Source organism: Diceros bicornis, chromosome 10 (assembly GCF_020826845.1).
Source record: "Diceros bicornis minor isolate mBicDic1 chromosome 10, mDicBic1.mat.cur, whole genome shotgun sequence".
In the NCBI taxonomy this organism is placed as follows: Eukaryota; Metazoa; Chordata; class Mammalia; order Perissodactyla; family Rhinocerotidae; genus Diceros; species Diceros bicornis.
In genome coordinates this window covers 85,133,437-85,205,525 of record NC_080749.1, presented here as the reverse complement: position 1 = coordinate 85,205,525, position 72,089 = coordinate 85,133,437, and the positions used below count along the sequence as shown (strand labels likewise).

Below are 72,089 nucleotides of genomic sequence, written 5' to 3'. Positions count from 1 at the left end.
CTAGTATGAGCATTAAATAACACAACCAAATTTGGACCACAGTTTAGTAGTTTTTCATAAAATTAAACATACACTTAACATACTACCTAGCAATTCCACTCCTAGGTACTTACCCAAGAGAAATAACACACGTTCACACAAAGACTTGTTTACGTATGTTAATGGCAGCTTTATTCATCATGGCCCAAAACTGGAATCAACCCATGTCCATCAACAGGTGAACTAAAAAAATATATATGTATTTTAAATCCATGCAAGGGATTACTACTCAGCAATAAATGGAACAACCTATTGCTGCCTCAGCAACGTGGATGAATCTCAAAAGCGTAATGCTGAACAAGTCAGCATAGGGCATGACCACATTTACGGGAAACACCAGAATGGCAAAGCCAATCGACAGGGACTGAAAGGAGGCTAGTGCTCGTCTGGCTTCAGGAAGGAATGAGTGTTGACTCATTTTGACACGTGGTAGGGGCCACAAATAAACTTTTTGAGGTGATGAAAATATTTGTGATTGTGGCCGCAGTACACAGACATATGCTTTTGTCAAAACTCACTGCACAGTACACTGAAAATAGTACATTTTACTTTATGTTAACACAATAAAGTCTTTTTTAAGGAAATGGAGTCACTGGGAAACAGCATGAAAAATGTGAATTTTCAGGTTTCTTTTATAATGTGTCTGTTCTTGTATAATGTAATATGGAGACAGATGCTTTTAAATAAAACGATGTTACAATCACAATGGTATCCTTTGGTAAAAATAACAATTTCATCACAAAGAAGATAGATTGTAGTGGCTCCTTAGTAGTTCAGGAGGGAGTTCAGATCACCAGGTTCCTCCCTTATCCTTTAGCATCTCTCCAGTCCCCACCAAGTCAAGTCACAAATAGGAGCACATGATCACAGAGGCACAACCCACATGTCTGAGGCAGCATTGACAGATCCTGCCATGAGGTGGCATATCTTTGTGCATCTTGGCTTTGCTTTTCTATCTTAGCACTCATTGGTGACGTTTACACAAATTCAGTACATGTCGAACTTTAGCTTTTGTTTCACAACTTACATGGTTCAATTTATATGCTATATCTCACGCTCAATCACCTTTGGAGAGTCAGACATTATTTCTTTTGAACATCAGAATTTTTCATCATGATGTGCCTGTTCACGATGTGCTACTAGAATAAAGAATACAGGAAGTGGCATTTAAATAAAAGAACTATTCATTAAACACACATCTACATACATCTAGAATTCATAGTTATATATATATGCACATTGCTACTTGATGTCATCTTCTTGGAAACCTAAGGAAAATTAAATAATAAACGAAGGAAAGTAGGTGAAGTTAGTTAAATTTACATGCATTTTCCCACCCGCACAATAGTTACGGCTGGTATGAAATACTTGTCTCAACATTCTGAATGACTGAATGAAATGAAATTTGGTATGTCTAAGCTTTCAAACTTTTTCAATATTTGGAACTGTCTCGTGATTTCTCATCATTTTGCCTTCAAATATTATTTTCATAATTACAAAATTGCATCTGTTGAATCATCCAATGTCAATTAATCTTGCTTCAGTGCCTTGCATAAAATAACTATTGATAAATATTTGCCAAAAAAAGAATGAAAATTACCTTGTTTGCCTTTAGCTTTGCTTTTTCTAGTATTTTTCTGAAATTAATATATGAAGCATCTTCTAGCGGATTTATGAAAATTTAAAGCTACTTCCCCTGGGTCTCCTAATTTAGATGGCAGATTTGTGTGTGTGTCTGCGTGTGTGCAAATTTCTCTAGTTATTTTTCATCATCTATCTACCAGTCTGGCTTTAAGTTTCTTAAGAAAATTTATAGAAAATCTCATAAACTTATAATTCTCACTAGAATAGTCTTCAGATTCTGTGCAAAATTCCTAAATTTATTTTTACAAATTTCAGGCACTCTTGAAAAGATATATATATATATATAATATATATGAAGCTATATTGACAAGCATGAATGTACTGAGACCACCAAAAACAATGACAACAAATTATATACCTAATTTGATATTTGTGCTATTTGATGGCAAATACAGGCTTGCAGAAAACTGCTTACAACACAGAAGGTGGGGATCCTAACTGTGGGAAAAGAGGTTTAGGTCTGCGAAGGTCACAGGAAAGATGTAAGAGGATGTGGAACAGGAATGACAGTGCTTAGTTGAACTGGTGATGAACGTGAGGAGACAGACTCCAAGCTCAGAGCACTGAGATGTCAACCCAGAATGGGGAAGGGCAGGAGATTCCAGAAGTCGGGGGTGAGAAGAACTCTCAAAGACTGTGAGATCCTCTGGGACAGGATTTCTGAGTTATTCATCCCTTTATTTGTTGTGTCTGTCACAGAACCTGGCACATAAAAGGCATAAGTATTACTTGAATGAATAATATGTGAATGAAGTGGAAATCCATCTGAGCCAAAATAGGGGGTAGAATTTGTTCATGGGAGAGGTACGCCAAGCTCACCTCTCCAGTCACATCGTCTCTCTTTCTTGCTCATTATCTTTAAATAAGATTTTCTTGAATACACCATGACATACATACATACACCACGTATGTTTCATAACATACAGAATGATCAAGTGGGATTTATTCTAGGGATGCAAGGATAATTCAACATCTACAAAAATCAATCAGTGTGATACACCACATTAACAAAATGAAGAGTAAAAATCACATGATCAGGGACCGGCCCCATGGCTTAGCGGTTAAGTGCGCGCGCTCCGCTACTGGCGACCCAGGTTCGGATCCCAGGTGCGCACCAACGCACTGCTTCTCCGGCCATGCTGAGGCAGCATCCCACATACAGCAACTAGAAGGATGTGCAACTATGACATACAACTATCTACTGGGGCTTTGGGGAAAAAAAAAGGAGGAGGATTGGCAATAGATGTTAGCTCAGAGCCGGTCTTCCTCAGCAAAAAGAGGAGATTAGCACGGATGCTAGCTCAGGGCTGATCTTCCTCACAAAAAAAAAAAAAAATCACATGATCATCTCAACAGACACAGAAAGCATCTGATAAGATCCAACATCCATTTATGATAAAAACTCTCAGTAAAATGAGTATGGAAGGAAAGTACCTCAACATAATAAAGGCCATATATGACAAACCCACAGCCAACATCCTACTCAATGGGGAAAAACTGAAAGCCATTCTTCTGAGAACAGGAACAAGACAAGTGTGCCCACTCTCGCCCCTCTTATTCAACATAGTATTGGAAGTCCTAGCCAGAGCAATTAGACAAGAAAATAAATAAATGGGATGCAAATTGGAAAGGAAGAAGTAAAACTGTCACTATTTGTAGATGATATGATTTCATATAGAGAAAACCCTAAAGAATCCACCAAAAAACTATTAGAAATAATAAGTGAATACAGTAAAGTTGCAGGGTACAAAATCAACATATAAAAATCAGTTGTGTTTCTGTACACCAACAATGAAACAGCAGAAAGAGAAATCAAGACTACAATCCCATTTACAATCACAACAAGAAGAATAAAATACCTAGGAATAAATTTAACCAAAGAGGTGAAAGATTTTTACACTGAAAAGTATAACACATTGTTGAAAAAAAATACAAGACACAAAGAAATGGAAACATAGTCCATGCTCATGGATTGGAAGAATTAACATAGTTAAAAATGTCCATATTGGGGCCAGCCTGGTGGTGTAGTGGCTAAATTCATGCAGGGCTCATGGGTTCAGATCCTGGGTGTGGACATACCGCTCATAAAGCCATCCTGTGTTGGCATCCCAAATACAACATAAAGGATGATTGGCACAGATGTTAGCCCAGCACCAATCTTCCCCACCAAAAAAAAAAAAAAGTCCATATTACCTCAAGCAATCTACAGTTTCAATGCAATCCCTATCAAAGTCTCAGCGATATTTTTTACAGAAATAGAACAAAGAATCTTAAAATTTATATGGAACAACAAAAGACCCCAAATAGCCAAAGCAATTCTGAGAAAAAAGAACTAAGCTGGAGGTATTACATTCCTAGATTTCAAAGTATACTACAAAGCTATAGTAATCAGAACAGCATGATACTGGTACAAAAACAGACCCACAGATCAATGGAACAGAACTGAAAGCCCGGAAATAAAACCACATATCTATGGACAGTTAATCTTCAACAAAGAAGCCAAGAACATACAATAGAGAAAGGCAAGTCTCTTCAATAAATGATGTTGAGCCATATGCAAAAGAATGAAAGTAGACCACTATCTTACACATACACAAAAATTAACTCAAAATGAATTAAAAACTTGAACATAAGACCTGAAACCATAAAACTCCTAGATGAAAACATAGGCAGTACACTCTTTGACATCGGTCTTAGCAATATCTTTTTTGATATGTCTCCTCAGGCAGGGGAAATAAAAGAAAAAATAAACAAGTGGAGCTATATCAAACTAAAAAGCTTCTGCATAGTGAAGGAAACCATCAACAAAATGAAAAGACAACCCATCAATTGGGAAAAAATATTTGCAAATCATATAGCTGATAAGGGGTTAATATACAAAATATATAAAGAACTCATACAAATCAACAACAAAAAGACAACCGATTAAACAAGAGGCAGAGGATCTCAATAGACATTATTCCAAGGAAGATACACAGATGGCCAACAGGCAAGTGAAAAGATGTTCAACATCACTAATTATTAAGGAACTGCAAATCAAAACCACAATGAGATATCACCTCACGCCCATCAGAATGGCTATTATTAAAAAGACAAGAAATAACAAGTGTTGGAGAGGATGTGGAGAAAAGGGAACCCTCATACACTGCTGGTGGGAATGTAGACTGGTGCAGCCACTATGGAAAACAGTATGCAGATGCCTCAAAAAATTAAAAAATAAAACTACCATATGATCCAGCTATTCCACTTCTGGGTATTTACCCAAAAACCACAAAAACACTAATTCAAAAAGATATTTGCACCCCTATGTTCATTGCAGCATTATTCACAATAGCCAAGACTTGGAAATAACCTAAGTGCCCATTGACAGATGAATGGATAAAGATGTGGAGTGTGTGTGTGTATATATATATATATATGCTATATGCATACATGTATACGTGTGTGTATATATATATGCTATATGCATACATGTATACGTGTGTGTATATATATATGCTATATGCATACATGTATACGTGTGTGTATGTGTATATATATATAGCAACATGGGTGGATCTTCAGGGTATTATGCCAAGCAAAATAAGTCAGACAGAGAAAGACAAATACTATATGATTTCATTCATATGTGGAAGACAAAAAACAACAACAACGAACAAACATATAGTTGCAGAGAACAGACTGGCGGCTACCGGGGCGGGGAAGGGGAGGTTGGGGGAGGGTGAAAGGGGTAAAGGGGCACATGTGTGTGGTGACGCATGGCAACTAGATTTTTGGTGGTGAACACGATGCGGTCTATACAGAAATTGAAATACAATGATGTACACCTGAAATTTATATAATGTTATAAGCCAATGTTATTTCAATAAAAGAAATGAATACATAAATAATACTGATTTTAATTATGTTTTTAGAATACTCGAAGCTCTTCCCTGCTGAAGAATTTTGTCCTTGCTGTGCCATCTGCCTCAAATATACTTCCATAGCTGGCTTTTTTGTCTCAACTCAGAAGCCACATCCTTGGAAAAAGCCTCCTCTGACCTGCTATATCTTTCCCCCAACATCTCTATCACATCACCCTATCAATTTTCATAGCAGCTAACTCGATCTGAAATTATCTCGTCTATGCAAGACTTCACTTGTTTACTGTCTGTGCTATCTGTTCCCAAAGAATACAATCATCTTGAGAATAAAGACCCTATCTATCTTGTTCACTGCTTTAATCCCAGCTCCCTGAACACAGCCTGGCACATTTTAAATATTTGCAGAATGAATAAAATAAACTTCTAAATAAAGTGTGACTTTTTATACCAACATACTTTGGGTTGAAAGTAGCAGAAAAAGCTCAGCTGGCAAAAAAAAAATAAGGGCTGTATTGGTTTTATCATTAAAGAGTTTATACGGGAAGTGAAGGGATTCCTACCTCAGCGTCCCAGGACGCACGTGACAGTTTCTGTCTTCCGGGCTGGCTCCATTGTCACTCTCTGTGTGATGGCAGCTTCAGGCACACCTCTGAACCATCGGTCCAATAAGAGAGACCTTCTTCTCCCCAGGAGCCCAACCTGCTTCTCCTTAGCTATGCTCTCATCCTCAACCCAATCATCGGCCAGAGGGAAGAAATAAGTTGATTGAAGCCTGACAGGTCCCACCTGGGAATCAGAAGGGGCGTCAGTTTACCCAAACCACATGCCTGAGGCTGGGGGAGGGGTGGTTTCCCAAAGGAAGTCTGGAGTATTATTACCAGAAGGAAAGTGAGCAGGCTCGGGCAGCAAACAGAAGATGCCCTGACAGTGTCTTCTTCCTCTACTTAACTGCCATCAATAACAGCTTGATTCAAACCTATCCTTTTACTCGAATGTTATTTAGCTTCACACAGTTCTGCTATTGCCAACCAGAGTAGGGGAAACAGAAAGGAGCGCAGAGGCTGTGCTATTTAATATTCCTTTAATTGTTCATGAATGTTGCTACAGCTCCTCACAGCTGGCTGCTACTCTCTGAATGCCTGCAAAGGGAAGGACATCACCACCCCATTGAGGCTCACTCCATCCTTTAGCAGCCTTAAATTACCAGACTTGGACTCGTTTCTCTGAGCTGAAACCTGATAATAATACTGAGAAAAGTCTGAGTGGTATAAGTGCCGAGCTCTGGAGGAACTGTTGCTCAGTGGGCAGGAGGTAGACTATCAGGGTTGGGGAGCTGGAGCCGTGGCAGAGGGCGATTTCTCTGCCTCAGAGGTAATTTCCTGTCTCTCCTTCTGCTCCCATCCTCGGGCTGCCCTGACTTAAGGAGCTCTCCAAGTCGGCATGCCCAGCGCTGGCATTCGCCACTGTGCTCATTAGACCTCCACCAGCCTGCTACCTCTCCCCACCTTCTCTCCATCTCCACGGCCTGGTCAAGCCTTAGCCTCAGGTTCCGTCTCACCTGTATTGTTGCAGGCAGCTCCTAACTACTTTCTTTGCTCCTGCTTAACCTTTTCTAGCTCTTTCTCATACACTTGGAGAGTTATTTCAAAAATACACACTAGCCCATTCCTGCTTACATCTCCTAGGGATTCCTTACCTTTGGATTATAACAAGGGATCAAGTCCTTCCCAGTATTTTCCCCGCCTCCCTCTCCAGCCTCACATCTTACATTTCTTCCTTCACAGCCCTCACTTCATCATGAAACCCTGGAGTTCCCGAACATGCCCCATCCTGCAGTTTCCACTGCCCGGAGCACCTTCCTCCTCACTTCTCCTCTTTAGAGACTCTGCTTACCTCCCTCAGAAAGCCTTCTTTTCACCTCGTGTCTGAACCAAGTGCCTCCCTGCTGTGCCCCCATAACTATCTTCTCTCATAACAGTCTTTACATTTAGCTGTGAGCTTCTTGAGAGTAGGGATAGAGTCTGTTATTTCTGTATCTTAAACTTATGGTTTTTATCAGAGTTCCACAGATGTTGGTTAAACAAGAGTTGACACGTCACTGTTGTTCAGTTGGGTTATTTCCAAGATTGTAAGGGCACAGCCTAAAACCCTACAAAGAAGAAATTCTACACGTTACTCAACTCCAACTCTAATCAACCAATGTATATGTGTGTGAAAATTACGATGAAAGGAGAATGATGGAATTATTGTGACTATTCCATTTACAAAGGGGAATAACATACCATAGACTACATTACAGAAACGGATACCTTCACAGAAGGGAAACTCTCAAATAGGAAATATGCAGAAGAGCACATGTTATATGCCTCATGCTGTTATAGCTAATATAGTAAACCTACAGGAGTAGAGCTCCAGGTCTGAGGTTTGCCAGCCTCTTCATTGTAACAGAACTTCAACTGGAATAAAAATCAAAAGATGGAGTGGGTGGGGGAGGAGGCTTTACCAGAGAGGGGATGGTGCCGAAATGACGACTCCTAGAGCTGAGGCCTCCAGACCACACTTTGAGCATTTACTATTCTTGTTCCAAGGTTTTCAACAAACTTAGAATTAAATTATAACTAGAAAACTTGACTTGTAATTACTGAATGTGAAAGAGGTAGAAAGTTTGCTATAGGAACAGCTAAAAACAAATATTTAACAATTTCAGATAAAAGTATTCAGTAATTATTATTTTCAAAAATGGGGTTAATATTAAATGTATTTATAAGCTAAAGGATCCTGGTGTGTGATTTTTGTTATATGTCAGCCCAATCGTATCAAATAATTGACATGGAAAAAATTCAAGTGGAGTTAGATTGTAATATCTATACTGATTTCCTAATTTATTCCTAAATTCCTAAAATGAGATTTTTTTTAACTTTTTATTTTGGAATTCTTTTATATTTACAGAATAGTTGCAAAGATAGTACAGAGCTCCTGTACACCCCTCATGTACATCCCTCCTGTTCTGTGTTACCATTGTACTTTTGTCAAAACTCAGAAACTAGCACTAGCATATTACTATTAACTGAACTCCAGACTTGAATTGGATTTTACCAGTTTTGCATTAATCTCCTCTTTCTGTTTCATGATCCCTTTCAGGATGACACATTTAGTTGTATGTCTCTCCAGTCTCCTCTGACAGTGACAGTTTCTCAGTCTATCCTCTTTTTTCATACTTGACAGTCTTTAGGAGTCCGATGAGCATCCTGTAAAATGTCCCCAATCTAGGTTTGTGTTGTTTTTCTCATAATTAAACTGGTGTAAAATGAGTTTTTTAAGGGAAGTAGTGCTTGCTTAAGCAGTCCTATTTTAAGGAGTCATTTTCTTTGTGTTTAAAGAAAGCCTGTGAAAACCTTCTTGGTTTATTCTGCCCATAATCAGACCCCAAAACAAGATCCAGCAAGATTAAATCACACATCGTTGTTTTTGAAGCAAATGCATATTTTAGAGTCTTTATGATTTCATGAGGCATTCTTTCCAAGTTACAGTAGCTTTAAAAATGTTAGATGCTCTGGTTGCCAGTTGGAATGGAATTGGGAGAGTCTCCAGGTCCCCTCAATTGAGCTGAATTGAGGTGCCTGCCTTTTGCCTGCAAGGTCGGCATTTTTCCGAGGCACTCTGTTGCTGTGCTCTGGGGAGGTCAAGGTGGGCAGACTTTGGAAACGTCTTTGGTCAGTAAGAATGTGAAATATGTCCTAGAGATGTGAAAAAATCCCACACAAACTCAGAGCTTCATGTGCTAAAGGTGTTTTCCTATTTAGCCATTTAAATAATTAATCAAGTGTGCTACATAAGCTTCCAAAATGAAATGTGCTTTTGGATGAGGTTAAGGGTCTCAGCAGGAGCCGAATTAAATGCTAACAGCATTAAATTAAGAGTCAGGGAGAGAGAAGGACAGTTACCATTTTGCCTGGCTCTGCCCCATTTATAGATACTTCCATTGATCTGAGTGATTTTGATAATAGTGAATAAGTGGAAACCTACATAAAAGCTTCTTTAAAGGCCATAAAGACTAATAATCTAAAGATAAAGTTGTTCAAAGTCATTTCTGCAACCATACGTGGGCAAATTTTCCATGGTCCCATGAGGCAGCTTAAGAACAGGATTCAGGTCTTCATATCTCTAGTTAGATATTTTGGGTGGAATTCAAAGAAGAATTTAGATTCATAAGTTATTGTTTATTCTGGTAGTCATGAAATACTGGTAGATAAAAATGCTTTTGTTTAAAACTATAATCACGTTATTATTGTTTTTTACATTCCTATAATTATTTACAATTCTACCATCAAAATAGTTGAAACTATTCTTATTTTTTCCCTCGTTGACTCGGCAAACTATTAGGCTCTTGCTAGAGACAGTGATCAGGACAAATAGATGAAAGAACCATCAGGGGCTTTACAGTCAAACTGAACTGGGTTCAAATCCTGACTTAGCCACTTTCATCTGGAGCAAACCATCTAACTTCTGATTATCTCTACATTTTTGGAATGTGATACCTACATCATAGTGTGTTATGAAGATTATATAATAAAATAAAATATACTGAAAACACTGAGCTCAGTTCCCAAAACAGACTGCGTATCTATGTTATTCCTGAACAACACACAGGGAGGCCACCTTCTGAGCCTAGAACTTCCCAGGACGAGCAGGTGAGAGCTTTACTGAGCCATCGATTCCCTGTGTCTCAGGGAGACGGTCTAAGAGTGGAGGACTAGGCAGAGCAGGCTTAAGGAGAGAAAAAGATTGAATTAATCAAAATAAGATATTTAATAACTCCTTAGAAAAGATGAGAAATGTCCTCCACAGATTTTGAATAAACTCAACCATATAAATATTTACATTTCTAAAATGAAACAATTACTGGTAAGAAAATTAGTTATAGTTAAATGGCAAACTAGACAACTTTCCTCCTTGTAAATGCAGCACATAAAATACCACAAACGTTAGCAAAATAATTGACCTCCACAAAGTCGCCAGATAGCGGCGGCTTTATAGCAATTATACAGCCTAACTCTGGTCAACCATTACAATTCTTTCCACGTGGGCAATCTGTATAAATCTCTGTAATAGGTTTCTATGAACGCCATAACAAATTACCACAAATTCAGTGGCTTAAAACAACACAAATGTATTATCGTACAGTTCTATAGGTTAGAAGTTCAACAAGGGTCTCACTGGGCTAAAATCGAGGTGTCAACAAGGCTGTGTTCCTTTCCAGGGGCTCTGGGGGAGAATTCATTTCTTCACCTTTTCCAGTTCCTAGAAGCCGCCCACGCGCCCTAACCTCTGGCCTCTTCCTCCATCTTCAAAGCCAGTACAGTCCTTCCTACAGCACATCTCTCTGACTCCCTCTCCTGCCTCCCTCCTCACTGTGAAGGACTTTTGTCACCACATGGGGCCCACCCAGATAACCCGGGAAAATCTCCCTAAGTAAAGTCCACTGATTAGTGATACCTAATTCCACCTACAACCTTAATTCCTCTTTGCCAAGTAACCTAATATAGTTACAGGTTCTCAGAACTAGTATGTGGATATCTGTGGGTGGGGATGCTTATCCTGCCCACCACAATCTCCAAGAGAGATCACTCCTGAATTATATAGTATTAGTCTCTGGGTGTGAATAATAGACTACAACTCACACGGACCTTACTCGTTTTCTTCCAATGATTCAAAAACAGCAGTTATTTTGACAGCTTTAGAACCTGCAAAGCAAAGATGTTTCCATCTCACTTAATGAGAGCAGAAATAAACAATGCTATGACAGTAAGAGTTATGCAACCAAAGTCATTCCTGTTTACACTAGGCAGTGAAAACTGATTATCTCTGATGTTAGGCTTGCTTTTGGCTACAGAAAAAATAGGGTATCAAAATTTTCTATCCATGTCAACAAACCATATAAGGCTGTCTTCACACACCCCTGTAACCTATCATACCATTTCATCCTCTTGTATCTAGAACTTACTGTATTTTCAAAGGGAAAGATATCTGTTGCATTAGCAGTAAAGGCCTTGCAGTGATGACTTAGAAAGTGAAGCTTTGAATAGTGTGGTTGGGATCTGAAAGCTTGGAAATCGTGGGATGAATTTTTCTCTTAATAGGCTCATCTAAACAGAATAACTGTCATTATTTGAAGCTTAAATTAAATACCACTACACATAAAAATACTTGGGTGCTTACTTCACTAGAAAAATTAAACTTATATAGGATGTCACTCCCCAAGAACATTTTAGAAAACTACTGTTAAAGGTCTACGTAAGCACACTGTCCTGATCCCCCTGAGGTAGGTCACACGAGTCTGGAGGCCAGGCAGGCGACAGAATAACCGGATGAGGCCAGGAGGGCACTGGGCATACCAGAGCCTCTGTTGGCATCTGAAGGGACCAGCCAAGACCAAGCTTCAACAGCTGTCTCTTGGCTCTAAGATCCTCTGTTATTTTCATAATTCTTCAAGTACAATTTTTAAGTGAAATCACTCCAATTTTCAATGTTGGTAACTAAATAATATACCACAACCCCTTGACAGAGCAATAAAGCACAGCTATGGAACAAATTTAGCTCATCAGCCACGGTTTGCACCTTGGGATCTGGATCAGCTGATCCTTGAGAACTGCTCAATATTTTACTTGATAAAATCAATAGATGGGTGTAACTTATAGTCCTAGCTGTCTGATCGGATACAAACAACATCAAATCCTGTGAGGAAAACATGTGTACACAGATGGGATAAAGAGCCTTGGCACCAAGAGTCCTTTGTTCTGGGGGAATTTTTTTTTTCTGTGAGGAAGATCGGCACTGAGCTAACATCTGCCAATCCTCCTCTTTTTGCTGAGGAAGACTGGCCCTGGGCTAACATCCATGCCCATCTTCCTCCACTTTATATGGGATGCCTGCCACAGCATGGCCTGACAAGCGGTGTGTTGGTGCGCGCCCGAGATCCAAACTGGCAAACCCTGGGCCGCCGCACATTCTGGGGGAATAAATTGTGCCTTATTTGTTATGGCCCCGCACAGCCTAGGATCTGTCACTCAATGGGCTCTAAGTTCATATTTGTCCAGTTAATGAATGACTCAACTTTAAGAAAAACCTTGGTACCTCTGATGGCTATATTCATACTTGTTAATGTAAAGAAGCACTGGTCTAGCCTTAGAATTTGGGGTTGGCCTAGAAATTAAGAACCCTTAATATTTTCTATATTCTCAAAATATATATACTCTAACAATTGTGTTGCAATGATCAGTGAGGCCTTTATAACATAATGGGGCAAAACGAGATTTAACTCAAAACAATAATGTAACAACAACCTAAACCAAGTATTTGTATGGAATTTTTATGTTACAAAGGGCTTTCAAAATGCGATTTCTCCTTATTATCAGAACATTTCTCTAAGGTGGACAGATAGTATCTTCACATTAAAGATGAGGAACTTGAACTACAAAGAAAGTTAAGTGATTTTATAAAGACTTGCAGAAAATTAGCAATGGAACAAAACTTAATCTGTGGTTCAGCCCATGATGGTTCTCTCATAACAGGGAGGCAGCATGGGGATGCAGCAACACAGCATTGAAGTAAATACGCACAATGGTACCTTCATAAACAGGACAGGAAGGAAATGACCTCTGTACGGCACAGAGGAGGAAGGAAAGAACGAGCATGGAGGGAAAGGGGGTGTGTAGACCTCAGAGTACTTCACTCATCATGACACTATTCGCATGTTGGTTAAATCACTCAGCAAAATGAGACAGGTCAGCCTGCCCTGGTCGTTTCACCTGGAAACACGTTGCTCTGTGATGTTCTCATATCCTGTATGTATTTGTCTCCCCATTAGAGTGGAAACTTCATGAGGACAGAGGCTAGAACATGTTACAGTACGAGTTCCTAAAGCATTCTCCACCCAGAAGGAATTCTTTGAACATTTTCACTGGTTACTGGGCGACACACGTATGGGTGACAATCCAGAGAATGGTAAGAACGAGGGACTAGAAGTCAGCAGGCCTGTGTCTGAAGCCACACTCTGTCAACAACCAGCGTGACCTTGGTAAGTCCCTCCACTTCCGGGAGTCACATTGTCACGTGGTGTGGTAGGTGACGGCGGTAAGACTCACTCCACAGTTTGTAGTGAGGATTAAATTAGCTAATGCTTGCAGAAACCTAGCAGAATGCCGGTGTCTGACACGCACTCAGTAAATTGCTCGCTATGGCAACACGCTGAAACGTCAAGCTCAGAGAAGTAGGGGAGCTACACGCTGATCTCCGCAGACGTGGAGAAGGGATGTGCGGGAGGTTCTCAAAAACTAAGTGAGATGCTGAGAGAACATTTTAAAAAGTGGCCCAAAATGTATTTTTAAAACAAACTTTTAATTTATCCCACATGCCATTTGGAATACAGTAACAGAACAAAGAAGGAAAAGCCACAGGTGCAGTGTGATTTACCATCCACATAAATGATTACAAACAAAATCAGTTTGCAGACACAAGCTCACTGACCAAGAAAAACCGTGACTAGTCAAAGCTTACAAAGCAGTGAAGACCTGAGATTTGCTGGTCACAGAGGGGACATTCAAGAGGACGAATATGGGTGACATTCTTTTTTGAGTAATTTTCCTCGTTTCTAGAAAGAAACATGTTTGTCACAAATTTATTATTTTATCAAAGTCCAACCAACTTATTTTCCAATGTGCGCTTGCTCTTAGATCTTTAATCTTTCAACGTACATTTTCAGACTCTACCTGCTCCTATGAACAGGCAAAATGAGGCATTAAAGTAAGAAAGAGAATGCTAATTTCTTAAAAGGAAAATGACACATACTAAGTGATACCTATCATACTTAGAGAGATATTTATGAGAGAAAACTAGAGCCAAGCAATTGAAATGTTTTCTACCCAAAAGTAGCAGAAATTGAACACAGAGCAAGTACCACACATCAATTTAGAAGAGAATTTGATGCCAAAATAAGGTAATAAACTACTCCACTGACGCTTCTCCTTCTGTGCCTTTAGTATTTACAGGAGCCAATTCACGGAGCCCGAAAACCTCTGTGAAGTAACTCTCCACCCCGAATGTCCAGCTCTGGGGATCAAGCAGAGAAATGCCAGCTAAGCTTCTCTCACAACCACCGGACCAGATGGACCAGCTTTTTAAAGCCGCAGATGCTAATTCAGAGAACATCCTCCATTTCTCCTTTGCTTTCTCCAGTGTCTGGGTTAAATTCCAATGGCCTGGAAGACTCCTCCATTGCGGTCTCGTCTGCCTGCCTCCCGCTGCCTTCCCTGGTATCCTCTTGGATCAAGTGTGGCAGGCAGTCCTGCTCTGAGCCACTCCAGACATAGCCAGGTAAAGTCACGCGGCTGTTGGGCTGTCTGCAGGCCATCCTGCTCCCTCTGCCTGAGAGGAGCACCATGTGGGCACTGGCCCCCACCTGCGACTGGCTGCTGGTGCTGGGGGTCACAGTGGTGAGCACAGAGCCGCACCTGTGGCCACTGCACAGAGGCCTCCTTTCCCAGGCCACAGAGAGATTCCACCGACTCCACGACTTCTTCACTTCAGACTGAACCTAAACCACAAGAAACATTGTGCATCAGAAACCATCAGGAAGACCCTGCAGCCTTGTCAGGTGGGTGTCTGCCCTTCAGTGATGGTGGTAATAACTGAGGTTCCACTGTGTGCTAGGGATTTGACATATATATTCTCTCTCAACCTCAAAAAACCTTCGCGATAGCACTGGAGATGAGCAACCCGAGGCTTGGAGAGAGGGAAAGCGACTTGTCCATGATTGGAATTTTAATAGAAGGTGAAATGAGCCAATAGAAACATCTGACTTCACTCCCAGTTTGAGAAGAAAGAGAGATAACTGTGCCAGCTGTGGCTGAGGAGTGGGGTAGGTGTTCAACTGGAAATTTACTGCCACACCACCACTCTACACGTGTGTGCTGAAGGAGGAAAACAGGAAGAAGATTGAACATTGAGAAGCAGCCACTGCAAATGCATCCTCAATAGGGTGGGGCTCATTTCCACCCTTGGGGCTGAAGATTCTACTGCTATTGCCACCTTCCAGAAGGGAGCTCATCTGGAAGTTCCATAAGAAGTTCCAGGTAAGCTCAAGTCACCTAAAAGAACAGTAGGTTACTTCTCTCAAGCCAACTCCAAAATGAACTGAAATTGTCCCATCACCATCCTGTAGTCTAAAAAATGTCAAAATGTTCTAGTGGATTTGTCCCAGGGAAGCTTATATTTGAGTTTCTTACAGAACTTCAAATTGAACATAAGTTGAAGCGTAACAGGAAGGTGAAGTTCACTGTCCTTCCAAATATACAACAAGCTGTTTTTTGGTATCAAGGTTTGCAACTGAATTGACATTTAAAAGTGCTGGACGAAAAAATAAATAAATAAAATAAAATAAAAGTGCTGGACGAGGAAGACCTTAGCTTATTTACATTAATTCTTGCTTTCTCAAAATAATTTATGATTGAAATATCTGCCTTCTCCCTGCCCACTCTATCCTGTAACTCCTGGGGATCCTAAAGAGATTCAGGTCACATGGTGAAGGCCATTATAAGCTTCCTCAGAGCCAGACCTGGGGGCTGTCCGTGCCTTCAAACCTACCTCTCCGTTGCAGTAGCAGTAGATGATGGACACGAAGAAGCCCTGCAGAACAAAAGGGGTGTCAGCACACTGACGGTTCAAGGAGATCACAGCATCAACGTGTCTGGGGTCAAATGATGTATAAGTTGAAAAACTGGTTTATTTTTTAGTAATTCCTTCGGAAAATGATATAAATTATTCTCTTCTAATGTTCCCAAATTCTTGAGTTTGCATTAAATTTGAGATCTTTCCTTGGTGTCAGCTGAACCAAACAAGTAACTGAATAAAACACTCCAAGATGCACAAAGAACAGATTTCTATTATATTAGTCTCATTTCTGTTGCCACTCAAGGATCATGGAACATCCCCTAGTCGGTAAGAGATGTTTATCCACTGTGAATGCCGGAAACTACAGGCATAGAGTATCACATGGTAAAAACAAAAAGAAACTTTCTTTCATTCATTCAAAAATATCTATGGAGCGTATACAGTGCTAGCTGCTCAGCATGACAGGGATAAACAACGCAAGGAAAGACAAGACCGACAAGGTCCCTGTGCCCCTGGAGCTCACCTTCAGAAGGAAAGACAGAAGGATAAAATATAAACAAATAGCCACACGAGGAAAAAGTGCTCTCTACCTGAAAGGAGTTGAAGAAGAGCTCACAGTGCATCCGGATCTCCCACCCACGCCCCGCGAAGGAGTGAGGCAGGCACACGAACACGATGTAGTGCACCCCGAAGACCAGCACCAGGACCAGCGTCGACTTGGCGAGTTTCCTGGAAGAGGATGGCGAGCCGTGTTATCAACTCAGAGTGTCTTTCCGAAGAGGCAGCTTGCAGAAAGAAGAAATCTCAGCAGAGCCAGTGGGCTGATGTTTCTCATCTCCTCGCATATGCCATCTGTTAGTTTTTCCCCTCCCTCTTCCTCCCATCACTTTAACACTAAATCCAGTTGTTTCTTCTCACTTCCCACCCCTAAGTCTCTCGAATCTCATTTCCACTCTTTTTGCTTAAAGGATACCATGTTCATAAAGTTTTGAAATGCCTTTTTTTTTTTCTGTCTTCTTTAGTGTCTATGTTTGGGACTTGAAGAAGTATTACCTCCATCCACGTGAAGTGTCTTTACTTTCATATGCAGCTTTCTGGCTTGTTTGTTTGTTTGTTTTAACATCAAGTACCCCCTCGCTGCTTCCTCCACTTGGGTCTCCGTCCCATAATTTCACACTTTCTTATGAGCTACATGTGGCCAACACCTCTGGCCTCCTCTAAACAGTCTCTGTCAAATATTCTATCTCAAATTGTCTAGAGTTCTAGGTTTTCTGTGGGCTTTTTTGCAAGCTAAGCAATTTGACTTTATTTCCCTTAACAGCCTCTTCATATACATTTTCTTGTGTCCTTGGAGGAATTGCAGGTTTTCCAATAGCTGGGTTGACTCTAAAAGGGCCCCAGTGACCCCACCTCCTGGTACTACATCCTTGTTAATCCTGTCCCCTGAGTGTGGGCAAGACCTGGGATTTCTTTGAGCCGAGAGATTACAGCTGAGATGATGGGATGTCATTTGTGTGACTGTGTCTCATGAGACTGTAACTTTCGTCTCACCAGCCATCTCTCTCCCTTGTTAGGTTCAATGAGGCAAGTTGCCATGTTGTGAGCCACTCTATTGAGAGGCCCATGTGACAAACAGAGGGGACATCTGGCCACCAGCCAGCAAGAAACTGAATCCTGTCAACAGTCACGTGAGCTTGGACCTGGGTTCTTCCCCAACCTAACCTTAAGATGAGACTGCAGCCCTGCCTGAATCTCTACGCAGCCTGGGAAAAGACCCTGATGCAGAGGGCCCAGCCAAGACACCCAGACTCCCGAGCTGCAGAAACTGCGAAACAGCAAGTGGGCTGCTTCCAGCCTCTAGGTTTGTAGTCATTCACTCTTCAGTGACAGAGAGCCAGTGCACCCAAGCATATCATTTTCTGTTTTGTTTTCTGCACTTTTTATCCAAGAAACTGCCAAATCTGGCTTCCTCTTCCTTATTTCTCAAATATTCCTCTTTCTCTATGAATTATTTATGTCGCGGTAACCTCAAACAATTGTAACCTTCTTTCCTCCAGCTACTTTATTTATGTACGTACGTACTTATTTATTTTTCTTCCTGGAAATAAGCTGTGTGGGTGAGTGAAGGCCACACTGGACTCAGACTAAAGAGAACAGGGTTCAGGTTCCAGACTTGACACTAACGACCTGCACAATCTTGACTCCTTTTCTTAACTAAATGAGGGACTAGAGCCCAGAAGTCCACAGAGCTCTCATACTCTAAGGCTTTGCCAGGCATCACCTTCCACCACATCCACCTCGCTATCAGAACCCTATCTTCAGCTCCTGGAGGAGCCGGCGTGTCCCATAAAACCATGTTGAAATGTGGCTATCTGGAGACCACGTGTGCCCCACCCCACTCCTTCTGCCGCTCTCATCTCTCACCAGTGCCTGGGCCACCTGCTCTGCCTCACGTGCACAGTTCACTGGGAGCCCCTGGGCCTTCTCTACGCAGCTCCTAGTCTTCGTACATACCTTGAGTTATGACCATCCACTCAACTTGAAAATTCAATCTAAGTCCTCTTTATTCAGGGCAGCGTCCTGACAGGATGATGGTCTCTCTGACCTAATGAACCCTTTCATCTTTCAGAGACTCCTGGGGATGTGTCTCCTCCAGGGTCCTCAGTGGCGGGTACTTGCTTTCCGTCACTCTTTGCACATATGGGAGGACTCTTCGAGTACCTTCCCAGCATTTTAATTCGGTCTAATCGGATAAGGGGACAGCCTTAGCTATACCTGCAGGCCTTGGAAGTCTTGCCCAATATTCCTCCAGAAGCAAGCTGCATCTCCTCCTTTAAGATGAAAGCACAAATCCCTCTGGAGACTGTTCTAGAATCAAGCTAACTCTGATTGTTCCTACTCTGTGACTAGGAGCCAAAAGCTAGTTAAAACAAAAAACAAAGCAGAGCAGCACATGGTGAAATGATCACAAATGTAAAAGTTTAGGGACAGTCTGTTTCAATGCAGACTGAGGAAAAATTGTCAAAGACTAAAATTTAGTGGGTACCCTGCTAGCTCAGCCATCTGAGTTCTCTCTCTTTTTCTGTGACTAGGCTCTTTTACAGCTCTGCAAAGACCAAAGTTAATCTGTAGGAAACAGATAGTAATTGAATTAATTTCTACTGCTGTGTAACAAATTACCACAAATGTAGTGGCTTTAGCCAATATCCACTCATATCTCAGTTTCTTCGTGCCAGAAGCCCAGGGTCCTCTGCTTGTTAGCGCTGCTTAAATAGCTATGATAGATATGCAGTCACAGGTTAGCATAAGTTAGCATAAGGGAAGCCATCTTGTGGAAGGGAACCATGTTGGAGCCGTAAATGACCCTGATCCACAGGCACCCCTTTGTTGAGTCTGCACTACTTTAGTTTACACGTGGCCTGGATAAGCCCACACCTGCTTGTGAGCAATATGCATGCTCTGCTACTTTCTCAGCCTTAGCTTACACGTAAACCTCCCTGCTATGATAAGACAGTAACTTTTTGTTCTTTAAGTTTTCCCAGGGATGTAATGACCTTCAGAAAGGAGCCTCTATGCTGGTATCCATCACCGGTGACAAGAAAAAGGGATGATCTGGCGTCTCAAGGACTACAACACCAGATGGTCACACTCCGAAACCCACCCCCCTTCAGCCCATTTGTCTTATATAACTGCTTCAAAAGTTTGTAGTTTTAAGACGATTTTTTACGGACACTAGTGCGCCATTTCCCCCTTGCTAGCAAGCTGTAATAATAATAAAAGGCCCTTTCTCTCGTTCCATCTCGCGTCTGGACTGTTGGCTTATCTTTGTGGCGAGTAGAGGACCCCTATTTGGCTGTGACACGCTCAAGGTGTCAAAAAGCTGAAATCAAGACGTCGGCCAGGGCTGCGTTCTCATCTGGACCTCAGGGCTCTCTTCCAAGTCCATTTGGATCACAAGCAGATCCCAGGTCCCTGCAGGTGTAGACTGTCTGCTGGCCAGGGGTCACTCGGTTCTACACACTGCCCTCAGGTCCTAGCCACAGGCCCTCACAACCTGTCACATTACTTCTTCAAAGCCAGCAGGAGAATCTCTTTTCAGGCTACCAGGATGGAATCTTATGTTATGTGTCATGATCATAGGAGACCTCTGCCATATAATGTAACCTCATCGAGGGAGAAGCTGTCCCATCGTAGGTCTTGCCCACACACAAGGCAGGGCAGGGGCGGGATTATACACAGGGGCAGGATATATATACACCAGGGGGCGGGATCTTGGGGCTGTCTTAGAAATCTGCCTGCCACAGCAGTGCTACTAGTTCCTGTCCATAGACACGCAAGCTGTGTCCAGCGGAATGCCACCAATTATAGCCTTGTGGATATTGACACGTTTTGCTAGTTTGAATCCACTTGTAAATTCATTTCAGCATTCATCATCTGACTATATGTTGAGCTCCCTTTTGAGTACATGTAATGTCTTACCAGTTCCTTCATTAATGAGTTAAGTAAAATCTTTGAAGTGTGTTCATTTATATTTGTGTAAGAGTTATGATTACATCCTCTTTTAAAATTTATCCTTTAATGACAGTGAAGGAGTTAAGGTGGTGGTGTGTGCCAAGCCAATGCAAACACGGGTCATCTCTCTGTCTCTTCACTGATTAAGACGTCTTTTCCACTCACATCAAATCCCCCAGCAGTTCTGGGCACTGGTTTGTTTCAGTGTCCTCCTGGGCACCCACACACACTGTCCGTCCTTGCAGCCCACTCTCTGAAAAGGCACAACTGTCTAACGAGATGATTCAGGAATGCACCAACTGGAAGCAGCCTTCTGGGTTGCTGGAAGAACGGCGGTGGCTCTGCGTCCAAGGGCAAAGCCATGAGAGAGACACCAAGGAGTCAAATGTGTGTAGACTCAGCGTCCCCTTTAGAAAACAGATACACGATTCTTGCGGGATCTCTGCAGGTGAAAAGTGCTAGAAAATCTCTACTTTTCCTTCGAGTCAACTTAGCTTTAAAAAAAAAACTATTTCTCTTAAGCCTTTCTCAATCCCTCTTGGCCTCGAATTAACCCTTCCCCCTTTTCTACGCACATAACACTTTGTAAGTGCATCTCTGCTGAGACTTTCCTCACTTTACTTAATTAAATCTCTCTCTCTCCCTCTCTGTCTCTCTGGATTGTGGGTTTATGGCAGGCAGAAACTTGTCTTATCAAGCTGTGCGTCTCTTGTGTGGCACGAGGAGGACACTCAGCAGATGAGGCCGGTGGCAACTGAGCACCACGCTCCGATGATGTCCTGCACTGACTGCCTCCTCTTGTCCTGACAACAAGCACGTAAGAGAGCTGTTCTTATCCCACGTCCAGATGAGGATGGCGGCTCAGAGAAGGAACGTATTCACCCAAAGTTACACAGTAAGTGGTGGATTCGGCCTTAAATCCTCATCGCTATCATACTGCATAATAAAGATTGGTTGGATTTATTCCAAAATTAATAAATTTTAAATATGATTTTTGTCTAACAGTGAAAGAAAAGTCAAATTAGCCAAAACAGTCAAGAGTTCTTTTCCATTGAACCTTGCATTTTTTCATATCTGTCATGTTCATCCAGTCCTGGCAATCTTTTCTTTGCAAAGGAATTGAGTTGTAATTTAAAAGAGAAAAAAAAATATTAGCTGTGTTGTTCAATCTGATCGATTATTTAATTTTCTTCCCATCCATCTTGTTTTTAAATAACTGATTGTAAATTACAGTTATGCAGGATGTCACTGCTGGGGAAACTGGGAAGCTCTCTGTATTATTTTTATAACTGCATGTGATTCTACAAATTACTTACCTCAAAATGAAAAGGTTTTTTTTTAAGACTGATTATATTAATTTATTCCAATTTTAAACCACTCTATCAGCTGAGGGCTATCGTGTACTTTTCGGAAGTCTCTGTGCGTGTGCACATGTTCACCTGGGGAGGGACCTCAGCTCTGAAAGATGTGTTGTCTCTCAGAGAGCGGTACACACGGAAATGTGTTCAAAAATTGTTTTAGATGCCGCCATTTGGAAATATACATTTTTTTTCATTATTTTATTTTAGCAAGAATATTTGAACATTTGTTTGACAAAGGTAATAACCAAATGAAATATAAGTTTAAAGGTACAAAAATGAGTGGGTGTAAATTTAAATACTCAATTAAGCCTCATAGGAGGAATATCACTGGGACAGAGACACAGATTACGTTTTCCTAAATCTCTTTATTTAAAAAGTGAGAGGCTGTTTAAACTTGATAATCTAAGGCCTCGGAAACTGAATACTGAATTGAATTCCCAAATCACTGTCAAGTAGGTTCCCACATTTTTCTCTCCAAAAAGAAAGGCAGAATCTTTTTCCACCACATTTTTATCTGTAGCTTAACTGTGGACATTATTAAGAATATTAAATATGTTTCAGCTATGAAAAAAATGTATTTTGCTGAAAAATACTTCCCCTGACTACTATTAGTCTAGACCTTGTTCCAATTAATCACTTTAAACTTTAAAAACTTTTGGGCACCAGATTATTTAAAATTTATGCTGAATTCTGAACAGTAGATGATTTCAATCCTTGATAAACTATTCAATTATTCTGAGAAATAATCCCCCATGAATGAACTCAAAATATCATCTGTTCTATTTTTTAAGATGATCCACCCTTTGTTCTCTCTAGAGTGTCTCAAATCTCTTGGGCAACTTTTCACTGAAAGTTGACGTCACTCAGAATTGTAGAAATAAGTAGCTTTTATTCAGACCTAGGAGAGAAGCAGCTTTCAAACACCACTGCACTTTTTCGCTTCATGAGGAATGAATAGCTGTTGACATTATCCACTGCTCTCCCCTCCTCTGGCCTGTCTTCACCAGGGGCCGGGATGTGAGACAAGCTGTACTGAGGCAGCACAGGCCCTGCCCTGTATACCCTTGCACACGGTTTATACTGGAACACCACCACCTGAAGACGCTGAAAAGAACTGCAGCTGGCAGCTTCTGGCTGCTCACACCGTGCAGCCTGCTCCAGACTCCAGCCCACACCTGCAGTCTTTTCTGCCCACAGTAAACGCTGCCCAAACAGTGGAGGGGATGATTCAATGAAGCTCGTCAAGGAAACGAGAGAGAGAAGATCAAAATGCTGAGTGTGATTTCTGCCTTGCTGCATCTGAGATAGCATTTCATAGCAATCCGAGGCAGAAAGAAATAGTTTCCTTCGGGGGATTATAAAAACTAACCCACATCCACCTGATTATGGGATGTATGTGTCCAGTTAGATAGAGGCCACTGTTATTCAGAATTTCCAAAATAATCGTTGGGAGAAATGGACACACTCTTAAGATGATTTGACAATAATCATAAACACTCGATTTGCCCTTTTCTTCAGGGAAGACTGAATAACGGACCTCCCTCAATCAGTACATTTGAAAGTTCTTAAAAATGTATATTTAGTAGGTGCCAATTTGATGGAAAGACTGGAAACAACACAGCAAATCCACTTTCTTGACTTTTTCAGTTATGACATATTATTTTAAGAACGCAGATAAAACCGTCTGCCAAGATCATCAACAAGAGATTTTCTGGGAGTTCACATAGTTTATGGGAAAATCCCAATCTGCTAAGAACAGATAAAAAAATATACTTAGAATTTAAGCACATTGGGAAGATGTGGGGTTATTCATATTTTCCTAAAATATATATACTTTTCTGATAAATGGCACAATTGAACCAGACAAAAGTCTACATTCATAAATTTATCTCTGACAGACATTTCAGATCAATTGCTATCTGCTCTTTGCTCTAAACAGTAACCAGAGTATTTCCTCTAATGGATGCCGATGCTGGAATTACCTGTATTGCTTTCTCGTGTCATGACCGACCGCATTGGTCTCCCAGATTTTGGTGGCCAGAACTCTAACCGTATTCAGAAACAGAATAAAATTCAGCTGAAAGAGAAGGTAACATTACAAAGAATTACTAAATTAGTCTTCAGGATGTTTACGAAAATTTACATAAATTGAGCTTCTTTGTATTCAAAGACTGAAAATTACCCATTCCATAAATATGAATGAGGGAATCTGAGATAAGATACTGGAAAGCTCATGATTCTTGATTTGTTCTCATGAAAACAAAAAGAAATAAAATGTTTCAACAGCATCAGAAACTAGAAATACCAGAGGATTATCAGCCAGAATCCCCAAGGAATTTCCAATCAAAGTTCAGCTGAAGCCTTGTGGCAGACAGGCCAGATCAAGGATAATAGTTACTGTATAAATATAACCAACTGCCCTTTCTGAAATGAATTCCCAGCTGCTGTCTCTATTTTAGGGACAGGAATAATAGAATTGTTTTGGGAATGTTGGTTCTCTTATGATATATGAAAAGTATTGGGTGAAATATTAAAGGTTTAAAAAAAGACAAATAAGATCCTATATAAGAAAAGGCCCCCATTTTCGGTAATTAAGTTAAATTTGAGATGTTACAGATGTGGGCATCACCAGAGACAATCAAGTTCTGCCTTTAAAAAGGGGGGAAGGTGTTGGAGGATAAGCCCTTTTTGTCTGAGAACCCCAAGGACCAGTGAAGAGATCCAAAATGAAGAAGAGGAAAAGGTCCCCAGGTCTGGGGTCACAAGGAGGTGGAAGCCTGAACCCCTTGGTCCCTCCACCCAGGGAGATGTCTCAGTCTAGAAAGTGCTAGGAATAATGGAAATGTGGATTGCCAAGAGTGGTCTTATGTCACGGCCACAGCAAGAGTCAAAAGACATGACCCATCAAGTCTGCGTTCTGGGGTAACTTGTCTTGCAGAGTCTTCAATCACCTCTGGAACTTGGAGAATTTTGGTTATAGGGTGACTCATGTGCCCCACTCCCCAGTCTAGCTGATCAGCTGGATCGGCCCTTAACCTCCACCACCTTTGCCATCCTACCACGGACTCCCCCGTAGGCACCTCTCACCAATTTCACAGCTTTCTACAAGAACTGGGGCTGGGTCTTGAGGCCCACACCCCAAGGAAGGACAGAAGTGTGCTGTGAGCTGGTGGAAGAGGGATGTTTTCAAGCTAATAAGAGCTGCCGTTTATTGAGCACGCTCTAATTTAAATGTTCCCATGAATATGGGACAGGCATTTTTATCATGTCCATTTATTATGGAGGAAGAAACTCCAGCTCAAAGAGATTAACTGATTCGACCTAAGCTACCCAGCTATCAGCTGGAATCTGAACCAGATCTATGTGAGTCTGTATTGTGAATTCTTAACCACCGTCTTACACCTCTCCTTCAGGATAAAAAGATGCGAAACATGTGATTGAGGATTTCCATTCCTCCTCACCCACTACAACACCCAGCTCACAGACGCAGAATCTTTTTCAACAAGAAAGTGAGAAGCTGCTTATCCATCACATGAGTGCTACTTTCTGAAGGGCCAAACTTATTTCATGCCCCATTAATTCCTCTCTCCCTAAGACTACAGTACCTGCAACACAACGCAGCTGAGAGCAAAAGTAGCAGCAGCGATGCTGCGTAAGTACCGTGTGAAGGATGAAGTGACAGGAGCTGAAGTGGGCAGAGCTGTGGCAGCCATGCCAGCTGGGGACTGTGAGTCACCAGTCCCATTCCTGGAAAAGGAAGAATCAGAGATGGCCTCTATTTAGGGATGGGCCAACCTTAAGTCCATCCATGTTAAAATGCTCATGGCCAAGGTCTCTGTCCTCAAGTCAGTAGACCACACTAAGTCAACACTGCAAATTCCCAGAAATTTGACTAAAGAAGCTACACACCACTCAATCCACCAGTTTGATACCTAAGAGGATACATGTAAGGACAATCAAATGAATTATGGAAAGAATTAAGAATTAAGAAAAACTAAGATTCAATGGGACTTGCTGCCTTAAAAGGTATACAAAATACACACATGCCCACGCGCACACATATGGATACATGCAACAATAGTCAGGCGGAATTCCAAATAATTATTCTGAATAATTTAAGAAAGTATAGAATATAGATTAATTAAAAATTAAAGTTACTGACTACTCACTAGTCTAAGTGTTTTACATGAATTGACTCAGTCCTCGCAACAGCTCCACGAGACAGGCATATTATTGTCCCCATTGCACAGATGAGGACTCCCACTGGCAGCTGACACAAACTATGTGTGGTCACACAGCCAGTGAGTGGCAGAGCCCTAAGGAGGCCCACGCAGCCTGGATGCTCAAGGTGGACCCTTAACCACTGCGCTATACTGCCCATAAAAGAGAGTCGAGTTAATAACAGCTTAAGATGGAGACAGAAATTTTTTAAAGAGCAGGGCAGATTATGAAAAGATTGTAAAAAAGCTAAAACACAACCAAGTTTCAAAATCAATATTAGAAATAGCAAACAGTAGATCTAACAGAGCAGGAAAATGGATTTAGCAATTTAGAAGATACTTGAAGATCTTCCAGATGGAGGGATAAAGAATGAAGACTTGTGTGATGAGGGAGGAGATGCTCATACGGAAGGCATGAAATGGAGAGTCATCATGCAGATAATCTCTCTTTCTGAAGAAAAGATAAGTAGAATAAAGCAATAAAGACACAGAAGAAAAAAAAATCCTGCTCTAAAGAAAGACCTGAGTTGGAAGAAGGAAAAATGATTCTATTTCCTGGGTAAATGGAATGAAGAACAACACTGAGAGGAAGCTTCTGGCAAGATTTTTTTTTTTTTTTATTTTACTAAATGAAGAAGTAATTCTAAGAGAAAATCATTCCAAGAGTCTCTGTATATCTCATGTAACCTTCTGGGAAGATTTTGCTTAACGGTCTGCTTCAGGCAAACTACAGATAAAACAAAGAAATAAAAACCAGAGAAGGTGAAAAAAATGACCATTCACAAGCACTAATGCAGCTCATCTCAGGTTTCAGGCTGAATGCCACTCTCTCAGAAGCTGTTCCTGCCCCCGAGTTGTCACGTCTGAATGTTCGCCTCACCAACTGTGCTGACACTTAAGGAAAAGCTGGCGTCTGCCTCCCACCATCCCACCCCTCCCTCACGGGGCACATGCAACCATCCTGGTGCTCAATCGAGAGTTGTCAGATGAGTGAGTGAACAAATGATGCAATGAGATGTGCACTCTCTAAACTCCACTTGTATCCCAGTAATTCACCATCTCTCCCTTCCGCACAGAATTTTCACTGCTAGGTATCTACCACATAGACATCATCAGAGAGAGAAGTCAGAACTTACGTAGGGGAAAATCCACTCGTAGAAAACCATCTATTTACCCTGCAATTTTCATCTATGCCTTTGGATACATGCTGGGGAGGGGTGCTTTCTCCCCATTCCAGGGATGACTTTTCCACGCAGGAGGCTGCTCAACTGACGTGCCCTTCTGTCCTCCCCCTCCCCTACTCTCTCTACCCCTGAAGGAGATGGACTGAGGCTCTGATGAGTGAATGTGGGGAGAGTACTGAGTTTGCGTGACAGCTCATTCTTCTCTGTCTTGGGCGCTTGCAGCGAGCTCTTTCTCTGCAGCATCTCCAGAGTTCGGAGCCTGCCCGTCAAGTCCCGTGCCTGGGCGGGCAGACCCTGCCTAATTACGGGGTTCTTCGGCAGGCCCAGGGGGCCAGCAGACTCAAGACCACACCCTCCAACCCAGCCTCCAGCAGCCACAAGCGTTTGGTTCTGGTTCTCTCTCTTCCTCTGTTTTATGTTCTGACTCTTCAGAATCTGCCATGTATTACTTTCCCTCAGAGACTCTGAGTACATCACGTCTCCCCCACATATTGGCTGTTTTTCAATATCATGAACATAAGAAATATTTTGCTTTGTCTATAGGTATATTGATACTAAATACTGAGCATTTAAATAATAAACTCATTAATCTATATCAACTATTATAATTTACAAAATATGTAGCTCATTTTTTATCAGTTAGAATTCAATTTACAACTTAGGGACAGCACCCATGGTAAAGGGGAGAACTTTAATTTTACTTGAAGTTCTATTTCTGACTCATTTAGAAGAGGAAAAGAATTCTGGAGAGCAAAAATCTATGTGGTATTTGCAATTCTGTCAAAGACTAGAGATTCAATTTTATCCATTTTACTTACAATTACTCCCTTCCCAGTCACCCCTGTGTTTGGTGATGGAGCCTCCTTAATAACAACCGGAGGGATATGAAATCACTGACTTAACAGCAGCGGAAATCTTATCTCTCGTTTATTCCCCTCTTTTCACATTTTATCAAGGACACTGGATATGATATTTTTAAAATTTATCACTTAAAATTTTTCTTAAAGGCCTTTATTAGAAGTGCCATCTTGTTCCTTCCGCCAGAATTCCCTGAGATATCCTTTGACAGGCACGTGGAAAAAAACATTCATAAGAAAAAAGCTGAAAACCTGGAGCTCTGCCCCCCTCGCAGCGCGGGGCTCCTCAGGAGCCACTGCCGGCTCGCCACTCAGAGCAGCCGGTGCTTCACACGCTGAGCAAGCCCGCGACAAACACCACCGGCCGCTGCCGAGGCAGAGAGCAGCTCTTAGCTTGCTGCACAGTGCTGCTTGAGCCACGAGAAACATCTAAAAGCAACTAAATATACCAGTAAAAGTGACCGAAAAGAACAGAACTATTGCCCCCTATTTCCCTAAAATCACTCCGCCTCTGCAATGCAGACCACAACCCTCACGTTACATCCGTTCTCCGTAGGTTATTTAACCTCTGCAAGGATGTTGTCTGACTAACATCAGGCAAGAGACCCCCAACGCTTCCCAGCGTGAAAAGTCTGAATTTGTGGCTCACTTTCGAGGAGTTAACCAGAAAAGGAACCGCTGCCGGCAGAACAAGTCCACCAATCCCGGTGGCTGGTGGGTGACCGGCCCTGACTCCAGTCTCCGCTGCTCCAATGAAGCCCTGGGGGCTGTGCGACTGAGCTTTGGGTGTTGTATTTCATCTCTCCCTGCGCATAAACAGCACAGAGATGTACGTACTATAAGAAAAGTGACTCTGAAGGAAATTTCTACCCTTCAAATATAACAGATATGTCATTAAACGAGTTACACATTTACATTTTCATGGATGACTTTTACCTTTACTTGGTTCCTTTTAAACAAAGTTCTATTGCACACTGACACTTTAATTCAGCTGAGACAAAGCAGCACCTTGGACAGAGAGAGATTTTGAGGCTGTGTGGCGTCTCTAAAGGAATGGACTTATGTGAACGGAATATGTGGGAGTGACCCCCATCAAAAGGAAGAAGCCATGGACTGCCGTCATGGTGCCACCACCACTGGCTGCCACAGCCCTGATGGCCCGTTCCTCACCTTAGCAGCCGACACTGCTTATGGTGGCTCCTGTGTTAACATGGCTCTTTAACTTCTATGTCTTGCTTTGGAAGCCTGCGTCGAGAGCCTGGTCTCTCATTTAGAAATCTGAGAACTTCAAAATATCCTAATTGATATCGGAGTCAATCAGACAGGACTACATACTTAAAAGTGAATCATTAATCTCTCTTAACCAAATATCCGATCTCCAAACCAGCTCAGCTAACCAGAGTTTTCTTTTCAACACCCACTCTAATCAGATCGCTACACTAATTAAAATCTTTCAATGTCTCACCATAATTTTAAGAAAATCTCAATGTCCTTTAGCACAGAATACGAGTCCAATCATGATTCAACTGCCCTCCAACCTTCCGGTCTGATCTCCTGCATTTTCCACAGACTCACCCTTCATTCCAGCCACAGAAAAGCCCCTGATCACGTGAAACATAATTGGCCTTCCACCCCCATGTGGAGACTCACTGGTCACACTGGTCAGGCCTTTTTCAGTAATTCCAAATTTCACTGTTGAAGGGATGTGTCTAGTTCAGCGTTTTCAAATGGCTTAGAGTGCCACCACCACAATTTTGCCATAGCAATATTATTCACCTACTATTATGTACTTAATACCTTTCTTCAAACAATCTGCTTTTATTAAATTACTAAAATTTAAATTCTATATTATTAACATAAATGGAAAACCAGTAGAGGCTGCCATAAACAAGAGGCAAACGTAAAAATAAATACAACGGAAACAAGTCATAGGAAATTTTATCTAGATTGGGTTGCCTGCACCTCCTCCACCCCCCCAAAAAAGACACTGCCCATGTTAGGGTTGTGTTAAAGACCAGAACCAAAATGAGACCCTCTCCTTGATGTGTTCAGAGGGGGTACAAAGGGATCAATGTTCTCAAATACGGCTCATGTTACTTAATAACCTTGCAGGCACCACCTAAATCCTCTCACCCACCGGGACATGTGCCCCCACCTTGGGAAACAGTGACCTAGCTTAACTCCTATCAGCACGAACGGTGGAAACTGTGCGATCTGAAACCACACTGCCTGGGTTTGACTCCGGCTTCAGCACTTTCTAACCGTGTAACCCTAGGCAAGTTATATAACCTTTCTTGGACTCAAACTGAGAATAATGAAAATACCTGTCTCGGAGTTGTTTGAGGGTTAATGTAAAAAATGTTCTGAGACATTCCTGAGGCAAAAAGCCACTCAAAAATATTTATTCATCAAATGATGAATAGAAAGTAAGAGACTTAACTCTGTCAAGGAACAATAGAAAAGACTTTTTGGTAAAGATGAAATTGAGCAGGTACTAGAAAGACAGTTGGACCGCATTTCAGTGGATGATGGATGAAAGGACAGATGGATGGAGCAGACTAACATGGGATGAAGGAAACAATTAAGTGAGGACAAATACCACAGAGTTCCTCTTTTCTTCTCCCTAACCAATAAATTCAAGATCTCAAATTTCTGCTAGTGTCAAACATCTCTCCACCCCATGTTACTGGCATCCTCAAGGCCGTCTCATAAGTACTCCTGAGCAGGTCTACTCAATTTCCCAATCTATATTCTTACATCTGTGGTTTGGTTTCTTCTCAGCTGTTATAGTCTCCCTTGGTTGACACCAGTGCAAATGTAGGTTCTCACATCTCAGGGGCAATGCCCTGTTTGGTCAGGATTAAGCACATCTGTGAACTTCTCCTTGACCACTTCCCCTAGACATGCTGCCCTGCCTGCGGCTCCCCCAGCTCTTCAGGCCCAGCCTCCTGTCCCTTCTAGTGATGCTCTGGAAGGCCCAGGACCAAACCAAGGCTCCGTGCTGTTGTCAGCTGGGAAACACTCCTCTTATATTTTGATGTTACACAGAAGAACTTAAAAATCATCCTCAAATCAACATCAAGTTGTTGCGGATGAATAATAAATTGCTATATTTGGAGATATTTATTTTCAGAACAAAAATTAATGTTTTTTAACAACTCTAGTTCTCTTAAACATAATTTTAACATTTATGAAGAAAATAACAGTGCTACAACTTTAGATTCTATGATTCCAAAATCAAATGGTGCCTTCCAAATTTGTACTGAGATCTGTGATTATCTCTAAAACTCGATTTTCTTCATGTGACTTCTTCAAGTTAGAACCTATGAATCCTCATCCTTTACAAATTCCTTTATTCTCTTAAATTTAGTTTGCTTCATATATTGCCTAGAACCCAACCACGTTATATCAGATTTTAATCCCACATATACAAAAATCCAATCAATAGAATCTATGCTATTGTAATATCCAAAGCCAGAATTAAATGAGGGATCCAACTTATATTTAAAATTCTTGGCAAATAAACTTAGTCTATATGGAAAATATCTATTTACATAAAATCATGCTACATGTAATGCAAGACTAAAAAATAAACACCCTTTTATCCTAAAGTGAATATTTAAAAAAACTACAAATATTGCCATAAAAAAGGAAAGATCTTTTTCCCATAAATTCAAGAAACAATCTTGACATGTTTTGGAATGCAAGTGAAAAGAACATAGTCCAAAAATGCGAGCTATGGTCTTTGTTTTGTTATGCTGGCTGTGTGACCTTCATCTGCGTGAGCTTCAGTTTTCTTTTCTAGAAAATGAAAAGGTTGCGTGAAATGGACCCAGAAGTTCTGTTATTATACTCGCCTTGTGCTCTTGTTTCCTCTCTTCCCTCTCACCAGTTCCCCAGGACACCAACTTTGTAGGCAGGTTTTATTTTTTCAATAAGTATTTATTATCGAGTGGCCACTATGGGCCAGGATATTTACTAGGCACTAGGAATGCAGAGCTTTAGAAAAAATATGGTTCTTGTTCACATAAACCTTGCAATTTAGTGGGCAAGACGGACATTCAACAAACAATCAGAAGCATTATCCATCCTCATGATCTTGAGAAGGGAAAACCTCCCTGTGCTCTGCAGGTTACAACAGGTGACTAATTTAGATTGGGGGCATCAAGGAGGCCACAAGGAAGACGTGGCATTAAAGTGAGGGGTGGAAGGAAGCACGCCGCAGCCTTCAGGGTATAGTGAGGAATGCGGACCAGCCTGAGCGACAGAGGTGGACCGGTTCAAGGAACTGAAAGGCCAACAACGTGGCTGAGGCGTGGCTGAGGTGTGGCCTGTGAAGGGGTGCAGGCACCAGGCTGGGCCTCCTCTGAACTGTCAGGGATGTTAGATTTCATTGTAAGTGCAGGGAGCTCATTGGGCCGGGACCTGCACCCTGAAGTCAGAATCCCAGCTCACCATTTACTAGCTGTGTGACCCTGGGCAGTTTCCTCATTGACAGTTATTGGAGGATTAGCTAAATTGATGTCAATAAAGTACTTAAAACAGTGCCCAGGGCGTGGCACACACTGCAGTGTCTGTTATTCTTATTAGCATCTTATTCGTGAAGACCCTCCTATCTCCAGGGCGCTGAGATGGGGCTCTGGGCTCATCTCCTCCCTCCACGACTGGTTCCACAGTAAAGCGAGGGAACCTGAAAGGAATGGTGATCACCCTGAACTGTGGTGAGGAAACAGAAGGGAACTCAGTAAACAGAGAGGTGCTCTTGAATCTCTCTCTGACTTTAGAGATTAAATGGACATTGTAATATGGGAAAAATATTTAAGAATTCTTGCTTTGGAGCTGTCATCATTTTAGTTCAGGAAGAGGAAAATGGCCTTCCACCTAAGTTTTCTTCAAAATCTATTGACTGTACCATTATTTCTAGTTCTCCTTCACCAATGGGGGAATCTTTTAGAACCTCGATAATCACCTAACTTTACAATTGCACTTTACAATTTAGAAACCTCAGCAAATAAACTTCTCATCCACGTTGATGGTGGATAACTAAGGTCTGTAAACACACAACGAAGCACTGAATAAAAATCAACTGTTTCAATGGAAAAGGGCCTATGATTTACTCGTCTCCACTGTCCTTTGCTCAATTCCTAATAACTTTGCAATGATCCCTTGGATTTTAATAGGTCATTCCTTTTCATCAAATGCAAACTCAAACTTAATATTCTTAAATTTGCCTACATTTTTATATAATATTTCGTTACCTTTTATTTATCAATTCCAGTAGAAGACACTGAAGACACAAAAAGTAATAAGACATGGGTTATCCCCTTCAAATGAGGGTAGGAAGAGATGGAGGAGCAGACATAAGCGAGGAGCAGCAAGGAGGAAGAGAAAGGGGAGGCTGGGGTACAGGTCAGGACAGAGCCTCAGGGGCGAGGGGCAGCGAGGGGTGAACACCAGACCCTACTCCATGAGGTAAGTTCATCCATGTTCTCTCAGGGACATAGCACCAGATGGTGTGACACCAGACTAATGTAGTAGCACTTCACTAAAATTAAAACGACAAGCTCATGAATTTAAGTCATTCATTCATTTATCTACAATCCACTTTTGAGCTTCTCCTGGACGCAGAATCGGATCTGACTTGATAGCAGGCTGTTTTATCGAGGATACAACCCGGTTTCTCTAACAGTATTCTGTGTGTTATTTCCCCCTCTAAACATTCACATCAACAGCCTTCTGAAATGAAGATTCCTTCATGATCTCTTCTGTTTTCCTTTCTGTATTTTTCCTATGAGGTAAATAAGCTTCCACCTGACTCTCTGGGTAGATCCTACAAAACCTCAGCCACAGTAATAGCTGTCCCTCAGCATCCACAGGCCAATACGCTGACAGACCAGTGACACATTGTCCAAAAGAAAACAAAGTGAGAAAAGTATGAAAGTGGAGAACAAAGATGACCAAAAATATGAGCTAAAAATCAGGTTGCTAAATTACTTTCAAATGATTTAATATTTAACATTGGAACATCAGTCCCCTTTTTAAAATGTATGTAATCTTATATCGATATACAAAAACCAGGAAAACACAAGGTGGTATAATTTCTTCATCAAATCACAGAGAAGCTAAGCCGATCAAGTCTTGAGGAAGGTCAGGAGTAAACAGTTGGTTTATAACTCCACACACAGTGTGTGCTGGTTCTCTTTCACAGCACCGATGTCACACACACCTGAAAGCAGGTAAGGTCCCTGTGACTCGCTCTCCAGCTCCAGTCCTCCCCACTCCCTGGTGCCCAAGAGTCCCTTGCAGGACCCTGGGTCCTGTCCAGATGCCCGTGAACACATGTGAAGTCTGGAAGTGTGCCCATGTGCCAGCTGGTTAAACGGAGGGTATGTGCTTTCTGCATGGGTCTCAGAGTCTCCACGAATAAGGGTCTGATCCCTAACCCAGACTCTCCCAGTAGCTGCCGCTGTCACGTGCCGAGTCCCTAAACCTTTGCAGAACAAAGTGACTGACAAACTGTCTCTGGGTTTTAGCGACAGTTTAATTATGCATCCTTTTTTTTTTTTTTTTTTTTACCATACAGGCTCTTAACTTACCCCGATAGCTGCTAAGATTGGGGCCTGATAAATCCACTTGACGTCTCCAGCACTAAGTTCCCAGCATCTGAGTCGTGAAAAAGAACTTTCATGAATAAACTGGCAGAGCAAATAGGCAGTGAGAATTAAGTAGCATTTTAAGTTTTGCCAAAAATTCCAGCCCCAAGGTTTTGATTAAGAAACAGACCAAAAAATCTTCTCGTAAAATACCCAAACCAGTGAAAAAAGTGTGTAATGGGTCCTGGTATCCATACTGTTAGCTCTAGAGTATCAATAAATATTGGTGAGTTATTTTTATAGTAACAAGAGTTAAAACCACATTTCCAGAGCCACAAAAAAATTGTAGTCTTCTAAACGTGGTGCAATCGATACTTCACTTCGTGGTGGAACGAGAGAAAGGCTCTCAGTTTCAGCAGTCAGGGCAGTTCTATTATAACTCCATAAGTTGTAGGACTCTACTGACAAGAATGCAAATGACTCTCATGGATCGGAAAACAATGGAAAACTGAATGAAAATGACCTTTGTCCACAGAAATGAAAACTAGCTGTGTTCCGTGGAACGTAATTGATGAGCACCCTGCGAATATTGACCAGTTTTCGCATTTATTTGCAAATTTATTTCAAATATAAACTTTACTAAATATAAACACGTGATTCTTTTTTTCTCCTGTGAACTGGTTATAACATCTTACTGGTTCCCTCATTAATTAGTGAGTTAAAAAGTCTGTGACAGGGGCTCCTTGTATATTTGCATAAGATCCATTATTTTCTTTAATTTTAAAAAGTTAGTTTTTTAGCAGTACTTAATAAAAACACTGTGTAATTACCTATTTGTTACACTTACTTCCTGACCCTCCCACCCAACTAGGATTTCAGTCCCACATGGGCAGGGACAATTTGCTCTTGTTTTCTGATGTATTCTAAGTGCTCAGAACAGGACACAGCACATAGACATCAATAAACGTTTGCGGGAGTGAACTGAATTCGAGTAAGTCTGACTCAGCCTCACCCAATCTGGTTCGTGGTGAAGGTCTTACACCAGAATAAGCAGCGCGGGTTGAGAAAAACTAGTTCCACTTGAAACTTGCATGTAGCACTTTAAACAGTTTCTTTAAATTAAAGATATAGAAATAAAAGCCTTCAGTTTCTTTCTCCATAGACAAAACCTAGCATTGATTGTGGCAACAGTAAATGAAATCTTATTAAGAAATTTTAGGGATATAATGATAATTTTTTAATTCTAGATGATAAACTTATCAAAAAGTTACTTTTAAATTAATGAACGAGTCATGGATAATAAAAAGCTATTTCAACTATTCCCTGAGGGTAAAACATTTCCAGCACACATGTGATAACTACATTTTTTTAAATTTAATTTTTATATAGGCAATACATTCTCCTTTCCAAAATCAAACTATATAAAAAGACAGATGCTGAGACACCTCTGTCCTCCCATGTTCCTGTCTACCTCTGCCTCTGCCCCTCTCCATAGAGGTAACGTCTTTTATTCCTTTATTGTATATGCTTCCAGTGTTCTCTTACATATATGATAAACAAATGAACAGCAAAGGATATACTGGAATATTATGAGGAAGCCATTTGGTGTAAAACTAATTCAGCCTGACGTTGTTTTTCCAAAAGAGCCTGACATGGCCTGCTGAGCATGCACTGTACATCTGCTTTAAACATTTACCATGTCCCAAAGACAAGGATGATGCCCTTAAAGATAGAGATGTATCTTCCCCCTATATTGCCATTTCCTTAAGGATAAGCCTCTCTTCCTGGAAACTAAGGATTAATTACTGACCTGCTATGCTCACCTTGTGACCACTGACCTGCTGTGCCAGCTAAGCATTTCGTGACAGCAGTAAAAGAGATATTCCTGTCATATGTGATGTATGCTTCTTTGGGGAAGGAAGGGCCCAGACTATAGTCCTCAAACCTGGCTCATAATCAAGTCACCCCAATTTTGATTTATAGATTGACTATGGATTATTTTCATTGACATATATACAAATACTATAATCTTATTTTCCCCTATCTTACAAAAAAATGCAATGTATACCCTATTCTGCAACTTGATCTTTCTTGGCAGTATATTTTTTATTTCTTTCCATATCAGTACCAAGAGAGCTCAGTAGCACAGCATCCCATTGAGAGGATATTCTCAGTTAGATCAACCAGATCCCTAGAATACAGGGTAATCCTGGTCCAGCCACCCTGAAATCTGAAGTCTGAATAACAATGGAAATCAAAGACAGGGGACTTTTACACTTACACATCACCGAGCATATCCTAGCATGATTTGCATGCATCTATTTTTCACATTATTCAACCAGACAAGAAAGATGAAAGACAGTGTTACTGAGCTGTGCAGAGCGTCTATCACACTACCCTAAAAAGGCTTTCCACTGTAAAGAAAGGGACAGACACTGTACGAGTATAAACTGAACATTGATTCACTAGCTACAAAACTCTTGGATTCCATAAATTTCTTTTCAGTTTTGATATTTGGTGATATCTTCACAATCTTCTCTCTCTGCCTCAATGACATTTCATCGTGGCGTCTCCTAACACACTGGAGACAATTCCAGCTCTACAAACTACTTGTATTTGGAAGTAGGTCACAACCAGCTACCTCTAAAAAAAGGAAAAACTTGACTTTTATCATTTTCAATGTCCAAGTTTCAAGTTTGCCTTTTGATATCAGAGGCACCCAAGATCTCAGATTTTTTTTTAAGAAAATGCTTTAATCCTTGTTTTTCATAAATACCCAATGTCTCAGCTCATACTGTGTTTGTTACCATGGCCCAGAAACTACCCTCTGTTCCGATTTTTAAAAATAAATTTTAACACTCTAGGAAGTGCAGGAATGAACGGTGGAGCGGAAGGCACAGAGGTCTGACTAGGATGGAGGACTTCCTGCAGCCAGGACCCAGAAGCAGGAGACGCACTGCCCGACCAGAGAGATCCAGGGACTCATACTGACTGAACACTCCATCGTCTCCACAGCCCACAGTCTGACACAAGCAGAGCAAGGGCAGATCTCCCAGGAGCGACCCGGCGTCCTTTCTAGGTCCTTTCCACTGCAGGCCCCACCTCTCCTGCTGGCATCTCTTATCTCCTTTGAATGAGGAGGAGAAGGTAATAAGATATCTTGTAAGATGTTTTGGCTTTTGTAAGTAAAATGAAAAAGAAACAAAAATACTTTTTAAAGTTCATTTGTCCAATCTAAACACTCAATTACCTCATCCTACCTTAGCCAAATCACTCTTTTGATAGAATTTTAGAACTGGAAGAGACTTCCTTTGAATATTCAATAGAGTTTAGAGCATCTTCTCAAAGTAGGTATGATCTGCTTAACTCTAACTGGCCAAGATGCACAGAAAATCGGAGTTCTAGTCTTGAAAGGCAAGATCAGAAAAAGATAAATCTCCAGTGTCAGACAGGAGCAGGGACCCCCTCGGTCCTTTGGAGATGCTCCGAGTCTGCTCTCTCCACTGAACATGTGACCTGGCACACACAGAGGTCAGATCATGCTCAAGAAAACCCACAAATATTTTCTAACTATAGACGAGCTGAATGTCATGCAATGTATTTTCTAACTATAGACGAGCTAAATTTCATGCCTTCAAATCAGGCAATTTTGAAATCATGCCATGTATGTGGTAATACAGTTTTATTTTATATGGAAAATAAATGTAAATTGACCCCTTAACCCAATTATCACTCTCAGATCAGGGCACTCAGTACAGAATTCAAGATTTTATTCTGAGAAAGGTAGGAATAAATATTTTGCACAGAGGAGTCACATAATCTAACATATATTTAATTTTTTTACCTTAATTCAACTGTTTTAGAGCAATATTAAGTATCCGTTGTATTTTTCAAAATATTATGTATCTAATAGATTCTTTGCCTCAAAAATAATAAAGTTGTATTTCTTTTTTTTAGCGAAAATACTTATGATTATTAACAGTTTATGATTTAGTTTATGATTTTTAAGAAAGAATGCAAGATAACTAAGAAAACCAATTATCTAATTCAATATAAAATACATCATGAATGTATTTGCTTTCCCTCTGTGCTCAAAGCCCGTGCTCCCTCTGTTGAACAGATGAGTGAGTCAGAATTGTTCCAGGCCGGCTCTGAAGAGTAACCTGACGTTTCCGGGTCTCATTTTATTCATGTCTCAAATGAGAGGATCAGACCCAAAAATGCCTTCGGTCCTACCTTCTCTAAAATTCTGAATCTCAGTTGGAGGGTTACACACCTTAGGGCAAATTATTCAGCATTATTTAGTACCTCTTTACTGACTTAACCCCCCTCCCTCCTCCAAGAAATCGAATAGCAGATGCCACAGGTTTTCTCTGAGATTTCCAATATTGCTGTGTAAATATAGCAATAATGGTAACAATGTAGGTATCATGAACCCTCAACTGCTAAAAATCCAAAGAGCATGAAGAGATAAAAGCAAGTGAAACGCAAAGCCAGTAAGTTCTAGAACCGAGGGCAGCTGAGTGGGAGCTTTGGAGCAAGTCACAGGAAGGCTGCACCTGAAGGTAGCCACCAGGGAGCTCAGATTTCCGGGAACTGTGGCTGGCTCTCTACAGAGTTCAGGTGCCCACGTAAGGTGGCACTGCATACAGACAAAACAATTTCTGAAGAAAATACCTAATAACTCAAAGCAAACATGTAGGCTCAAGTTAAAGAAAGGCTCCCAGGAGCTCACAAAAAGGAGTTGCCGCCGTGAAATGTACACAATCTGTGGACAGTGAATTGTATTCTGTTCACACCAAAGGATGCTCAGCATGACCACACGTGTAAGTTAAAGCTGTCTCTCTCTTTAAATAGCCTTTTCACGTGTCACAAGCATCTAGTCGGCCCAGGCTGCCAGGACAACACGCTACAGACCAGGCAGCTTAGACAGCAGATATGCACTTTCTCACAGTCTGGAGGCTGAAGTCCAGACCGAGGTGCAGCAGGCTCCATTTCCGGGGAGGCCTCTCTTCCTGTCTCCCTGTTGTGTGCACACGACCCTCGCTTTGTGTGCACACGGGGAGGGAGGGAGCTCTCCGGGGTCTCTTCTCAGAGATCCTGTCATGCCAGAGCCCCACCCCTATGACTTCATTTAACCTTAATTACCTCCTGTGGGCCCTGTTCCCAAATACTGTCACACTGGGCTTAGGGCTTCCGCATATGAATTTTGGGGACACAGTTCAGCCCACCGCTGGAAGTCTGACTACCAGAGCAAAGGGCAGGCACCCAAATGCTTTCCCACTTTCTCCCTTTCTTTCTTTGACTCTTCATTACTAAAACTAGAAATAATACAAAGAAATGAATGTTTCAGTATCCATTCATCATGTAGCCTCTAAAGAGAAACCTAGACAACTGGGGCCTAGTGATTCACTAGGATGGATTCCATTTCTAAAGTGCATTTGTTTTGTTGTTGAAAAGACAAGAAAACAAATGGGATGGATGAAATCTAGAGTTTGCATTTCAATATAGATAAGCAGTTAGTAAGTAGAGCATGCGTGTTAAACATAGGTACTAATATAAGTGAGGCATCTGGGCACAAAATATCCCTGATACACTAAATACATGAAAGGCACGACATATCCCAAGGCTCACTGGTCTTGACATCTTAATTCAGCCACTGATGGGGGAAACCCATGGCCACATATCCTTTGCCCAAGAAACACAAATGAAACCCAGAGCTGCTCCCCAGGTAACTGGCAGCTACAGCTGTGGCCAGGCGTACCTGCACCTGCACCTCTGAGACAGCAGGTGTGTGTCACTGGCCCTGGCCATCTTCCATCTGGGTCCCCTTGCTGCCACCTCGTCTCTGGTCCTCACAACCACACCATCAGTGGGGAAGGCTGATGCAGCAGAGAGAGGATACGTGAATATTGCCTATCCCAGGACTCGGGTGGTGTAGTCCTTCCACCTGCTTGCACCAGATCCTAAGTGTGTTAGCATACCCATCTCCTCCCTCTTGCTTGTCACAATGTGTTTTAAACTGATTTCAGAAGTGTGGAGTTGGAGCATCCTAACCTGGTTTGTAAGCCTGTCTGTTCGGTGGCCTCTGGGATGGACAGCTTGCTGGTAAGGTACGGGAGTCCCCAAAGGGCAACGCCATCAAGAAGAGCAGCAAGTGAGTCCAAACAGGGAGTCAGAGTCCTGAGAAACTTGGAGGCTCTCCCTAACCCTTCTTTCTACTCACCTCGCATCAGCCAGAGTTGCCCGTGCCACAGCCCAGGCTGCAACAAACACCGCTGGGAACCCTGCAATCAGAAAAGGATTCAGAGACCATATTTCTCCTAAGATTAAGAGATTTTTTTTTTCTTATATTCCCCACACATAAAAATATACTATTAAAAGTTGAGAAAGGGAGGCCGGCCCGGTGGCATAGTGGTTGGGTTCGCACACACTGCTTTGGTGCCTGGGTTGCCGAGTTCAGATCCCAGGCGCACACCTATGCCCCACAGGTGATGCTGTGGCAGCGTCCCACATATAAAGTAGAGGAAGATGGGTACAGATGTTGACTCAGCGATGGTCTTCCTCAAGCAAAAAGAAGAAGATTGGCAACAGATGTTACCTCAGGGCCAGTCTTCCTCACAAAAAAAAAAAAGTTGAGATAGAAAAACAGACATGAAAAATATTGATATGTGAGCAAGAAAAGTCCACTTAATTTTCCTCTTCTCCATTTGAGAAATGAGCCAGGCACACTGAGGTTATGTGTTCCTGAAAGTCTGAGGATGGAGGTTGGCCCAATTTCCACTTCAGGGATACAGGCCAAGCCACATCTGGAGGGTGCTGGGACTGAAGTTCCCGGCACCAGAAGCAAGCAGTGGCCAGCGCACTGGACGCTGACTTGTCACACTGACAGCACATGCTTTCCAGGGGAGTGAAGCAACAGGGGGACTCACGAGGAGCTGCAGGGAGGCTGCTGTTTTAAAACATTAGAACTTTTTCCTTCTAAAAGTGGAAGGCACAGAGAGGCTATACTGCAAGTTACAAAATCAGGAAGTTTTGGTCAGTTTAGCCTCTTCTGTTTTTGTTCATATTGGCTGAAGACAAAGCATCTGCATGCAGGAACAGCTTGGCGAAGGGTGGTCGCTATGTTAGTGTGATGATGTGAGCAAGAGATATTCATCCTTCACAGAAGATAAACACCTCGTGAGCTGCAATGTCAAGTCTGTTCTACTGACTTTCCACACGTCCGTGAGGCAGGGAAGGTCGACTGCTGAGTTCACGCTACAGTTGACAGACTCTGACACAAAACAATCACACACCATGACTTTACAGAATACCCCAACAGAAGACCGAAGGGTGCAATGGACAACTGTTCATTCTGTGGCCTTTATGAAAGAGGGTTAAAAAAAGGAAAGAGAGACCCTGACGAAAACATGACAGAAGCTGGGAAGCACCTTACAAAGGGAGAGAAAACATTTTAATCTAACTTAGAACATTTTTTAATAAACACAATATTAAATTTTTTACCTTTAAAAACACATTTGTTTTTTTGTTTTTTTGTTTTTTGTGAGGAATATTAGCCCTGAGCTAACATCCATGCCAATCCTCCTCTTTTTGCTGAGGAAGACTGGCCCTGGGCTAACATCTGTGCCCATCTTCCTCCACTTTATATGGGACACCACCACAGTATGGCCTGACAGCAGTGCCTCAGTGTGCGCCCGGGGATCCGAACCCGGGCCGCCAGCAGTGGAGCGCGTGCACTTAACCTCTACGCCATGGGGATTTGTAATTTTTAAGATATTCTTTCTTAGCAAAAAAAGTGAACAAAGAAATAGATTCAGATAAATAAAAATTTCATTAAAAATGAAAATAAGATAATGCCCTCAACACAGAATATCTTTGCTCTGCTCAGTGATCATCTGATTGGATTTAGCCTCAGCCTGCCTGTGTGGTTACTTAGTTTTATGATTCTATACTCCAATTTTATTTATTGTTTGTATATAACTTTTTTTTAAAAAATCTGCTCAAATTCTATGTTCCAGGAAATTGTTTTTCTCAAAATAGATCTTCCCAGTTCCGGTTATTTCTTAGTTTCCAGTTGGCATATTCTATCTATCCATCCATCTACAATCCATCCATCTGTCCAACCACACATCCAGTAAGCATTTACAAAGTGCCGACTTATGTGTCAAGGACTGTTCTAGTCTCAGAAGATAAAACAATGAACAGATAAACAATAAACCTGTTTTCCTGAAACATATTCTGGTTGGGGAGGCAAAATTAATAACACAACTTCAGTTATCAATTAGCGCTATGAAGAAGAAACAAGAATGACTCTCTGTAACGGAGGGAGCATGGCTCCTTCTGACAGGAAGGTTCAAAAAGGCTTGACGTGGGTCCCTTTGCTCTTCTGCTGCCCAGGCTATCTTTAAAAAGTGTCTGTCTGACTATGATCAAATTTTCACATTTTCTGGTTTGCAGGTCTTCTGCTTCCTTTACAAACTCCTGATCAGGCAATTTCCTGAATGATGTTCTATACACATTGATTAATGGTGCTTGAGTTGGAACTATGTTTTAGATGATAATTATAACAAATATCTTATATAGAGCACCATGTCCTACTGAAATTGCAAGCCTCTTGGAGGACCCTCATTCACAAGACTAGCATAGAGCTAACTACGGAGGAATAAAGAACAGAAACGGTTTTGAGAATCTTTAAGGATCTTAGTATCACATTATTACATAATTGAGAACACAAATATAGAAAAAAAGTTTGATATTTAAAAGTTATTTTAAATTTAAATCCTAATTTAAGTAAATTTAATGTAAATTTGAATGCTACTCAATACATGCATTTACCTTGAGAGCTGAGTTATTTCTGTAAAATGTGTCTGTATCAGTAAGCAACTCTGAGAGGGAGGCAAATCTGGTCTGAGAAAAGTAGACTTGAGTTCTGCTCTGGCCCCATTACTGCTCTCCTTTAAAATGACGGTTTGGACTAACAGAAGCCAAAAATTTTCAGCAATTACACTTTCTTCAAATAAAAACTTATACAGCATCCCACTGCATAAAAAGTGGGGTGACAGGTTCTATGTAATTTTATCCCATTTTGCATACTTCAGAGGCTTCTCAGAACCCGGCTTCAGCCTTACCCTCCTCCTGCAATGCTATTGTAGTCACAGCTTGATCATAAAGTACAGAGTTAGCCCTAAAAACTAGAGACCCATCAAGACATGGGGATTCTCAGATTTGCCACAGACATATAATGTTTTACTAACCAGAAACCTTGACTTCCCTGGAAATCCAGTCAATTTGCTCAAACATGAAGCTGCAGGCCACGCCTCCAGCTCCCTCTCTGCTCATCGCAGGAGACTGGAATTCAGTACCCATCACCCGCTGATCCATTCTTTAAGGAACCTGGAAGACCCTCTATACGATTTTGGCAGAACTGTTCTCCATTCTCACAGGACTCTAAAGCCAACACTGAATGAGCACATCTCTCTGTCAGGAAAACTGCAGAGCCTCTGAAAGTCTTCCGCTGTTACAAAGGAGGGTGTCTATTTATGAAACTTGAGAAGAGCTACCTTCCCTGAGATGGAATTACTAGAGGAAACGAAAGAAATATTTTAAAAATATATCTAATTCATAGTCCAAAAAATGCTCTAGAAGAATAGAGAAGGGCATTGTGAGAAAGGACAGCCTGAAACAGAAGAGCTACAATGGAAAAGAAAATATGTTTACTGAATTAAACATCGTCAGCGGGCAGAAACAGTAGAAAATCAAACTGGTGGAGAGAAGGTGGAATCTTGAAACCAGGTGAACCCGTAGAGATAAATCTACATAACTGTTACAAATTTGAAGCCAAAGTTGACTATAATTTATTTTCTTTGAAAGAGGTAGTAATTTATGTAATTTTAAATGATTAGAAGTAAAACTCCAAATTACATTTTAAAAGTCTGGGAAAATGACAAACAGAGAGAATCAACTTCCTTATCTTTCACAAAGTAGGGTCAAAATATGGATCTTTTATTGACTCTAATGGTTAAATATAATTGTAACTTTAAGATAACCTTCAATAGAATCAATAATTGCATTAAAATCATAGGAAAACGAAGTGGTTTTTCTAGGTTTTATATTTTGCTTGAAGCAAATAATGAAGGTTTTTAATTGTGTAAAGCTGTTATATTGACTATCAAATAATTTCATGAACAGATTTTATAAATTTAATATTTTGAATATAATACATATGAGAAAAACAGAAAACAAAGTAACCTAAAGGGTCATAGGGCATGCTTCTTGTGGGCGGGACTATAACTCATACCTCTGTACTTCAGCTGTATTTACTGCCAAAAGACAATCAAAAAATCTCTGCTGGATTGAGATCATTTTATACAGAGAAAATAAAACTGAAGTATAGTACCTTCTCTTGAGCATTTTCAGAGAATACAGAATGTGAAAATACTCTAGACGGAAGCTTGGCAGCAGGGCATAACCAGGACAGGCGCTTTTATATGACAATATGTACACACCGACGTCTCATCTGACAGGTGAAAATTAAGAGTGGCTGCTAACATAGAGGTAACTTACCACATTCAATAAGGACAAAGAAACAAGACTGACAGGTTTCAAAGGCAGAATTAAATATATAGAAAAATAGTTGAAAGAACAAAGTGGAATCAAGAATAAAGTGCCTTATTTATGAGAAAATTGAGGCAGGGATAGGGAAAATTAAGAATGTGGTTGGTTAAAAGAAAAGAAACATAGTTATCATTAGTATTTGCCTTTTCTCCTCTATACATCCTGTGTCGTGATAAAGACCTGTAAAAACAGTCATGTTAAATATTTGCCATCAATTTAGTAAAGGTCAGATATGGCATCTGCACCTCTTTAGACTGTAATTTCCTTCCCTTCCAATCTATTGTTAAGAATCAGCAGAATCAATGTAAATAACGTAACCCCAACATCACCACAATGTGAGTAACCACAATGTGAGTAATAAAGTTCTGAGTATTTACCCAGCTGAAGAGTCTATACAGGTGACAAAGGAATCCAAGCAAGCTCTCTCCTCCAGTGAAGCCAGTAAATCTCATCGTTGGGAGAAAGTTTGAAACCGGATTCCTACGAATTATTCTAGCAAAGCATCCTGCAAAGCAGCTATGATGTTTTTGATCATTATTTTTCTTATAGGGATTTGGAAAAATGAGTCAGAATTAAAAATGATTTTTTTAAATCTAACTCTCAGTGTGGAGATAAGAGAAAAATAGACTTGGATATTTATTTCATTAAATGGTAGCTGTGTTTTAGGAGCAGAGGGATACTCTTAAAAGAATATTCTTTTAATTATATATGCCCTAGACCAGACAATTTATTTTTTTTTAAATGGAGTTGCAAAGAGAGACAGAGTCAGAAGACAGATCAACTACAGAACCATAACTCCATAAAAATGGGTCATTACTGTTTTTGATTGAGGTTAACTACATGAGCATGAGATTGCATGTGACTTGCTTTTTTCAGAGTGAGCCTCCTACTTGCTTTCATGTATGTTCCTGAACCATTTGATGAAACGAAGATTTCAAGTAATGATGCTCATCGACCATGGTGGTCATTCCTATGCCAAAATGCTTGTAGACAAACAAATAAAAGTTGTAAAGGAAAGTAAGAAACTCATACTTGCAAAGAAGCTCACTGGAACCTTGACTATTTTTTATTTTTTTCAGAGAGAAATTTGAAAACTAGTTTTCCTGGGTTTCAGTGGGATGAAGTCCTGTCTTGAAGGAGGAACAGACTGAGTGATTCAACCCAAATGAGAGTTGATAGGGAGTTAGCTATCAAACCAATAAGTAAACAAAGAAAAAAGAATTTATTATGTGTGACTAGTGGTGTGGAAATCCAAAAAGTAAAATGTAACTCAGACATACGTCTATATTCATTGCTGAATTTTCTATCAACGCCTTTATCCACGTCTAGTAATTATATGGGTACACAGATATAATTTTGATTTGAAGGCAAACTACCGAAAACTGTTGAGGAAATTTCCAAGGTACCCTTAAAAAACAAAATCTATCTTTTTTATTTTTAGTAACTGCTAGTCAAAGATAATGGAGACCCTTAAAATAGAAAACTTGCCTTCAGAAATAAAACTTTATTCACAACAATCATTATTTCATAATAAATTAAGTGTTACAGTAAACTGACCCTTTGTCTTCTTAAGGTTATTAATTAATTAGCACGAAATGCAATACTCGTTACTTCACATTTTCAAATGTTAAAACAATATTAAGGCAAAGCAGGCAAAGGAATACTATTATTTTGGAGGAAAACCCCTCAAATTTAATCTTGAGCCACTGAGTTATTTTTTTTCCTGTGCTGAGCACCTCATAATTTGGATATTAAAATAACAGTTGAGATCCGCAATTGTTAATCTTCAGACTTCTTCATTTTAACCACATGAGTTTTCATTTATCTTAAATTTTAACAAACAAACCACATCCTTTTCTCCACACCTTGATGAGATAGCGCCTATCCAGTAATCCTTCTAGTACTGATAAGGCATTTTTGGAATGTGAGCTGAATATCTTTTTTTTTAAATTATTTATGCCAAAAGTAATTTGAATTATTTCCTTCCAGGAGACACAGTAAGTCTACATAATTAGGTGTAATTTGTGTTGTTAAACGTAGTCAAGACGGCCTTATAAATTCCTCTCTGGCATTCTCATTATACAACCTAGAAATATAAATCAAAGATGGGTTATTATATCTCAGAAATTCAAAAATCAAAATTTTTAGGAAATTATTGCTAAATCAGGACAGTGACATCATAAGACATAAGCATAGCAGTTCTAAATGTGTGTGACTAACAATATGTTCTTTTATATTTCCACCAAAGAATCCTCTCAAGAATCTGACCTAAGATCACTAACCATAAGTTAAACATGAAAACTTTGTTACCACTGGGAGGATTAGAGACTTGACTTTAGTAATTTTCCCCAATGAACAATGAAAGAGACAGAAGCAGGGATAAAGATGGGGAGGAATTATATCAGGAAAATGGCCGAAAGAATGCTAACAACAGGCAGGACAGAAAGCCCTGGAGCCCATGATCCAGTTTAATGGAAAGGAGACATAAAGGCCTTACCCCAGCCTATCAAGGTGAAGCCCCACAGGTATTTGGTGTCTGAAAAGAACGCCACGAAGATCAGACTATGCAGGTAGAGACCTTCCACCAAGATCCAATAGTAGTTTGTAGCCAAGAAGTAAATAAACATCACAACAGCAATCTTGCACCCAACCTGTTACAAATAAACCAGAATCGCATCATATTAGAGCTCCAAATTGTACTGGATGCCAACATTAGATCACTAAAGAGCAGTTCTCCCTTTGTTTTTTGTAATCTAATATGTCTTGTACATAACATACGAAGGCCAAGACTGTTGAAAGAGACCAGAACAAAGTTATTTTAATATAGCATTTTTAAGACAATGGGTTTGGTTGTATTTTTAAAGTAAGATTTTTTTCCTTTAGAAGTTATAAAAAATCACTTTTCCTTAATTTTTTTTGTTTATAAAAACAATACATGATCATCAGAGAAAATCAGAAAAGTAGAGAAAAGCATAAAGAAGAAATATTCTCCATCATTTTACCACAAATTTATTTTATTCTGGTCTTTTTTATGCCCCAAAAGTTAATGGCTTAAAACAATAAACATTTAATATGTCTTACGATTTCTATGGATTGGCTAGCTGATTCTGCTGATCTGGGCCAGACTTCACTGATCCTGGCGAGGCTCACTCATAGAGGTCTACCCTAGACTGGCACACTGTCACTTCCACTTCTACTGTCGGATAAAACAAGTCACAAAGCCAGTCCAGAATCAGAATTGGCAGGGACTCCAAAGCCACAGGCCAAAGGGCAAAGATACAGCCGGGACATTAATTCACACCATCAAGACAATCAATCTACAACACCTAATTTCCAGATATATTGCTCCAATGATGATAATGCTTCTAATTAACTGAATTATTGGGTGATCCTATTTACTAAATAACATCCAGACCTTTAACAGCAGAATCAAGTAGCATGGGATCTTATATAGGAACAAGTCTTTGCGTCTACAATAAAGGAACTAAATGTCACAGGTTTTCAAGGCCCAAGCTTCTGATTCTGCAAGTGGGCTTCTTACTTCTGAAAATGGTGAGCCACAACAGCTGCCACGGGCCATACAACAGATGCATTCCAATCATGTGCTTTTTGAAGTTTCCATCCCAGGATGTTCTCGAGGAAAGAGCCCAAGCACTTTTAATAATCTAAGATGATGAGTGATTGGGCATGAGAGTTGAGGACGGAATTGAGGTAGTGAATGTCAGTATATAAACTGGTCACCTATTCCACTTTGTTCAGATATAAGACAAGACAGCATAAGTTAACGCATTTAGTGGACTGTAAAATTTTACTTATTTGTAATTTTATTCAAAGCTGTAATGAGAGAAAATGGTGAAAACACTCACGTATTGTGATTTGTCCAAAGAAGGCGCTCCTATGGAAGCTCGTGGGTCAGCCTGCGTCATCAGGGACCGCAGCCCCTCTGCACCCAGGTGAGTGTGGGCCACTCTGTCCTTGACAAAGATGCTGGCAGCTCTCAGCATGAAAGACACAAACAAGTGCATGTGGATATAGTTCCTAGTGCAATGCAGTCGTCTATGGAGAGAAAATATTCAGTATTTAGATTTGGATAAAATCAGAAACAGGGAAAGAAAATACATAAATGAGCCCAAACCCCTCCCAAAAAAGAGGAAAATATAGTAAACCTGAACAAAGACAGAAACCCATTATGTATTTCCAATAGAAACAACTGGGATCAAAAACTAAAATGTAACTTTTTGCGAATTAATCTCAAATTTATCCTGATCTGCTACCATGTTTATCCCGATTTTGCAGTGTTAAATTATACTACTTTATATTATAGCATTATATTATACTGGATATTAAAGTAAAAATTGGTTAGTGGAGAACCACCTTGAACAGGAATAAACATTATTAAAACTGAAACTTTCACATTTTCAATACATTCTCTATAAGAAAAAGCAAGACATTTTGATAGCATTACACAGTTTTATTTCCTAGGAATGTAAGAACGTAAACAAGCTTACTTTAACATAAAAAGCTTTGGAATTATAAGAAGATCTTAGATGCAAGTTAAGTCAGTAACTTCCCTAGGAGCAGATACAACACCACCAACTTTCAGTACAGAAAGCTAACTCCAAAAGATTTTTCTTTCAAGTTTGATGAAATAACGCTAGGAAAAGGGTTGTATAATCTGGTCAAAAGGCCCAGCTCTACACAGATTGACTGCGAGAAAGCACAACCTGCCTGTGCAGTGAACACACTACTGTCCCCTCTCTCCCAGGAGGACAGAGTACTCAGTGTAAGGGAATAAGACATTCTTTAATCCAATAATATATTTTTATATTTCATAACAGAGGAGGGAAAGGTCAAATGAGAATGAGCTAGATTTAGACCTTTTGGAAGTATTGTATTGTCCGTATGTTAGGGACACACATTTGCGTCCATTGTGCCCAGACAGTCCTCCTCACTGACTGTGACTCTTCATTGGGAGCGTCTTCACAAGTGAGCGGTACTTGGCCAGATAGGTTATCAAGTGTACGTGGCAATGACTTACTGCGAATAGTGCCATCACAGTATATAAGCAGGTTTTGATTCTTAAGAGACTCAACACTATTTACTCTCCTAATAAAGGAGTATTTTGTTTTGTGAAACAGAAGAGTTTCTGAAATTTTTGTATAACATTTTGCTGTATAGTATAGCAATTGTTTAGAAAGAATCCACTATCAAATACTGTGATGAACTATTATGTAATCTGCATCCTCCTGAAATTTTATGTACCTTTTGTTCTCATAAATGTTTGTCTATTACTGTGAATAACCACAGCTAAGCTGGTGCAATGGGATGAGCTCTGGACAGGGGTCAGAAGGTGACGTTCCGTTTCCAGCTGGACCACCCACGACCTTGTGACTTTGGGTGCTGAGCTTCAGTTTCTTGTCTCTAAAATGGGGGAATACCTGCCAAGCCAACTTCACAAGGCTATCTTGCTGAAACCCTCTATAACCCCAAAAATATGATCATGTTACTCTCTACTTAAAGACTTCATTGGCTCCCTGTTACCTGCCCTTACAGGACAAAATTCGAAGCTCTCGACAAGGTCCCGCAAAACCTAGTTTCTCCCTGGCTGGCCCTACACGAGCACTCCTCCCTGTGCACTAAATGCTGCATTCACATGGGCTCTTCTATGTTCTCTGAGCACACCCTGCTCCTTCGTGCCTCTGGCCTCTGCACATTCTGTTTCTATTATTAGGAATGTCTGAATCTCTCATCATTCAGTGTCAGCTCACACGCCAGTTATTCTGGGAAGTCTCTCTCCCTCGTCTTGTCAGGTTGGGGCTAGCCCCTTGGTGTTCCCAAAGCCCTTTATAAAAACCTGTATTACAGTACTACTGACAATTTTTATTTGATAATCATTTAATAGGTCAGTCTCTCTCGAAGGTGCACATACTACTTTTCTGGTCTGTGACATATCTTAACTTGCCCTCCATCAATACCAAAAAAGGTCTATCATGTGACAGAGAAAAATGCTTGATGAATAAATGGGCTAGTGAATCGATAAAGAAAAAGCTTTGGTAATATAAACTAGACCACTACAATACGGGTAATTGTGTTAGAAGAAGTTGGAATATTAGAACCAGTCATTTATTTATTAATTCAACAAATATTTATTGAGCACCAGTACATAGGAAGTACATTGTAGCTACTGAGAAGGCAACAACGAGCAAATAGAAAAAATAAATGCCTGCGCTGGTGTACTTTACATTCTAGATGTAAATAAAAATAAAATGATAAATGTGTAAAACGCCAGACAGTACATTCGATAGTGATAAATCGAAGGAGAAAAACCAGGAAACAGGTATGAGAAGTTTCAAGGAAGAGGGGATTCTAAGATAATAGGAAACAAAATACAAAACTTCTTTCTACTTGCGGTTTCTGTTAGCTTCTAAATCCTCTATTTTAGTTTTCTGAATATGTTATCTACCTTCACCCCTTCTTTTCCACATATAATTTAGCACTAAATTCTTAAAATTACTACTATCTTAAATAATCTATCTCAAAATCTTCCATTTCTATCCAAGACAGGCTTCCTGTCTTGCTTCCCACCAGCTGTCACTCCACCTTACAACACAGGTGACACTCATGTCCCTCCGCTTAAAATCCTTCATGGCTCTTCACTGCTCCGAGGGTAAAGTCCAGACTCCTTATAACCCACAGGCCTCAAGACATTCTCCACCCTGCTTACCTCTCCAGTCTCATCGACACCAAAATCCTGAATTCTCAAATATTCCACGCTTTTTCTTGATCTAAACTTAGCTTTCGAACTCAGCCCCAGCCTCCTCTTTTGGTTAAATCTTATTTATACTCAGGTATCATTTGAGATTTCACTCCACTCAGGAGGTCTTCCCTCGTTTCCCTCCTCTGCCCACCAGAATCACGACACATCGCCTAAATCACAGCACTTCTCAGACGGTGAACTGGCTTCCCAGCTCTTTGCATCACAAACCAGCTGCAAGCATCAGAGTATAAATAAACGTTGTTCACTGTTTCGTCTCCATATTGGTATCTAAAATTTTATGTTGACTTAGATTAAGTGGAATTGAATTGGATAAAAGTTTAAGTGGATAAAAAATAAACCACAACAAAAGCAATAAATAGTATTTCTTTACATATGATATCAGATAATTTGGGAGATTATTTAAAATGAATTTCTGTCCAATGGCCATAAAATCATTGAGAAAAATGAAATAAGTCTTCACATCATGAATGAAAATCTTTGCAACTCATTCAGCTCTACTCTGCATCACTTTGCAAACAAAATACACTGCAGTGCAGACCTACTGGCTTAATGGTGTCCTAGCGCTTCAATGCTTTAAGTTTTTAAACAAACAATAAAAACCTCTGAATTTCTCATGAAAAATAAATTGTCAAAGTCAAATAATATGATAACACCAGACCAAATTCAAAAACTTGCATTTGGGAAAATTACTTGGGGTCACAGATTGTGAGACCTCTGTGTCTTCTATGGATTGGAAACAGCCCTGTCCCTTCATGGAGAAAGTGAGTGGACAGGCTTACCTGAAGTAGCCGATGATGAGCACAGCCACAGCCAGGGAGCCGAAGGAGACAGAGTATCCAACGGTGTACATGACACGGAGGCGCTCGAAGAATTCTCTCTGAAGGGAGAGAGCACATCAGAAATGCAGTTGGAACAGATCATCTGATGTAGATAAACTTAAAATCAAGCTTTTACCTGTCTAGAGACAGGTGATGTGTTATCACATTCATACAATATAGATTATTTTCTGGCCTTCCTTTATTTCCTAAATTCAGGTCAAGGTTAAAGATGCAATAACAATATTTGGCATCTTTTGTTGTGTGAGGCCAAACTAAAGGCTGCAATATTTACTCCGTATATTTTTGCACTGCTCATTTTAACCAATTGGAATTGTATATCTAACATGATATTTGGAGTAAGTAAAACATAGGTTACAGGACTATTTTAAGAGGAAACTGGTAAAAAAATGTCATTTTTGGAATTGTTCTAATTTTCTTTAACTTTTTTATTGAGCTGTAGTTCACATGAAATAAAATGCACAGATTTAAAATGAGCAGTTTGACATGTTTTGACAAACTGAGTTTGTTGTACTGCTTGCTGGTCAAAAACCACCCACACTCCAGGTGACTGCTCCTGCAGTGTGTCACCAGACTCAGCTCTACCTGCTTATGCACTGCACATGCTTCTCAACTGTTCTTGGACTTCTTAGAATTACACAGTATGCACTCTTGGTCAAAATACTGGTTTTGATATTCACTGATACTGTTGCCTGAATCAATGGTTCATTCCTCTTCAACTTTTTTATTTTAAAATAACTATAGATTGGAAGTGACTCAACATCATGGCAGAGTGAGCTTCCCGCATTGAACTCTCCCCCTCTAAGACACAACACAAAGGACACTCATATTCCAACAGAAGCTATTCACACAACACAGGGGACGTCTGAGGCACCCAGGCAGCCATACACTCAAGGACTGAGGTCCTGGAATCCCCAGAGGAAGTGTAAGGAGGTAAGAGGAGCTCCCTTCTTTCCCCAAGGACTGCGACCCAGAGACTGAGACCATGGGGCTCTCAGAGGAGGGGGAGGGGCGGCTCGCTGCGTGAAAAACGGCGCTCTCAAAGACCCCTCAAAGCCCGAGGGGATCCCCCTACAGAGGGAGCGGAACTGTTGTGAGGCTAGTTTCAACAAGCTAGCCCGTCAGGAGAGCAGAGAGCGACAGTGAGGCAAGAAACCTCTGAGATCAGGGAGGCAAAAGTAAGCGCCCCTCCCCCACCCGGCCCACCAGACTGGTGCTTCGGCACAGCCACTGCTTCAGCTCAGCCCCGTCCCCAGAGGCAGCGGCCCCCAGGCGCCCCACCAGACCAGCAGTGGGGTGAGCGTGCACCCCGGCACCAGAGGCAGGGGCAGCTTAGTCCCCACCACGCCACAGCCCCAGCTGCTCCAGCTGGACCAAACCACAGCCCCAGATTCCCCAGCTCCACCGTGCCACGACCCCAGCTCTTTCAGCTTTACCACCCCCCTCCCCCCAGCTCCAGCTGCTTCAGCTTGGCCTGTGCTCAGGCTCCAGCTGGCTTGGCGCCAGTGACTTTGGCCCACCGCACTCCAGCTCCCCCTTATTTGTTCCAGCGCACTCCAGTTCCAGCTTCTTTGGCCGGGTGCACTCCAGTTCCAGCTTCTTCAGCCCAGCACACTCTAGTTCCTGCTTCTTTGGCCCAGCAGCACTTTAGCTGCAGCTGCTTCAACCCACCTGCACCCGAGCCCCAGCTGCTTCGGCCTAGCTGCGCTCCAGCCCCAGCTGTTTCCATGCTTCCCCCTGAGCAGCCTCCACTCAGCCACACCACAGATCAACCAGGGGCTGACAAGAGTGACCACAGATTGAGGCAGGCCAGAATACACAGCCCTTGACTCCCACCCAGCGGCAGAAAGAGGAAACTGCGACCATATATTTTCACTATGAGGAAAGGTAAGCCAACACCGACAGGCACCATGCAAAAATATCTTAAATCTCCAGACCAAAAGGAAAATGACAAGCACCCAGAAGTCAACTCAGAAAGCACAGAAATGTATAACCTTAACGACAGAGAATTCAAAATAGCCATCATAAAAAAGCTTAATGAAATACAAGAAAACACAGACAGACAATTCAGTGAAATCAGGAGTTTCTTCACAAAAGACATTGAAACTATAAAAAAAAAAACAATCAGAAATCTTAGAGATGAAAAACACAATAGAGGAGATGAAGACAAATCTGGAAGCCTTAAGCACCAGAGCTGAAAATATGCAGGAAAGAATTAGCAATATTGAGGAGAGCAATGCAGAAGTGCTCCAGATGGAGGAGAAAAGAGAACTAAGACTAAAAAGAAATGAAGAAACTCTCCGAGAAATATCCGACTCAATTAGGAAATCCAACATAAGGATTATAGGTATTCCAGAGGGAGAAGAGAGGGAAAAAGGAGCAGAGAACTTGTCCAAAGAAATAATATCTGAGAACTTCCCAAACCTGGGGAAGGAGCTGGAAATACCAGTGAATGAAATAAATAGATTTCCTAAATATATCAACACAAAAAGACCCTCTCCAAGGCATATAGTAGTAAAGCTGGCAAAAGTCAATGCCAAAGAAAAAATATTAAGGGCAGCTAGACAAAAAAAAATAACATGCAAAGGATTTCCTATCAGGCTTTCAGCCGATTTCTCGACAGAAATTTTACAGGCTAGGAGAGAGTGGAACAATATATTCAAAATTCTGAAGGACAAAAACTTTCAGCCAAGAATACTCTATCCAGCAAAAATATCCTTCAGATATGACGGAGAAATAATAACTATCCCAGATAAACAAAACCTATGGGAGTTCATTGCCACAAGACCCCCACTACAAGAAGTGCTCAAGAAGGCCCTCATCCCTGAGGAAAAAAAGAGAAAGGGGATTCAAAGTTTTGAACGAGGAGGAAAATAGGTAGACAAAACCAGAAAGATTGCAGTCCTCTATCAAAATAGATTAGCAAATACTTAATTATTAAACCAAAGATGAAGGGAAGGTAAATACAAAACATAAATATAACCTCATCATGTTAAACACAAACTCACAACACAAGAAGGAATAAGATGTGACAACAATAACATAGAAAGGGAAGAGGAAAGGGATCTAATCCACTGAGTCTAAGGGAATGAGAGGCCATCAAAAAATGGACTATCACTTCCACGAGATTTTTTATACAAACCTCATGGTAACCACTAACCAAATAATCAGAACAAAATCATACACGATAAAGAAAGAGAAAACTAAGAGAACCCCCATACAGAACTACCAAACTGCATTGGTAGTCTGAAACACATGGGACAAGAAACAAAAGAAATGCAAAAGAACGGGAAAAAGAGTGATAAAATAACAACAACAAGCCCTCATATGTCAATAATTACCCTAAATGTAAATGGACTGAACTCACCAATCAAAAGACACAGAGTGGTGGGATGGATTAAAAAACAAGACCCAACAATATGCTGCCTCCAGGAAACACATCTCAGCCGTAAAGACAAACACAGGCTCAGAGTGAAAGGATGGAAGACAACACTCCAAGCTAAGGGCAAACAAAAGAAAGTAGGTGTTGCCATACTTATATCAGACAAAGTTGACTTCAAGATAAAACAAGTAATGAGAGAAAAAGAGGGGCAATATATAATGATAAAACGGACACTCCACCAAGAAGACATATCACTTTTAAACATATATGCACCCAATACAGGAGCACCAAAGTACATAAAGCAACTATTAACAAACCTAAAAGGAGATATTAACAACAACACAATAATAGTAGGGGATCTTAACACCCCACTCTCATTAATGGACAGATCATCCAGACAGAAAATAAAAAAGGAAATAATGGACCTAAATGAAAAACTAGATGAGATGGACTTAATAGACATATACAGAGCACTCCATCCAAACACAGCAGATTACACATTCTTCTTAAGCGCACATGGAACATTCTCAAGAATAGACCATATGTTGGGAAACAAGGCACGCTTATATAAATTTAAGAAGATTGAAATCATAACAAGCATCTTTTCAGACCATAATGCCATAAAGTTAGAAATCAACTACAAGGAAAAAACCGGGAAAGTGACAAAGCTGTGGAGACTCAACAACATGCTAATAAACCACCAATGGATCATTGATTAAATTAAAGGAGAAATCAAAGCATATTTAGAGATAAATGAAAATGAAAATACACTGTACCAACTCATACGGGATGCAGCAAAAGTGGTCCTGAGAGGCAAACTCATAGCAATACAGGCCCATCTTAAGAAACTAGAAAAAGCCCAAATAAGCAACCTCACACTACGCCTAAAAGAACTAGAAAAAGAAAAACAAACAAAGCCTAAAGTCAGCAGAAGGAGGGAAAGAATAAAAATCAGAGCAGAAATAAATGAAATTGAAATTTTAAAAACAGTAGAAAGGATCAATGAAATTAAGAGCTGTTTCTTTGAAAAGATAAACAAAATTGACAAACCCTTAGCCAGACTCACCAAGAAAAAAAGAGAGAAGGCTCAAATAAATAAAATTAGAAATGAAAAAGGAGAAATTACCACAGAAATACAAAAGATTATAAGAGAATACTATGAAAAATTATATGCCAACAAATTGGATAATCTAGAAGAAATAGATAAATTCCTAGACTCATACAACCTCCCAAAAATGAATGAAGAAGAAATAGAGAATCTCAATAGACCAATCACAAGAGATTGAAACAGTAATCAAAAACCTCCCAAAAAAGAAAATCCAGGACCAGACGGCTTCTCTGGAGAATTTTACCAAACATTTAAAGAAGATTTAATACCTATCCTTCTCAAACTATTCCAAAATATAGAGGAAGATGGAACACTTCCCAACACATTCTATGAGGCCAACATCACCCTGATACCAAAGCCAGGCAAAGACAATACTAAGAAGGAAAACTACAGACCAATATCCCTGATGAACGTAGATGCAAAAATCCTCAACAAAATATTGGCAAACCGAATACCGCAATACATTAAAAAGATCACACACCAGGATCAAGTGGGATTTGTACCAGGGACACAGGGATGGTTCAACATCCGCAAATCAATCAATGTGATACACCACATTAACAAAACGAGGAATAAAAACCATATGATCATCTCAATCGATGCAGAGATGGCTTTTGACAAGATCCAACATCCACTTATGATAAAAACTCTCAACAAAATGGGTACAGAAGGAAAGTACCTTAACATAATAAAGGCCATATACGACAAACCCACAGCCAACATCATATTCAATGGGGAAAAACTGAAAGCCATCCCTCTGAAAACAAGAACAAGACAAGGGTGCCCACTCTCGCCACTCTTATTCAACACAGTACTGGAGGTTCTGGCCAGAGAAATTAGACAAGAGAAAGGAATCCAAATAGGCAACGAAGAAGTGAAACTCTCGCTGTTTGCAGATGACATGATCTTATATATAGAAACCCCTAAAGAATCCATTGGAAAACTATTAGAAATAATCAACAACTACAGCCAAGTGGCAGGGTACAAAATCAACTTACAGAAATCAGTTGCATTTCTATATACCAACGACAAACTAACAGAAAGAGAACTCAAGAAGACAATCCCATTTACAATTGCAACAAAAAGAATAAAATATCTAGGAGTAAATTTAACCAAGGAAGTGAAATACCTATAAAATGAAAACTATAAGACATTATTGAGTGAAATCAATGATGACATAAAGAAATGGAAAAATATTCCATGCACTTCGATTGGAAGAATAAACATAGTTAAAATGTCTATATTACCTAAAGCAATCTACAGATTCAATCCAATCCCAATCAGAATCCCAAGGACATTCTTCACAGAAATAGAATAAAGAATACTAGCATTCATATGGGGCAATAAAAGACCCCAAATAGCTAAAGCAATCCTGAAAAAGAAGAACAAGGCTGGAGGTATCACAATCCCTAACTTCAAAACATACTACAAAGTGATAGTAATTAAAACAGCATGGTACTGGTCCAAAAACAGACACACAGATCAATGGAACAGAATTCAAAGTCCAGAAATAAAACCTCATATCTATGGGCAGCTAATCTTTGACAAAGGAGCTAAGGGCATAGAGTGGAGAAAGGAAAGTCTCTTCAACAAATGGTGCTGGGAAAACTGGACAGCCACTTGCAAAAGAATGAAAGAAGACCACCATCTTTTGCCATACACAAAAATTAACTCAAAATGGATCAAAGATCTGAAGGTGAGACCTGAAACTATAAAACCCTGGAGGAAAATATAGGTAGTACACTACTCACCATCAGCCATAAAGGGATCTTCTTGAATTCCATTTCTACTCAGACAAGGGAAACAAAAGAAAAAATAAACAAGTGGGATTTCATCAGATTAAAGACCTTCCGCAAGGCCAATGAAACCAGGATCAAAATGAATAGGGAACCCATCAGCTGGGAAAAAATATTTGCAAACCATATATCTGACAAGCGATTAATCTCCATAATATATAAAGAACTCAGGCAACTGAATAACAAAAAACAAACAACCCAATCAAAAAATGGGCAGAGGTGGGCCGGCCCGGTGGCTTAGCGGTTAAGTGCACACGCTCCGCTGCTGGCGGCCCGGGTTCGGATCCCGGGTGTGCACCGACGCACCGCTTCTCCAGCCATGCTGAGGCCGCGTCCCACATACAGCAACTAGAAGCATGTACAGCTATGACATACAACTATCTGCTGGGGCTTTGGGGGAAAAAATAAATAAATAAAATCTTTAAAAAAAAAAAAAAATGGGCAGAGGAAATGAAAAGACACTTCTCCAAAGAAGATATACAGATGGCCAATAGACACAAGAAAAGATGCTCAACACCACTAGTCATCAGGGAAATGCAACTCAAAACCACACTAAGATATCACCTTACACCCATTAGAATGGCTATAATCACCAAGACAAAAAGCAATAAATGCTGGAGAGGCTGTGGAGGAATGGGAACCCTAATCCACTGCTGGTGGCAATGCAAACTGATGCAACCTCTATGGAAAACAGTATGGAGATTCCTCAAAAAATTAAAAATAGAAAAACCTTATGATCCAGCTATCCCACTACTGGGTATCTACCCAATGAACCTGAAATCAACAATCCAAAGAGGCTTATGCACCCCTGTGTTCATTGCAGCATTATTCACTATAGCCAAGACATAGAAGCAACCCATGTGTCCCTCGACTGATGATTGGATAAAGAAGATGTAGTATATATATATACCATGAAATACTACTCAGCCATAAAGAAAGACAAAATCATCCCATTTGCAACAACATGGATGGACCTGGAGGGTATTATGTTAAGTGAAATAAGCCAGAAAGAGAAAGACAAACAGTGCATGATTGCACTCATATGTGGAAGATAAAACAACACACAGACAGATAGAAATGTTTGGTGGTTACCAGGGGCTAGGAGGGTAGGGGGTGGGCACAAGGGGTGGAAGGATGCACTTATATGGTGACTGATAAACAAAAATGTACAACAAAAATTTCACAATAAAAAAATAAATAAATAAATAAATTTGAAGTGACTTCCTTGTGGAGAGCATTAATAAATAAATAAATAAATAAATAAATAAATAAATAAATAAATAAATAAAATAACTATAGATTCACAAGAAGTGGAAAAGATACTAAGAGAGGTCCCATGTACCCTTCACCAGTATTCTCCAATGGTTACATCCTAGATAATTATACTAAAATACCAAAACCAGGAATTGGACATTGGTGCAATCTGTCTGTTTATAGTTCCATGTCATTTTGTCACATATGTAAATTCTTGTAACCACCACTGCAATCGAGATCCAGAACTATTCCATCACCACTAAGATCTCCCTCATGCTGTCCCTTACAGTCACACCTACCCTCCTCCTCCCCATCATCCCTCACATCTGGCAACCATTAATCTGCTTTCTATCTCTATAATTTTGTCATTTCATATATGTTATATAAATGGAATCATACAGTATGTCAGCTTTTGAGATTGGCTTTTTTCATGCAGAGTAATGACCTCAAGATCCATTTGAGCTGTTGTACATATCAAATTTGTTCTTTTTGTATTGCTGAATGGTATTCCATGGTATGTCTGTGACCTAGGTATATCATTATATCTGAAATGAGTTTCAAACTTCATAGACAGCATTCAGTTAGGTCATGTTTTTAATAGACTCTTTCAATCTCTGTTCATTGGTATATTTAGACCATTTCTTTTTAACATAATATTGATACATTAAGGCTAAGTCCATCATTTTATTTTTCATTTTCTGTTGTTCTATTTTTCATTTCTCTGCTTTATTTTTCCTGCCATCTTGTGACTTACTTGGACATTTTGTTGAATTCCATTTGATGTGTCTTTCTGTATATTGCTCTTGGTGGTTGCTCTAGGTACTTCATTATGTAGCTTAATGTGGAAACTTGGATCGTTGAATTTTCACCTTTCTTCTCTTATGAGGAGGCACTAAAAGCTACAAATCTCCCTCTAAGCTCTGCTTTAGCTTTTCCCACAATTTTTGACACATTGAGCTTTCATATTTATTCAGTTCAAATTTTTGCCACAGATCATATAATTTCCAACCATTTGTGTATTGTCTACATATTTTATTTTATTTTAATTGATTTTCAATTAATTCTTTTGTGGTCAGATAATATACTCTGTATGATTTTAATCTTGAGATTTATTGAGACTTGTTTCACAGCCCAGCATATGTTCTATCTTGATGAACCTTTGGTGTGTACTTTAAAAGAATGTGAATTTTGTAGTTATTGGGTATAGTATTCTATAAATGTCATTTTAATCAAATTTTTTAAAAGATATCCTATGGAAGTTTTTGTCCAATTGTTTTAGCAATTATTAAAAGAATGGCATTTAAAAAATTCCAACATGGTGGGATTTGGCTATGTCTCCCTTTAGCTCTGACAATTTTTACTTAGTGTAATTTGAATCTCCTAAATGCACGCATATTTAGGATTGTTATTTCTTCTTGGTAAATTGATTCTTTTATCATTTTGAAATGTCCCTCCACCTTGGTAATACTCTGTCCTGAAGTCTACTTAGGCACACCAACTTTCTTATACTTATAGTATGCACATAATATACCTTTTTCCACCCTTTTAATGTCTACATATCTGTTATCTTTACATTTTTCCATTTCTTTATAGTTAGAGTACATTTCTTGAAGACAGCATATAATCGAGTCATACTTTTACTAGCCATTCTGACAATCTCTGCCTTTTAAGTGAAATGTTTAGTCCATTTACATTGAACACAATCATTGCTATGAGCAGGTTTAAATCTAACATATTGGTATTTGCATTCTATGTGTCCTATCTTTTCTTTGTTCTTCTGTACCTACTTTTTTACCTCTTATTAGGGGAGGGGATCAATCAAGTATTTCTTAGTATTTCACTTGTGTTATTTTTTAGCAGTTAAGTACACAGACTTGATTATGCATCCTGAACTTATCAGAGCCTATATTTAAATAATATTGAACTATTTCACAAACCATATAAGAACTTTATAATCATAAACTCAATTTTTCTCCCCTTGCCTTTGTCCCTTTTAGATTTTCTTCTACATAATTTATAAACCCTAGTAAGAGGATATTATGTTTACTTTAAGCAGTCAATAGACTTTTAAATTAACTAGATTTTAGATATAGATATAGATATAAAGATAGGTATAAATATAGCAATAAATAAGAATAGATATATAGATTTGTTTTTCAGTCTGTCATTTTTACCCACATATATACCTATTCTGGTACTCCTCATTCCTTCCTGCCAATCTGTGCTTCCATCTGGCATGTTTCTCTTTTGTCTAGAGAATTTTTTTGAGAATTTCTTATACTGAAGGTCTGATGAAGATTAAATCTCTCAGATTTTTTCTGTCTGAAAAATATCACTATTTTGCCTTTATCTTAATGCAGATTCTCATTTTAAAGATGCCATTCCACTGTATTCTGGCCTCCACTGTTTCTGACTAAAAGACAGCCAGCTTTTTGTTGTTGCTCCCCTGAACATAATGCGCCCTTTTCTCTCACTGCTTTAAGATGTTCTTTTTACTTTGATCTACAGCAGTTTGACTATGATGTGTGTAGATATGGTTTTCTTTTTATTTATCCAGGGTTTGCTGAATTTCTGGGACCTGTAGATTGACTTATTTCACCCATTTTAGAAAATTCTTGGCCATTGTCTCCTCAAATATTTATTTTGTTCCATTCTCTCTGTTTTTTTTTTTTTTTTGAGGAAAATCAGCCCTGATCTAACATCCACGCCAATCCTCCTCTTTCTGCTGAGGAAGACTGGCCCTGAGCTAACATCTATTGCCAGTCTTCCTCCTTCTTTCCCTTTTTCTACCCAAGGCCCCAGTACATAGTTGTATGTCATAGCTGCACATCCTTCTAGTTGCTGTATGTGGGACGCGGCCTCAGCATGGCCGGAGAAGCAGTGCGTCCGTGCATGCCCGGGATCCGAACCCGGGCCGCCAGTAGCGGAGTGCGCACACTTAACTGCTAAGCCATGGGGCCAGCCCCTTCTCTCTCTCTCTTTACCTCTAATTTCACATGTTAGACCACATGTTGTCTCAGATGGTTCAGGTTTTTTAATCTATTTTTTCTCCTAATGCTTCAGTTGAATAATTTCTATTGCTCTCTCTTCAAGTTCACTGATCCTTTATCATGCTGTGTCCAGTCTGATGCTGAGAATATCAAATGAATTCTTCATTTTTGAACTGAATATTTCAATTCTAGAATTTCTGCTTGGTTATTTTTTTTTTAATTTTCATTTCTCTGCTGACTTTCCCATCTGTTTTATGCACCTTTTTCACTAAATCATCTAATATATTGATAATAGTTATTATTAAGTCCTCGTCTGCAAATTCCAATATCTGGAATATCTGTTTTTTCTGCTCTTACTTTTTTTTTTCTTTTTTAAAATAATCCTAACATTTTTTGTTGTTGTTGTTGTTTTTAAGAAGATTGGCCCTACGCTAACATCTGCTGCCAATCTTCCTCTTTTTTTTTTCCTTTTTTCTTCCCAAAGTCCCAGTACAGAGTTGTGTATCATAGTTGTAGAGTTGTGGCTCTTCTACATGGGACACTGCCTCAGCATGGCTTGACAAGCGGTGAGTAGGTCTGCACCCAGGATCCGAACCATGAACCCCGGGCCGCTGAAGCAGAGCATGCAAACTTAACCACTATGCCACCAGGCTGGCCCCTCTGCTCTTATTTTTAATCTAGATTTTGGGTAACTGTAATTTTGCCTTGTAATTTTTATTACATTCCAGGCATTGCAGGTAAAAGAATAGTAGGGACTGATGTAGTAACATCCTGGAGAGGGCAATCTTCTTCCTCTTCCAGGCTTCTTGGCTGGGGAGGCTGGATTACTCTGTTGTTAAACTGGGGTTGGGCTTTGTTGTAGTTTTTGTTTTTTAAGATTCCTTTTATCCTGGTCTTAGGATTTGAGAGCAGAATCAAGACTTTTCCTTCAGCAGACTTCGAGCACCTCTAGTGGCCATTATATGAGTTTTAGTCCATCTGACAGTTTTTCAAGCCACAGGACTCTTTCTGCTTTCTGAACCATCCATCAGCTTTCTGAGTTGGTGAGGATTTCACTTTGCTCTCAGGCTCTGCCCTGGGCTTTCTGTATCTTAGGAGCCTTCATTCCACCCCGACTCCCCGCCCCAGGCCTCAGCTAGCCACTGCCTTGCTTTAGATGAAGGTCCCTCGTGCCTAGGGAAGACCTTTCTCAGCTCTGTTTCCTCAGGCTGCTGCCTTTCACTCAGTGAGACCCGTGCACCTCGGGGATTTCCTGCCCTCCTCCTGACCTGCAGGCTGCAGCAGTCACGCCCTTAGTGAGGCCACGTGCCTCCAAAGATGTCTCTCAGCTCTTCTGTTCTGCCCCACGCCTCTAGCTAACTGCTGCCTTTCACCGTGTGAGAGCCCTATGCACGTCTTGGAGAATTTCTCTTAGCCCACTTGCCCCCAGCCTCTGGCATGCCTCCAAGCACTCAGTGAGGCCCCAGGGGAAAGAATCGGCTGGTGGTTGACAGCTCACAGAGACTCAGGCTCCCTCCCTGGAATCCTGAGCCCTGATGCCAGCCAGCCCTTGTCTGTTAACAGTTGGTTAAAGAGTTGGGCTCTTTTCTTTCTATCCCCTTCTACAGCCCAACTGCTCCTCTTCTGCTGCAGACCCGGGATGAATGCACGGGTCTCTTCTCTTTTAGAAAGGGCTTGCCCACCTCCAGAATTAGGATCATTTAGATTTCTTGGCATCCTCAGCTCACTGGCGGGTTTTTACGAATTATTGATTTTGCATCTTACTCAACTTATTCTCATTGTCACAACTTCCTACATCCTAACTGGAAGCAGAAGACTTTGCTCTTCTTCCTTTTTTTTAAACATTTACTACATATTATTTTCTGTTAATAAAATATTAAAACTTTTTAGAGAAAATATTTGGATAATGTGGAAAATAAAAAAGGGAGGAGAAGAAAAATCTCCTGATTTCCTACCAAACAGAAAGAAACACTGTGTGTCATGTATTTCTTTTCATTCTATTAGGCATCGTTTCCTATTGTTTTGAGCACCTGCATTCCCAATTTATATATGTTCATTACCTGATTTTTTATCAGTTAACTGTATAAGAAAAGAATTTCACAAGGCCACAAACTCTTTACAAAATATATATATATATATATATATATATATATATATATATATATATATATGAGCTTTTCATTGGAAATTTAAATTCTTTGGACTATTCACTATAATAATTAATGTTTCAATGAATTTTTTTCCCATTCAGTTCCCCCACTCCAAATCCTTATGCTTGAATCTTAGAAGTAAAATTATAAGATCGAAGGATATGACCCCTTTGAGGTTTTTTAAAATATATTGCTAAATTGCTTTCTAAAAATTCATATAGCCTTTAGACATGAGATATATTATATGGTAATTTCTACGCCATGCTACTGTTTTAACTATCCTACTCTAAAGAATTTAATAACCTCATGGCCTACCATAAGAGTTCCTTCCCTTCTTTTTATTAAAATTTATTATCTCAGTTTGTCAGACCAATGATACGGAAATTATTTAAAGAAAAAAATAATAGATGTTTAAAAATCTTCGTCTTATTTCCCAAATAAGATGTGGCATTTATTGTAAATGCACATTATTTTTTTTACTTTTTCTTCCTTATACAAAAACTCTCATTATTAATTAATAATTAATATCTCATAAATATGTAATATCATTTTGCCCTACAGTGTATCAAAACTTCAGGAGATATCCAGTTTTCTTACTAAAGGATATTTAGTTTTCTTAAGTTTTCTCAAATTATTGCTTAAGTGTTGTAAACAATAGAAAACACTTTTTATATTTTTAATTAAGGAGATAAAATTATGCTAACAAAATTTTTCAAATTTTTCAGTTAACTTTTAAGTCATTTTTATATTAAATAGTACAGATCTTGGGAATATTACGATCCTTAGCTTTTGTGATTCTTGGAACACACAGTAATCACAAAGAACAGTTATAAGATTAGAGCTCAGTGTAAATAAAACTGTGATTTAATTTAATGGCCATTTAAAAGCTGTGAAAGGCTTGCATTTGTCATCATTTAATGTACAAAAAATTCACCACAAAGTACACTAAATGTTGTGAATGCTTATATCTGTTAATGAAATCTAAATTATTTTAAAGAACTTTAATTAACTCAATATTGGCCTCAGTTCCATCGTAGAGCACGTAACAATCTCCTCACACTGACTGATTTTATCTAAGAAGCTTGTCAACGATGAAATTCAAAACTGAAGGTCTTTCAGCCACTTACTAACGAGCTCATTAAGGTGGTAGTGCTTTGTGTTAGAAAAGAAGAAAGTTAAGAAAAGAAGTTCTGAAATTAATGCAAAATCAAAGAAATATTCAACTCATCATTCTCCCCCTACTGCTCACAACCCCCCTCCCAAAAAAAAAATCATCAAGCCAAAGAAAAATGTCTAAGGGTGGGAGAGTTTATCTATAATGACACTCTCAGGGTCCTCATAAAAACCATTTACACATCAATTTACCATTCATATCAATTTACTCATCACATGCATACGTCATCTTGCATTTGACTCACGAGGTCTGAGTGATATGAATTTAAGCATGACTTTTAAAGCACCTCGTATAACTTAAAAGTAACTGTCTAGAAGTTTTCAAAGTTTACATAGGATTTCCATGCTGCAAACAGCACTGACGAGAAATCTGGGGAGCAGGATTTTCCTGTGGACTCTGCCACCAGTGAGCTGTGTCACTGCCCACCTCTTGATCTCTGGTTCTGATGGACTCATGTTCAATTAAGGGCTCGTCTGGAAGCCCTGAACGACGCCCTGGCTCCGCTTTAGCTAATCTTTCACATACCAACGAGTCACCTACTGGAAAATCTGATGAGACGGAACATACATCTCCAAATACAAAGCTGCTCCAGGAATGCAGAGCGAGCTGAGAGGTGGCCATTCATAGCCAACAAGAGGAAACCATGGACCCTATTGCTGATTACCTACTTGGATTTTTATACATAATATAATATAGCATAATACAATGTAATGTATTGTGTGTGTGTAATAATACACACACATATGCCTGTTTATAAGTACATATGAATATATCTCAATCAAGTAACTAACCTAAAGAAAATACCAGAATGCTTCAGGTCCTAGACCTTGCCTTAGGGCATCTGAAAAGATCCCAACCTTGCTCTTATCTTTTATGCTCTTTGTGTCATAGAATAAGAGGCTTTTTATATACCATGATTGACAATCAAGAATTGCATAAAAACATTATTCTGCTTTCCCTTAGGGGTTCGCAAACACAAAAATACCGTTACCTTTCCTATGCTGGTATCTGGCTGCAGAAAGCGAAGGCAGTCTGAATAATTAGCCCATGTTTTATTTAAACTGTGCATAAAATCCCAAGTTCCATTGGGGTTACAGTGTCGGAAAGCAACTCCTGTAAAGACATGAAGAAAAACACTGAGATTGCTCAGGTCACTTAGAGTCCATTACAAAAATAAAAAGTTCCAAATTAATCATTTCAGAAAAATTCAATACCTTTATGATTGAAGTCATAAATATAAGGAGGGCATGGGACAGCCGAGATTTTCCCCACTGTTCCTCTGGGCCAACATATGAGTCCATCCCATTCTGGAAAACAATTTCCCTCTGATAAGGAAAAAAATTAAAAAGGAAATAAACAAAAATGCAGTTGGAACCAGAGAGAAAATGCATTCAAAATACAAAATTTCAGGTCACTGCCGGTGGCAAAATGTAAAACAAATTGGTAGTTTGGGAAAATAGAATGGGGTAAATATGATGCAAATATCCCAGAATTCATCTTCCTAGCCTCATCAAGGGCCCACTAATAGGAACATTTGATTTGCATAAATTAAAAATATTTTAGTGATTCCTATATATATGTTATAGCAGTTACAGCAATTAATATACAAGAAAATTGAAATTCATTGTGAACAACTTCTGTAGTAAAACTCCTCCAACTATCATACTTGTAGCTACATTTTTTACCCTAGATTTTTTTAAATTACTGTTAAAAAATATGACGCATGAAACAGATTGAGCTTCATGGGTAAGCTCCAAGATTGGGGTTTACCTTTTTACCAATAATTTTAATAATTTCTTTGAGTCTGATACTCGTCTCAAAGAAAATTCTCATAAGTTCTACTCTCCTGGAGACGCATCCAGACCCTGCCGCTTCTCACAGCCTCCGCTGCACCACACGGTCCAGGCTGCCTCATCTCCAGCCTGCATTAGTGCAGCAGCCGCCACTGGTCTTCCTGAGTCCATTCCTGCTATCCTTTCATTTACTCTTCACAATAGCCCAAATCCTCCCAAGACTTCCCATCTCACTCTGAGCAAAGGCCATGTCTTTATGAGGTCTGAAGGCCCTACAGGGTCTGCTCTCTCCCCTGGCTTATCCCCCTGACCTCAGCTCCTGCTAAGGTCCTTCTTGCTCTTCCCTGACTTCCACGCCATTCCCCTAGATAGCCCCAAGGCCTATTCCCTCATCTCCTACAGATTTCTACTCAAATGTCAATTCTGAGTAAAGTTTCCCCATTTAACAGTGTACCCCAAAACACTCCCTATCCCCTTTCCTGCAGTATTTTTCACCTGAGCTCTCATCACCTTCCAGTATTAAGTGTTATTTTATTATCGCTTTCCTAAACCCTGAGAGCGGGGAGTTTTGTCTCTTTTGTTTCACACACTAGCCACGTTCTTGAAACAGCACCCGATGCCTGATAGGGGCTTAACAAACACTCAGTCAATGTCAATAGTCTGTTCTCCAAGATTCCTCTCCACGAGTTGTGTATTAAACTTTCAAGAAGAGAGCATATCAGCCAGGTCATACCCCAAATTCCCAAAAAGAGACTACTTTTAATGAGTGCTGTATTCGTTTTCTATTGTTGTTACCCAAAAAATTACCACAAACTTAGTGGCTTCAAATAACCCAAATTTATTATCTCATTATTTCTGTAGATCAGAAGCCCAGTGACCTCAGCTGGATCTCTGCTCATAGACCACAAGACAGAAAGCAAGGGCTGGGCTGGCTGCATTGCTTGCTGAGGACCTGGGGGAGAATCAGCTTCCTTGCTCATTCCAGTTGCTGGCAGAATTCAGCTCTTTGCACTTGTAGGACTGAGGTCCCCGCTTCCTTGCTGGCTGTCAGCTGAGGGCCATTCCCAACGTCTAGAAGCCACTTGCATCCCTCAGCCGGTGGCCCCTTTCCTCCGTCTTCAAAGTCAGCAAGGCAGGTTGAATCATCACATTTCGAGTCTCCCCCACTCTCCATTTCTCAAACTCACTCTCTGTCTTTCTCTTCCACTTCTAAGGGTCCCTGTGATTACACTGGGCTCATCCAGATAATCCAGAATAATTCACCCTATTTTAAGGTCCATAACCTTAATTCCATCTGCAATGCCCCTTTGCCCCTTTGCCATGTAACATAACATACACAGGATAATACCAGATAACAGGGCATGGATGTCTCTGGGGGGCCACTATTCTGCCCCCACAAGTACTATCCATTATAGCTCTCTCAATTTTTAGTCACCAATTACACTAAGGTAACGCTGAGGATTTCTGTTCTAGCTAATGTTCATGATGCCAAGTGGTCTGATCAGTTTCGAATAATCAGCATAACAGAACCTCACACAAAGACTGCTCTCTACATAAAAGAATTCAGCCAGAACCTGAAGTTAACTCCTTAGTGTCACCATACCACTAGGAGCACATACTCCATTTGCTTTGCACACTGCTGAAGCCATAAGAAAGGAAAATGTCTTTCCTCGCCCACACTCCCCATAGAAGAGAACATCTTGGAAACAGCCTCACTTTGCTCATAAAAGCCTGCACTTTACATATCACGAGCGACCCAGGAACTCATCACACTGGCTTCTGCTTCCGATGCACAGCCGCACCGGCCTCTTTCCACCATTACCTGCCCTGTGTTTGTCTGTGTTCCTTCTTGTTTACACAGTGTAAGAGTCAACCTCTCATCAGCTTTGCCCTCGACGCTCCTCCCACGTTGATACCACTCCATGTGGCTTCCCACCCGCTCACGTAGTCTTTAACAGTCACCCACCCTTATTCATCTGGACGGTCCAATCCTTGGCTAGATATCAATTGTGCCAGCTACATAAATTGGACCTCGATACACATTCTTGTGTTCCTGTAACTAGTTGTCCCTCTAAAATGCAGGTTGCAATGTCATGTGAGATTTTCTGGCAAGAGTTAGTTACATGATGGAATAAGATCTTCACACAAGTCCAAAATCCAATGACCAGTGTACTCTATAATTACATAGTTTTTAAACTGCTATGCAGAAAACTCTGCTGATTTTTTTCCTCATGCTCTAAAAGGGACAGTTTTCTAGTTTCCTGCAAGATACCATCCCCCACACGTACACTCACAGGCATACCCCCAAAACTCAGAAAAGCAATACTCCCCCAAAATGATGTTTCTGTAGATCATGATCATCTCTCTGGTGGTTCTTTGACAAAGAGAAGGATAAATATTCACAAAAGGTTGAAAAGATTAGGGAAGCTAGGACCTCCACAGATAATAGATCTTAATTAACATCTTTTCTTTGATCATCATTTCTCATTCTATGTGAGTAAATACTTTCATTATACAGCAAGAAACTAATTAATTGCCTAATGACTCACCAATCTCCCTTTATAAATTAGCACCATTAATTACATTCCCTGCAATCTTCTATGTGAGCCAGGACAAACTAATTATTAGTGAAGCTTGTCAACCACAATATTTACAGGACAATCTGCAATATGGAGAATCTAACGTTGTCTCTTTTCAGTCCTACAGCTGCCCGTAACACATGACTACACATTTGGGAAGTGGAGCCGGGACCAATCATATTTTGGTTTTTGTTTTAAACACTTGAACAGTTTCATAACCAGGTATTTGCATGCACACTTCCTTTTCTTTTTTCACAGTCATCAGGAAAAATTTTATTTCCTTTCTATTATAAAATTTTTTTCAGAAATAAACATAGAATATTATATATCCATCATCAAAAACTGACAGCTATTACTATTTTACCATGTTTATTTCATCTAATTTATTTTTACTGTGGTATTTTAAAGTAAATTGCAGACAGCATAACAGCTCACTCCTAAATATTTTGATATGCATCTCTCAATTTTAGGAGAATTGGGAAAGAAAAAGTTCTTAAATTAGCTAGTGAATTAAAAATGTCATTCCAGTCTTTTACACTTATAAAGTGAAGAAATTTTTAGCCAATTTACATATAATTAGACATTTTCATGGAATGGTAGAACAAAGTTTGACCAGATTTAATTCTATCCTATTTGTACGGAGAAAGATCTCAAAGAAGTGTCTTTTCTCTTTTAATATTTTTCATCCACT

At 40.1% G+C, this 72,089-nt stretch overlaps 1 protein-coding gene across 2 annotated transcripts; it reads right to left on the bottom strand.

Moving 5' to 3' along the window:
• Window positions 1-13,955: 13,955 nt before the first annotated feature.
• On the bottom strand, window positions 13,956-68,139 carry PTH2R (parathyroid hormone 2 receptor). Of its 2 annotated transcripts, none has more exons than XM_058549737.1 (10): window positions 68,018-68,139; window positions 53,116-53,213; window positions 49,425-49,614; window positions 48,056-48,209; window positions 41,168-41,228; window positions 34,945-35,011; window positions 24,070-24,164; window positions 16,805-16,943; window positions 16,188-16,229; window positions 13,956-15,138 (listed from the first exon to the last, which is right to left on the bottom strand). In XM_058549737.1, the coding sequence occupies exons 1-10, from the start codon at window positions 68,093-68,095 to the stop codon at window positions 14,743-14,745; spliced, it is 1,320 nt and encodes a 439-aa protein (XP_058405720.1). In that variant the 5' UTR covers window positions 68,096-68,139; the 3' UTR covers window positions 13,956-14,742. The 2 variants fall into 2 exon arrangements, with proteins under 2 accessions (XP_058405720.1, XP_058405719.1); XM_058549736.1 differs by lacking the exon at window positions 68,018-68,139 and adding an exon at window positions 54,844-54,924.
• Window positions 68,140-72,089: the final 3,950 nt, after the last annotated feature.

Bases quoted from the DNA above. Each gene is read 5' to 3' on its own strand.
- PTH2R (XM_058549737.1), bottom strand. From the start codon at position 68,095: ATGCACAGTTTAAATAAAACATGGGCTAATTATTCAGACTGCCTTCGC. The intron at 53,214-68,017 runs GTAACGGTATTT...CTCTCCCTTCAG, and splicing joins CAGATACCAGCATAGGAAAG to AGAGAATTCTTCGAGCGCCT. The intron at 41,229-48,055 runs GTAAGGCCTTTA...TTCTGATTGCAG, and splicing joins CTTCACCTTGATAGGCTGGG to GGTTCCCAGCGGTGTTTGTT.